The sequence below is a fragment of the Capricornis sumatraensis genome, chromosome 4 (genome assembly GCF_032405125.1).
Source record: "Capricornis sumatraensis isolate serow.1 chromosome 4, serow.2, whole genome shotgun sequence".
NCBI classification, from domain to species: domain Eukaryota; kingdom Metazoa; phylum Chordata; class Mammalia; order Artiodactyla; family Bovidae; genus Capricornis; species Capricornis sumatraensis.
The window spans coordinates 19,160,986-19,233,074 of NC_091072.1; the positions used below are offsets into that span (position 1 = coordinate 19,160,986).

Genomic DNA, 72,089 nt, shown 5'->3' on the forward strand with positions numbered 1-72,089 from the left:
CAATATGTGAACCATGAACTTCCAGATGTTTAGGCTGGTTTTAGAAAAGGTAGAGGAACCAGAGATTAAATTGCCAACATCCACTGGATCATGGAAAAAGCAAGAGAGTTCCAGAAAAACATCTATTTCTGCTTTATTGACTATGCCAAAGCCTTTGACTGTGTGGATCACAATAAACTGTGGAAAATTCTTCAAGAGATGGGAATACCAGACCACCTGACCTATCTCTTAAGAAACCTGTATGCAGGTCAGGAAGCAACAGTTAGAACTGGACATGGAACAACAGACTGGTTCCAAATAGGAAAAAAGTACCTCAAGGCTGTATTTTGTTGCTGCTACTGCTGCTAAGTCGCTTCAGTCATGTCCAACTCTGTGCGACCCCATAGATGGCAGCCCACCAGGCTCCCCCATCCCTGGGATTCTCCAGGCAAGAACACTGGAGTGGGTTGCCATTTCCTTCTCCAATGCATGAAAGTGAAAAGTGAAAGTGAAGTCGTTCAGTCGTGTCTGACCCTCAGCAACCCCATGGACTGCAACCTACGAGGCTCCTCCGTCCATGGGATTTTCCAGGCAAGAGTACTGGAGTGGGTTACCATTGCCTTCTCCGTTGTTATTTGTTGAGGATAATGTAATTAGGGGCAAAATCTTGAGCTCCATACTTGTTCACATCGTAACCAAAAGATCTTTTCCAAGCTGGAAATTATATATGTAGTCTGAGAATGTCTTATTTATATATTTTATAATATATAAGCTCAGTAGAGTTAATATGTTTCATGAAATTGCCAACTTTCATACCCCTTTACTTAGAAAACAAAAGCTACAAATTATCTGAAGTAAATTCTGTATGAGGTGCAACCACTATGGGAAACAGTATGGCCTTTCCTCAAAAAATTAAAAATAGAACTACCTTGCTGCTGCTGCTGTTGCTAAGGTGCTTCAGTCGTCTCCGACTCTGTGCGACCCCATAGATGGCAGCCCACCAGGCTCCCCCGTCCCTGGGATTCTCCAGGCAAGAACACTGGAGTGGGTTGCCATTTCTTCTCCAATGCATGAAAGTGAAAAGTGAAAGTGAAGTCGCTCAGTCGTGTCTGACCCTCAGCGACCCCATGGACTGCAGCCTAGGCTCCTCCGTCCGTGGGAGTTTCCAGGCAAGAGTACTGGAGTGGGGTGCCATTGCCTTATTTAACTTCTATGCAGAGTACATCATGAGAAAGGCTGGACTGGAAGAAGCACAAGCTGGAATCAAGATTGCCAGGAGAAATATCAATAACCTCAGATATGCAGATGACACCACTCTTATGGCAGAAAGTGAAGAGGAACTAAAAAGCCTCTTGATGAAAGTGAAAGAGGAGAGTGGAAAAGTTGGCTTAAAACTCAACATTCAGAAAACGAAGATCATGGCATCTGGTCCCATCACTTCATGGCAAATAGATGGGGAAACAGTTTCAAACCTTATTTTTTTGGGCTCCAAAATCACTGCAGATGGTGACTGCAGCCATGAAATTAAAAGACGCTTACTCCTTGGAAGGAAAGTTATGAGCAACCTAGATAACATATTAAAAAGCAGAGACATTACTTTGCCAACAAAGGTCCATCTAGTCAAGGCTATGGTTTTTCCAGTGGTCATGTATGGATGTGAGAGTTGGACCATAAAGAAAGCTGAGCATCAAAGAATTGATGCTTTTGAACTGTGGTGTTGAAGAAGACTCTTGAGAGTCCCTTGGACTGCAAGGAGATCCAACCAGTCCATCCTAAAGAAGATCAGTCCTGGTTGTTCATAAGGACTGATGCTAAAGCTGAAACTCCAATACTTTGGCCACTTCATATGAAGAGTTGACTCATTGGAAAAGACCCTGATGCTGGGAAGGATTAGGGGCAGAAGGAGAAGGGGACGACAGAGGATGAGATGGCTGGATGGCATCACTGACTCGATGGACATGAGTTTGAGTGAACTCCAGGAGTTGGTGATGGACAGGGAGGCCTGGTGTGCTGCGATTCATGGGAGGCCTGGTGTGCTGCGATTCATGGGGTCACAAAGAGTCGGACACAACTGAGCAACTGAACTATCTGACTGACTGGGCAGCCATCAAACTGCAGCCACTCCCTACAGTGAGGAAGTTCAGGATGTGAAAATCACAAGAAACTGGCCCCAGATAACTGAAGTGCATATCAAAGGAAGGATTTCAGTGAGCTAAGACTCTTGTATTTTTCCACACATAGAAAAGCCCGAACTCTTGCATTTTTTTCACACATAGAAAAGCCCTAAATTCCTTAACTTGGGATATTTGGTGTACTTTAATTTACAACAAAACTTTTGATGTTCAGAATACCTGCCCTTCATTGCAAAACTTCTATATAACCTGACTCTCCAACAACCATCCCCGCGGCCCCGCCTTTCCCTGCCCCAGAGTAGTTCTCTCAGGGTTACATGAGATGCTGCCTCCTACACTAAAAATTTCCACCAAATAAAACATATTAATGGCTCTCAACTTTTAGGCTACGTGTATTTTTGTATTTTTTCGGTCAACAACTTCATGCTCAGAAAGTTCCAGTGATTTGAAATTTGAAATCTAACATTCAGTAGCCATTTCAACACAACAACAACAAAAAAATTTTTTTTAAGTCAAACTGTTCTAGGTGTGAGGAGACCTTTGTGAAAATAGGGCATCATTTGACTGGTCCAGGGTGGGACCAGTAAGAGGTTAGACCTGGAGACCTGTGTTCCAGAGGGTTCCAGAATCTTCTATTTGCTGCTCAGTGGCCAGGGATGATGATTTTCCTCCTGGAGGCCTCCATGATCTGGGTCTCTCCTGGACCTCCTGGTGTCTCTGTGACCTGGCAGGAGCTGTGGGCAGGGAGGTGTAGGCAGAGGCTTTCATGACCTAGAAAACGCAGCACCCAGCTCCTGTGGGGGTGAGTGGCGGATCCTGGATGGTTGTACAGAAGGGGCTGCATCTCGTCCCAGGAAGCCAGCTCCTGTGAGCCTCTGGCTCAGGAAGGGCTGGAAGGTGCCAAGAAACCTGCCAGGAGGGGGTCGCTGCATCTGCGGTGGGCGTTCAGTGCATCCGCCGGAGGCCGCACACTCATACCACCTGTTTTCTGTGTGCTCTGCGGCCTGGGTCCGGGATTGGGGGCCCTAAGAAGCCGATTCAAATATTAGCTTCTGGGGCGGCCACGTGGCCAGGGGCCAGTGCTCCGAGCCGTGTCCTCTCTCTCTCTCTCCAGCTTCTTGGCTTCGTTGGAAGGGGTGGTGTCAAACTAGGAGATTATGTGCTGGTCCCTTGACGGTGCGCCAGCGTTTTGAGTGAGCAGGTGTTGTTAGCTGCCGGAGCTAGTTGCTAAGGTTTGAACCCAAACCAGGAAAAGGGTGGGCGTGCAGGACGGCAGAGTTGGGAGGGAGAGCACCTGTGAAGGGTTGGGGGGGTAGGAGGTGAGTCAGCTGGAAATGGCCGCCTTCTTCCTCGTCTGTCCACACAGCTGGCACTGGAATCCGGAGGCGAGGCAGCCCAGCAACGGTTCCTGGCTCTGCCAGCACCCCACCGACCAGGCTGGCTCTAGGCTGCTGGGCGCTGAACATCTTCCCTGACCTCAGGAGAACACAGGCCTGCCAGACCTTTAGGTGTAAATGGAGCCTTCCCCAATCCCCTCCTTTTTTGCAGACTCCTACCAACATGACGCAGAAGGCAATGGCAACCCACTCCAGTACTCTTGCCTGGAAAATCCCATGGACGGAGGAGCCTGGTAGGCTGCAATCCATGGGGTCATGAGGAGTCGGACACGACTGAGCAACTTCACTTTCACTTTTCACTTTCATGCATTGGAGAAGGAAATGGCAACCCACTCCAGTGTTCTTGCCTGGAGAATCCCAGGGATGGGGCAGCCTGGTGGGATGCCGTCTATGGGGTCGCACAGAGTTGGACACGACTGAAGCGACTTAGCAGCAGCAGCAGCACCAACATGACAGAGAAAGCCTGCAACCAAAGCTCAACCTACTCCCTTGCTTGGGCAGGTGCCTCTCCTGAGTCCTTTCCTTAGCTCCAGTTTCTGTGCAGGGAGATGGTGACCCCATGACTGCAGGTTTCCTTCCTGACATCCTCTGTCTCTCTGGGGAGTCATGCCATTCACTGCAAGTCATTTAGCCCCATCCCCACTAGTGACGAAGTGTTACTGGACCACCAGCAGGGCTAAATGTATTGTCATTGCAAGGCTGCCAAGTGGATTAATGGATGATTTCAAAACACAAAAGGCTAGGTGGCAAGAGGAACCCACTCTCATTTCTATAGCCCTCTTTCCAAAAGAGGGAACCCTGGAGCAACCAAGTTTGGGCTGCCAGGTGATTGAGGGCCCCTCCCACTTCCAGGAGAAGTGGCCTTAGCTCTGCAACTGTGAATCTCTGGGCCTCTGTTTCTTTCCCTGTAAAATAGAGGCTGGTAAAAGGTGAAAGGATGGATGACCATAATCTCTTCCATCTTTGAACTGCACAGTTCTATCCTAGCAGCTGGGATTGGTAAGAGCTTGAAGGAGAGTTTGCTGGGTGGTGTGGGCAGCAGTTTGCCCTCCTTTCTGGCTCTAAGGTTGATGGCTATGAAGGCAGAGCGGACTGATCAAGACCGCAAGAAATGAGAAATCTTCTCTACCTCTGATCAATGGAAAAATTCATCCGAATCTCCCTAAAAGAACTCATTTTTTCCTTTTCTTTTCTCATGTCTTTCGGTTATAGGAAAAATAATTTGGGCAACTGACAGTAAAGTTTTTGTTACTCCTGTAGTAAAGAACATTTATTAAGATCCTGTTTGACCTGGAAATACAGATGGAATCAAACTATGGTTTTCTTTTATCAGAATGCTTTCCCCTTCTAGTGATTCTGAGCTGGATCCTGCTGGTAAAGTATTGAAGTCACAGGAAGACATGGGAGGGGTGGGGCTGGTACTGATGCTTTCAGGTTCCCAGGCCTGAATAAGCGAACAATATTCGAGTTTTACAGCAGCTGCCCCAGAAACCTGATTCAACCCACAGCAACAAAACTTAGTAATTCCTCCAAAGAAAAGGTGAATATATATATATTTATTTTTTTTCCTGATGCTCAGAGATATAAAATGAGCTTTGTTATTTCTTTCGATTGCTTTTGTAAGTCAAGGAATGGTTTGAGATTTTCCACATAGTACGGCACTTCTGTTGTTTTTGATTTTCCTTTTTGAAATGGAATAATTGGTTTTGCTTAGAGTAGTGACTGGTACAGTAACGGAACTGGCTAGTAGAAAAAACATAGTTTTCAATATTAATAGTTTCAGTAGTAAACCCCTAACTAATCTATGGTACCTATTGTGCTATATCACTGGACTGTGTCTTTGGCCTCTTAGCATCAAAATCACCTGGGATTTTTTATTTTTTTGGGGGGAGGGGATTTTTAAAAATAAAGACCACAAGCCTGTTCCAGACCTACTAACAAAGTTGTTGTTTTTTTTTTTTTTTTTTTGGTTTAATGGTTTGGATTTGCTTTTTATTTTTTTTTCTAAATAAACGTTTTAAGAAGTTTTTAGTAAGTTTTTCCGGTGCTCTGTTGTGTGCTGAGGAAACAGACTTACATGCCATTCTGCCCTGTTGTAGCTCTTATGCTGTTCATTCTGGCTCTGTTTTATTTGGCTCACTCTCGCCTCTCTAACTGGATTGTAAGCTTCTGCAGGGCAACACACCACCAGCTTCTCTAGTGTTTAGGATGCACCGATGCTATTCACTTTGAGGTTTACATAAGAATCTGTAATTTGTAACCAGAAGATCTGGCACACTTGGGGATTCTGCGGGGTAGCTGGTGGTGCTAGGAAGGAGGTGAGGGAAGGTGGAGGGGGTCAGGATTGATGCTTCCAGATGCAAGCACATGTTTTCCTCCCTTCTTGGAAAGCCTCTGCTCTAGGGGTCCTTCCTTTCCCGGAAGTGTGGGTCCTGCGGTTCTGACACCAGAGAAGGGCCTTGTAGGATCGAGTTTGGGGAGTATGTGAGGCTGGAGGAAAGCGAAGGGAGAAATAATGACTCCAGGGCACTGCAGTCCTGTTGCTTGAAAATCTCAGAGTTCCCGGTGGGATCTGAAACTGGACCTGAATATAGAGAGCAAGGAGAGACCAAGAAAGAGGCAGATTGGTAGGTGGTGGGTTTGATAAACTTTCCCAGAGGCTTAGCTTGGGCAGCTGCGAGAGGAGTGGATCCCAGCATCCACCATGCGGCAGAATCTCAAAAGCCCGCCTCGCTTGCCCACCGGCTCAGGGGTCAGCGCAGTCGCTTGCTCTCCGTGACCTCCTCCACCGCGTCCCTGGCTCAGTGGCCAGCGTCTGCTGGCTTTGGCTCTGACTCAGGTGGTTAAAGGCAAACTGGAGACCCCGAGGAGGTCCCGTGGAGAGGGCGGCAGGAGAAGGCGGAGGCGCGAGGACCCTCGGCTCCCGGGAGAAGGGACCCAGCGGCTGCTGAATGCAGTCTTGCGTTAAGACCGGCACGTGAAAGCCCGGCCTCGCAGCTCTTCCCGCGGCCAAGCCGTGTTCACGGCGAGGAGTGAGTGACCGTCTCAGTGAGCAGGGTCAGCCCAGCGGGACCAGGTGAGGGAGCACCAACGCGGGGCCGTGGGGGAGAGGTGGCCAGCGCAGGGTGGGTGCAGACGCCTGGGACGGACGGGGCGAGGGGGCAAGCAGGGGGGCACCGGGTCTCCTGGAGGCCGTGGCCGTGGCCGGCTGGGGGGACTGGATCGCTCAGCACAGTCGTGGACCCAGATGCTGAAGGAGAGGAACCAGGTGGGAGGACGGGTGGGCTGGGAAGGAGCCGGGGCCACGGGCCTTCAGCCAGAGCGAAACCTGCCCGGTGGTTTCTTCCACCGCTGGTCTCCCTCTACAAAGCGCCCTGTACGAGTCAAAACCTTTCGCGGAAGCTTATTTCAGTGGCTTAGGGCTTTTTTCAGAAAGCATGCGCGTGCAGGGGTGAGCTAAGGAGAGCCCGCCTTGGGGCCGGAGCTCGTGAATGGTGAAGGAGGCCATGAAAGCCGCCTGCCGGCGCTGGAGGGTGGATGGGTGGTCCAGGCTCAGCGAGCGCTTCCCCCAAGCTTGCTTTTCCACCTCCAGGTTTTCCATCACACCTCTAGTTCATAGTTGAAACTGTGTAAATTGTACGAGACTATTTTATATTATGCTGCTGCTGCTGCGTCGCTTCAGTCGTGTCCGACTCTGTGCGACCCCGTAGACGGCAGCCCACCAGGCTCCCCCATCCCTGGGATTCTCCAGGCAAGAACACTGGAGTGGATTGCCATTTCCTTCTCCAATGCGTGAAAGTGAAAAGTGAAAGGGAAGTCGCTCAGTCGTGTCCGACTCTTCGCGACCCCATGGACTGCAGCCCACCAGGCTCCTCCATCCATGGGATTTGCCAGGCAAGAGTACTGGAGTGGGGTGCCATTGCCTTCTCCGTTTTATATTATATATATATCTAAATCTATATTATAAATAGTAATATAGATTTCCTAAACTTTCCTATTTTTTAAATAGAAATAATGTTATATACAATATACTATATATTGTATAGTTATATAGTCATATAAGTATATAATTTTATTATAAATATATTATGAAATTATGTATTATGTAATTATCTTACATTATATTATGTCATAATGTTATTGTATTATGTGACAATACTTACCATAATATGACTATGATAATTATATTGTGTGATTATATAATTAGTATTTACTATTTTATACTATATACTATATATTATATAATACTATATACTATATGTTGTATAATGTAATCACACATGCACATATTTATATTATATATGATATGATATAATTGATATATAAATATATTATTTAATGTATAACTATGGATATTGTTATAGATTATCTATTGCATATTATAATTATATAATAGACAAATTGTCTTTTTCCAAGGCACTTAAAGTTCTTTATGCTTTCCATGACTCTAAGAGACGGCCAGAGGGCAGAAATATTATTCCTGCTGCTGCTGCTGCTGCTGCTGCTGCTAAGTTGCTTCAGTCATGTCCGACTCTGTGCGACCCCATAGGAAAATGTAGTTTAGAGATTCCAGGAGAGTTGCTGGATGATTACAGCACATTATTGGTCGAGACAGGAACAAAAGCTAGTGCAGTGTGTGATCCATGGCTGTTTGAGGCCATAGGAGCACCACCTTAGACTCCTTGCCGTGGTGGCCTCCTTCAAGCTGGGCTTGCTCTTCTGTTTTCAGATTGATATCCTTGTTGGTGTTTCTCAAAGATGAGGCCTGGTTTCTGGGAGGTAAGAATGCCTGAAGGGAAGCTTGAAATTAACCAGGTATCAGACACTCCAAGTGTGGTACAGTCGCGCAGACGATGGCTGCTTTTGACATCTGTGTGCCTTCCCTCCTCCGTCTCAGTTCCTCTCTTCTCCTGGGAGCCCAGGGCCTGTCTTCTCAGGTTCCCGCACCTTCCCACCATCCTCTCGTTTAATCTCCTGCTCCTCTCCAGTGGCTGTGGCAGGGGCCATCCAGGAGACCCCTTTCTTCTCAAAGGTCAGTTCTTGGTCTGCATTAAGTCATTAAAATTAATATATACATTAGACCACTCCAACCGTCTGGGAACTGTTTCTATTAATACTGAAATGTACATTAGACCAAAACTCGGCCTGGGCATTGATGTTTCTAAAGTCAGTACCTGTGCTGCCATACGTTTATTCCCTGTTCTCTCTTCCCCGTTCCATCTGGATGCGGTTAGGGTCAGGGACAGGAAGGCAGCAATCACGAATTTTCTCCTAATATTTGTGCTCCCCTTCTTCTGTCGTAACAGAACTCTCAATTTTTAGCTCAGCATCGAGCTGACTAGAATAAACACTACGTTTTGCAACTTCCTTCACAGTTGGGTATGACCTGTGACTAAACTGTATGTAGCCCAGTGGGTGCAAGTGGAAATATTGTGCAGCCCATTTTGAGAACCGTTGTTCATCTTGCTGCTTGGAAGGGAGATGCTGTCATCTTGGATCATGAGATCAAGGCTCCACGTGGTGAGAGCCACAAGACAGAGGGAACCTAGGTTCCTGTCACAATGGAGCAAACTTTGCAATTTGGGTTGTTTATTTGGATTTGTGGAAGCCAGTGTTAACTTTTTTTTTTTTCATTTATTTCTTTGCTGATCGCTCCAAGCTAATTTCTAATGAATAGAGTGCAATCTAGAGTGCAGCCTGTATGGATTGCTTCTGACCCAAGCCAATTACCCAAGACCCTGGAAGAATGAACATTCACCATTTCCAGACGATGGTGCCTTCCAGGTTGATGCTGATGTGTAGAACTGGGAGGGGATATGGATGTGTAATTACACGGTTTATTCCCTGGTTGATTAGCAGGAGGAGCAACAAGTCAATAACCTCCAGAAGTCCAACTTCTCCTTTCCATACACAAATCAGAGTCTTTCTGTTCATTCTTTGCCCAAAGCCCAAACTCTTGCAGCCTCCTCTCTTGAACAACTCCCTCCCTATCCAAGATGGAGCCCATTAGCCTGCACAGAGCCTAGACCTACATCACTGTTTTCTTCTTTGAAATATGTTTTATTCTTACCAGAGAACCACTGCCAAATGAAGGGGGATGGGCACCAGGGCCAATGGCAGTGGGCATGTGTGGATCGAACCGGGACCCCCTGCATTGGGAGAGCAGAGTCTTAGCCACCAGGGAGGTCCCTCCTCTGACTTTTGAAGTCAGAGATGCAAAGCATTCCACCTGCTTTTTACCTTTTCCTTTCTCCACCTCTTGCCTCTCACTACAGGGTCTGGCTGTTCTGCTCAGTTTCTTCTACACTTACTAATTTAACCTGATTTATTTCTGCTAGGTACACTGATGCCTTTTTCTCTTCCTTCATAAAAGATCCCCTCCTGAATGGAGATGTGGACAGAGTGGGGGAGGGAGAGCGTGGGATGAATGGATAAAGTAGCATCAATGTATATACACTATCAAGTGTTAAGATGAGTTGCTGGTGAGAAGTTGCTGTGTAGCAGAGGGAGCCCAGCCTGGTGCTCTGTGATGACCTGGAGGGATGGCATTCGGGAGGGGAGGGAGGCTCTGGAGGGATGGGATCAGTTCAGTTCAGTTCAGTTCAGTCGCTAAGTCATGTCCGACTCCTTGTGACCCCATGAACTGCAGCACGCCAGGCCTCCCTGGCCATCACCAACTCCCGGAGCCTACTCAAACTCATGTCCATCTAGGCAGTGATGCCATCCAACCATTTCATCCTCTGTCGTCCCCTTCTCCTCCCGCCCTCAATCTTTCCCAGCATTAGGGTCTTTTCAAATGAGTCAGCTCTTTGCATCAGGTGGCCAAAGTATTGGAGTTTCAGCTTTAACATCAGTCCTTCCAGTGAATATTCAGGACTGATTTCCTTTAGGATGGGCTAGTGGGATCTTGCAGTCCAAGGGACTCTCAAGAGTCTTCTCCAACACCACAGTTCAAAAGCATCAATTCTTCGGTGCTCAGCTTTCTTTGTGTATAATTACGGCTGATTTCCATTATTGTCTGGCAGAAACCAACACAACGTTTTAAAAATTAAATAAAAAGCATTTACTCTTGGAACAAAAAAAGTCAGCTGGAGAAAACTCTCTCCAGTCTGCTGCTAGAAGGTGTGTGTAGTGTAATATGAGCAAGGGAGTGCTGTTTCACTGGCTTTGTCAGACAGTGGAAACTAAGCAAGGGAAAGCCAATCCTATCATATTAACAGGTCTCCCCACACTGAAGGGAGAGGGGTTTTATGGGCTATGAACACCAGGGAGCAGGGACCTGGGGGCCAACTTAGAATTCTGATTCTGCAGTTAATGTGCAGTTAGGTCTCCATCTGTGGCTTTGAGGACTATTCAGGAGATCAAACCAGTCAATCCTAAATATTCATTGGAGGAACTGATGCTGAAGATGAAGCTCCAGTACTCTGGCCACCTGATGCGAAGAGGTGACTCATTGGAAAAGACCCTAATGCTGGGAAATATTGAAGGCGGGAGGAGAAAGGGATGACAGAGGATAAGATGGTTGGATGGCATGACCAACTCACTGGACATGAGTCTGAGCAAGCTCTGGGAGACAGTGAAGGACAGGGAAGCCTGGCGTGCTGCAGTCCATGGGGTCACAAAGAGCTGGACGTGACTGAGCGACTGAACAACAAGAGGAGTTTAATGAGTTCCAACCATCTTGTTTGTAGGGTGCTATCTTGGAACGTGATTAAAACCCTAAACTTGAAAAAAAAAAAACCAAAAACAAACCCTGATCCCCTGCTAAACCTCCTGTCTGGCTTGGAGCCACCCACTTCCCACTGTGTCCCCCTCTCACGCATTGCTATTGGCTTTCCACATAAGCCGTTTAAAGTGAGCTTTCAGATCCCAGTGAGCTTTCAGTGGTTTTGAAGGGCAATGAAAACAGCTCTGAAAAGATCCAGGCCCTTGCCTATGCCTGGAGTCTGCCCCAAACACTCTCATCTGGGAGTCCCTACTTTCATAGGTTGAGATGTCAGAGGAAGGAAAAAGGGTGAGGAGAGGAGGCTGGAAGAAATAAGCTGCAGCCCAGAACTCTAAAAGGTGGTTCTCAGGTAGAAGGGTGAAATTCATCCCAGCAAGAGAAAAGAAAGCTCTGTTTTCCCCTGGATATAGCCCGCATGGAGTTTTACACTGTGAAGCTAAAAGGAACCCACTTGGCAGTGATATTTGCACGTTACTTTTGCTACGACTGTCATGTTTTCATGTCATTGGCAAGTGGAATACATATTCTTGGGTTGCCATTTCCCTCTCCAGGGGATCTTCCCAACCCAGGGGTCGAGCCCAGGTTTACTGCATTGCAGGCAGATTCTTTACCTACTGAGCTATGAGGCAAGCCCTCTTACACAAGAAATCATTCACATTTCCTCAGGGGTTTATTTCTTATTATAATTTGTTCATCTTTGTGAAGGCTTTTTATTTACTTTGATTGTGAATAGTCTCCATTTCCTCCTTTAACTTTCCACTGTTAAATTGATTTGCATACATATTTCAGCCAGGAAAACATCTATGAGAGCATTAATGTTTTTTGCCAAATTGACTTATTTGTCCTTGAACCACAGTCTGGCCTGCTTTGAGGACATGCTTTACATATTTTTGTTCTGCGTTTGGATGGTCTGGCTGTTTCTGAAACATTCCCTGGGCTGGGTCTCTATCCCCACATCACGAATCTAGAACTATTTGGATGGAGTCTCAGTTTTAGATTGTTTGGGTATAAGCATGATATGTGATTTGCAATCTGTCTGATGACCACTATGTATACTGTCGCTTCAGTTGTGTCGGACTCTTTGTGACCCCATGGACTGTAGCCCGCCAGGCTCCTCTCTCCATGGGATTTTCCAGACAAGAATACTGGAGTGGGTTGCCACGCCCTCCTCCAGGGGATCTTCCCAACCCAGGGAAGATGCCCGTGTCTCTTATGTCTCCTGCATTGGCAGGTGGTTTTTCTTTTTTTTTTTTTTAACCACTAATGTCACCAGGGCAGCCCCTTATGACCACTCCAGGGGCTTAAATCAGACCTGTAGGGAGAGAACAAAACCCTAACCCTGCCTGAAATTTTTACTTTGTCCCAAGTCCTGACTTGATGTTACTGATGCTCTCCCAAAGGCCCTTTTAATGCTGCCTCTTAGACTGTGACCTTGTTTTGGCTACTGCTTCCTTGCTTTTGAAAACATCTGGATCTCTCGAGAAATTGCTGGGACCACAGGGTCTTCTCCTGAGCAGGGAGCAGAACGATCATTCCTGATGGCCGTGCAGTTCATATGATGTGGTTTTACTGATAAGCTCTTTTGTTTTTATTAATTCTTTTATTTTACTGTGTATTTATTGTGTTTTCTTTCCAATTAGGAAAGGGTTCTTGACCTTTAGAAATATAACCCTTGAAATGGTCTTTTGGCCTCAAGCTGTAAGCTGAGCGTTAACCACTTAGTCTTGACTGGGGAAGGGTACTGTAGATTTAAAAATTTTATCCTTAACTAAATATCTGTGACTAAGCAGTTAAAGTACACTTAAAAAATGAAAAACAAAAGCCTTTCAATCATTTAACACAACCTGTTCTCATTATTTTATATCCATATTCATAAAATATACACATTTTATAATTATACTGTAATGCAATTTATTACCTGCTCTTTTTATTTCACATCAAACCACGTACAAGAGGTTTTAAAGTCATTATTTTCAGTGGATGAGTAATAGTGAAAAACCATTGCAGATAAAGTTGTGGTCCACATTCCTGTCTATATAATTTAAAAAATTCTGTTTTATTATTTCTTGGAATCAGGATCAAAAGGTGTTATTGTTCATGATACCTAAACGTATTGTCATGTTGCTTTCCCAATATACAATGATGCCAGCAAAATATGAATTTGTTAGTTTTTCTACAATTTTGACAGTACTGGATGTCACGATGAAAACATTTTCTGGCATCAGCTTACTAGATATAGAGTGCTTACTGGTCAGGGTTTAAGCTTAGTAACTGCATCTAATGGCTACTGAATTAAATGACCCAAAGTATGCTGGTGGCTCTGATGGTAAAGAATCTGTCTGCTATGCAGGAGACCCGGCTTCAATCAGTGGGTTGGAAAGACCCCCCCGGGGGAGGAAATGGCAACCACTCCAGTATTCTTGCCTGGGAAATCTCATGGACAGAGAAGCCTGGAGGACTACAGTCCATGGGGTTGCAAAGAACTGGACATGACTGAGTGACTAACACTTTTACTTTCACTCTTAAGAGAACCCAAGGCACTCTTTTATTCACTCTGAATAATCTGTCAGAAGAGCAGACAGCTCTTCTTTGTGTGGCCTAGATTGGAAATGGTAATGCAATAAGAAATTAAGATGCTCGGAGAGAATATCCATTGTGCATCCACATATTGTTTTATTCATCTTGTCAGGCTGTGGGGGAGTTAAGGCCTCTGAACACTAGAGAGCGCCCGTGGCTACAGAATAGCTCTGCTCTGCCTTCCCATTCAAGCTTCCTCATCATTGTCTGGCTGTGGCACCAAGGCAGGTGGCCTAATAAATGCTGCTTCATTTACTCCCTGACATGACAGTCTCAGACGATCAGAAATGCGAAGGGATGTTTACCCCTTGGAGAGTTGTGTCTTTTCTGGCAATGCACTGTTTGGGTGCTTTCAAGAACAAAGATACTGAGTTTGCTATGGAGCATACGAAGACGCTGCAACAAAACCCCTGTGGAGGGATCTGGGCTGCAGACACAAAGAGGAAGGGTGGCTCAAGTGCTTGGAAACTGAACCCAGACAGTGGCCCTAGGAGATCTTAATTGTTCCTTTGGGTTGAGTTGGGGATGGGACCAGGAGGGGACCAGAGGAAGGTGGAGAGGCGTGGAAGGAAGAGACCCGTGGGCTCCTGGCAGGGGATGGAAAATGAGGGAAAGAGAAGTAGCCTTGAGCCCCTGGAGCCTGGCTTGATCATCCTGCAGGAAACAAGGAAACTGCGTGGCCCGTGATTGTTTTGCTCCCATCGAAATAATTAGCACAATAGTTGGCCCTGAGTCTGGGTAGCCTCTTTCTCTGAGGGGCTCAGAGGACTCAATCTCATTAGCCCCGAGGGCAGTTGAGAGAGGATGACTCCCCAGTGCCACTCAGGTTCCTGAGCTGGAAATCCAGTCCCCCAAAGGGGAGGGCAGTGAGGCCGGACAGTAGTGGAGCCAGGTTTCTGTCTTACGTGGTAGCTGACTGTGATCGTGTGGAGTCTTCCTGGGGCTGCTGTCTCTAGGCTAGGGGGAGAAGCTCAAAGAATCACCTTCCTGCAAACTCACACCTTCTCCAGAGCCTTCCTCTTTCAGCACTCTGCCTCAGTTTCTCTTGGTTCTGTCTTCAGACAAACTCAGGTTTCTTTTGCATTAAAAACAAAACCCTTCAAAAATCACTCTTCCCCCTCAACCTGCCATACCTTGGAGCAAACTTGTCTTTATCTTTCTTTCCAACATCTAGAAAGGTGGATTTGTGTAACAAAGAGATTTGAAACAACAATCCTAGCTGTTGACATACATTTTGATTTAGGCAAAAGGTGAACTATTGCTCAAAGTATTAAAAACAGTGTTTGAAAACTATTTAGTTACACAGGAAAATTCTCCAGATAGAATTTAAATGAAGCAATCAGGAATAAACGTGCATTAAGGTATGATTCAAAAAAAAAAATACAAACCTCCCTAAAATATACATTAAAAAATGTCTGGAGGGAACTCTCTGAGGATATTCTTAGTGTTTCTCTCTGGGGTAGAAGTATGGGAAATTAAAAATTTCTTCTTTATATGTCCTCAAAATTTTAAAAATTGGTATTAATTTTAAAATTATAAGAGGCCTTATTATTATCTGTCTTGTTCTTTTGCACTTCTTCTAACTAACTGCCTTTTTTACCAACCCTTGCCTCTCACCTTTCACCTCCCAGTCTCTCCTGAAGTTGTTTTTTCTGGGTTACAAAGATCAGAGATCATCTGCTTTTTAAAATTAATTAATTAAAAAATTTTCCTGCACTGGGCCTCTGTTGTGGTTCCTGGGCTCCTATAGTTGCAGCTCATGGATTTAGTTGCCTTGAGGCATAACGGGTCTAGTGCCTTGACCAGGGATTGAACCAAAGACCCCTGCATTGGAAGGTGGATTCTTTTTTTTTTTTTTAATTAGTTTTTTTTTTTTAATTGAAGAATAATTGCTTTACAGAATTTTGTTTTCTGTCAAACCTCATCATGAATCAGCCATAGGTATACATGTATCCCCTTCCTCTTGAACCTCCCTCCCATCTCCCTCCCCATCTCACCCCTCTAGGTTGATACAGAGCCCCTGTTTGAGTTTCCTGAGTCATACAGCAAATTCCTGTTGGCTGTCTATTTTAATTATGGTAATGTAAGTTTCTGTGTTACTCTCTCCATACATCTCACCCTCCCCTCCCCTCTCCCCGTGTCCATTAGTCTGTTCTCTATGTCTGTTTCTCCATTGCTGCCCTGCAGATCAGTTCTTTGGTACCATCTTTCTGGATTCTGTATATATGCATTAGTATATGATATTTAACTTTCTCTTTCTGACTTACTTCACTCTGTATAATAGGCTCTAGATTTATCCACCTCATTAGAACTGACTCAAATGGATTCTTTTTTATGGCCAAGTAATATTCCATTGTGTATATGTACCACAACTTCTTTATCCATTCATCTGTTGATGGACATCTAGGTTGCTTTCATGTTCTAGCTATTGTAAACAGTGCTGCAATGAACAATAGGATACATGTGTCTTTTTCAGTTTTGGTTTCCTCAGGGTATATGCCTAGGAGTGGGATTGCTTCATGTGGTTGTTTTATTGCTGGTTTTTTAAGGAATCTCTTCCATAGTGGCTGTATCAATTTATATTCTCACCAGCAGTGCAAGAGGGTGGAAGGTGGATGCTTAACCACTGGACTACCAGGGTGGTGCTTCACCTGCTTATTTAATTTAGTATTTTTTCCATCAACTTCAGCCTACTCCAATGGAGGTATTTCTACCTTTTCACTGTCTTCTTGACATTTCTATCTGGGTGCCTCCCAGGATCTCAATCTCAAAGTGTCCAAAATGGAATAAATATTCTTTACTTATAGGCCTCAGTCCCTCCCCACCCTCTTCCCTCAAGCAACATCGAGTAACATGTTTAAGTTATGTGATCCCATAGACTTGGACTTGAAATAATGCTGACTCCTTCCTCTTCCTGGTTCCTTTCCCCTATCCGGAGGCTGAGTCCTCCGAATTCTACTTGCATAATACGTCTTTTCTCAAATCCTCTTTTTTTTTTTGGAGTTCCCATCACACCTTGTCTAGTTCAGAAGCTCCCTGTCTGATACCCAGGGGATTTTGATGGTATCCTAACCTTTTGCTTTGTGTCTAGTACCTGCCCTGCACCGACGAACCAGTCCACTGGCAGAAGACCACAGCCCAGCTCTGAGTAGGTCTGGCCTCTACGCACACGTCTTCATGAAGTCTGGCTCCTTGCCAAGGAGTGAAGAGAAATTGGGAGTGAATTAGGGACAGTGATAAACCCTCTGCGATCGTTGGAAATATCTAGAGTGAGGAATCCTAGGGAGAGGTTAGACTTCTCCTCTAAACATACGGAGATGAGCATCATCAGGATCTGGAGTAATGTTGGGAGATTCATCCTCACGTGCACCCACAGGCTGGCAAAGCCCCAGTTACACAGGTGTGGCCTTTCCCCATCAGACTGTAAGCTCTGTGAGCACAGGGCTGGGTCTGTCTTTTAATTGTAACCCTGGTGCCTGACTCTTCACAGGCACTTGATTAACATTTTAGCAATGAATGAAAGAATAACTTAAAAAGTTTGATCTACATACAAGAAAATACAGTCACCTTTAGAGTCTATATTTCTGTTAACGTAAGCCAAGACCACACTGATGCTTGTGGAGGCCCCACTGTGTTTGTGACTGACCCTTGCCCTGCTGTTGTCAGGTGGTCCTCAAGGTGGGGTGTACTTCTGAATCACTGGTGACGTTTAAAAAGCATACCGAGGACTTCTCTGGTGGTCCAGTGGTTAAGACTCCATACTTCCAATGCAGGGGGCAGAGGTTTCATCCCTGGTCAGGAAACTAGATCCCACATGTCGTGTGGCATGGCCAAAAAATTAAAATTCAAAACAAAATTAGAAAGCCTATAGATATCTGGGCCTATTAGACCAGAATCTCCTGAATCAGGGGTCGGGGCCCAGACTTGTGTACTCCGTTGGGTTCCTCTGATTAAACCTCTGTGGTTGCCTGAAGCGCCTCTGTTTTTCATAGGCATTGCTGCCGTATCCCATTGCCTTCTTCCTTCTTACATTTACATAGTTAAAATTTGAGACTCTACCTAAATTGTGTCTTGTCAGTTTTGGCTCATTGCTTTTGCTCAGTGTCTTTTTTGATCCTGGTCCCGTCATTCACTCTATTAGCTGTTTTCTCCCAGATTTGTGCCACCTGCAGATGAGAAAAGCTTGCCTTCTTTTTCTTCATGCAAGTTGATGTAAAAAGTGTTGAACATAAAAGGGTTAGGGTTGAAGTGGGTTCATCAGTTCATACCCAGGACTAAAATAAGCTTAATAATTTTTTTTTTTAGAGTGATTTAACTGTTTTATTTGGCTGCACTGGACTAGGGATCCAACCCACGTCCCCTGCATTGAGAACTCAGAGTCTTAACCACTGGACTGGCAGGGAGAACCCTGACAAATTTTTTTTTTTTTTTGGAATGATTTTTTTTTTCTTTCGCAAATGCACTTTGGAGGGAAATAACGCCAGGACACAATGAGGAGTTTGATTTGCATTCCCAACTGTGTGACCTTGGATGCATCACTTACTCTTTCTGGGTTTAACTTTATGAGGAAAACCACAGGGAGAAGTGATTGGTGTTCTGAGCTATCCTGAGTCCTCTCCTTCTCCGCTGGACCTGCCTCCCATTCCATTCATTCCTTCTAGGACCTCAGCCTGGCGTGGCCCCTGCTATCCCCAGGCCTGGCCTCTCAGGGAATAATTTCTCTGCTTTCATCAGTCTGGGCCAATCTGATGGCTGAGAGAGGTTTATGAGCTTTCTCTTAATTCAAAACTGGAGTCTTTGCTTGCTTGCTAAATTCTTGCTTCCTCCCAGAGAGTTACCACTGTCAATATCTAATTTGCAGAGATGACTAAGAGATCATGGCACTGGCTATCTTTCCAGAAGTAACCACTTCCCCAGGCTCTCTGGTGACTCCAGAAAGTGTCCCCTTCAATCTCTTTACCCCCTTCCATTGCCCACAAGAATCGGAAAACTGCAGGAAAACTACTGTAAATAGAGACAAAGTCTCGGTAAGAGAAGTTTCATCCCATTCATACTCCTTTCTATAAATTAGAAGATGGGTTATCATTAAGATATTAATAGATACTATCCCAAGATTCCGAGTTTTGAGGGTTGGATAACACGACCATTTAAGAAAAAAAGAGAGAAATAAAAAGAAAAAAGGATGAAACAATCCTTCTTACCTTGATTTGAAGGACGATTCGAGAGTTAGATGTAGAAGATTGTTATTTTAGGTGACGCCTAAGACATCCATCTGCTAAGCCATTTCTCTGACTCAGGTCACGTTCAGTTCAGTTCAGTCGCTCAGTCGTGTCCGACTCTTTGCGATCCCATGAATCGCAGCACGCCAGGCCTCCCTGTCCATCACCAACTCCCGGAGTTCACTCAGACTCACGGCCATCGTTGGGACTCCACATTTTACCCCCACCCCATTCAGTTTCCATGCTGCTCTTTTCTATGAAGGTGCTAATGAGCAGTTAATGGCTTGAGGAAGGACTTGCCAGCAAAGAATAGAGAATAAAGGCAGGAAGCCAACACAACAGAGAATTTCAAAACCTGTTCAATAGCAAATTAGCCATGTATTCTGTTGACCCTCAGATTAAACAGGTTAGAGGAGAACTGCCCTGTCTCTGGCTCCCATGAAGATGCCCACCTCGCCCTACCCCATTTCCTCTCTGGGGTTTTTGCAATTGCGTTGGCAGTGTCCTTAAACACCTCCAGAGAAGACAGCCTGGTGTTCTTTAGTAGTCGGTGATAAGGGCAAAGAGACTTCTGATAGTCTTAGGGATGTGTTTCTTCATCTGAAAGGGTTTGGTTCACGGTTAGAGCCTATACTTGAGAAATTGAGAGCCAGGTAGAAGATCACCTGGGCTAACTCTAGACGTTGGTTTAACATTTGTGGACCCCCAAACCATATGCATTACTTGCACCAATTTGAGAGTGAGCGTGTGAGGTTCATTAACCTTGTGACTGAGAAGGAGGGTCAGGGCTTGGGAGCAACAAAAGAAGCAGAGTATGTGTTCATATTCTTGACCTTTGCAGAATGCCTTGATCTTTCCTCCCCTGATTCCCCAGAGTTCCCCTATTTTCATGCCCTCCCTCCCTCCAGACTCATTATTGCAGTTATTTTTGCTATGAGAGCACACACTCTCCTCCCCGGCAGGGCTTGGAGCTGGGGATCACGCAGTGATCTGATGGAGCAGCTTCTGTCCTGTGTGCATGTGACTCACACCCAGAGTTTCTATTTTTGGCACCTGCTGGTCAGCCTGTCCATTACTTGTGATTTGTCCGTCCTTCCGAAGCCTATTAGCTCATCTGTGTCTGCCAGGCTGACTCTGGGTTTTCTTCCTTCGTTTGAGCCCCTGGGACTTGTCTGCAGCCTCACCTTCTCATGGGCTCAGTGTCCAGCTGCCACGTGCAGCTGCCATTAACATGCCATTTCCACTCTCCCGGATCCCTGATAAAAATGTCAAGTGAGTCAGAACCTGACATGGCCATCTGTGGGGTACTGACATTTGTCATTACCACCAGTGTCTGGCCTTTGAAGGCAGAAATCAGGCCCTACACTCCTAGCAGTCCAAACTACACCCATTTGAACTTAACTTTCAGCACATGCAGTGATAAACACTCCCATTAACAGTAATCAACAGCTGCCATCCAGAGGGCCGGCTTAGGTAGCACTCAAGGAGCTGACCTGGGTGGGGGTAGGGGACCGTGGGGGTGAGGAGATCTGAGCCCATGTCGTCAGAACTGCAGTCAAGTGGATTCTGTTCTCTGGGTTCTTGAAGTCTTCAAAGCACATACCAGTGACATCTTGTCACCAGATCAGGTGGAAAAGGTAGTGCTCATCCACGGCTCTGCTGTGTCATTTGGCATACAGATTCTTTTTCATTCAAGTTATTGGGTGCCCTGTCCACTGTGATGAAATTGACACTTCAGCATACACACAATCCAGAGATTTCTACAATACTAGTTATCTTATTTCCTTGGCTGAATTATTAAATATTAATTAGTATTATCTTCCAATTTTGTGGTTTGACTTCTCTTTTTCTGGAAGTTATCCTGGTTACTTAAAATTTTAATTTTTGTATCTTTTTTTTTTTCTCTCCAAATTCCTGGTTTAATAAGGTCTTGTTTAGTTTGAGAAAAAAAGGTCCCAAACATCAGGCTGGTCACAAAAATAACCCACAGTATCAACTTTAGAAAACAAATCTTAAGACTATTACATTAGTTATTTTTCTAGAGGATGCATTTAACATGCCAACTCTCATTCACAAAAATACATTGCTACATTTGTGTTGAACAGCCCCACACAGCACTCTTATGTGGGGTATAACACACATACCTCTAACTCAAAGCTGCCCTCAGGTTCTACTCAACTAATGAGACTGCCTTTGTAGTTAGGGAAGCAACTATTGGTATGAACGGAAAGAACTGTACTCCCTGTATAACAAGAGATTATTTTGGAGACAGTTGATAAAAACCATACATCCTTTTTATTGTTAAGTCATAAAGAGGTATCAAAATTAAAAGCAAAAATTACAGGGTAAGACAATATAACTACTAGGAGGGTCAAAGGAAGTGAAAATGGGACTGGGCACAGGGCAATATGAATTAATGAACATGGGAAAGACAAGGATGGGGAGAACAGTGAGCATGTGCTGAAGATACTAGGGGAGAGGATCTGGTGAAAATTTTGATCTTAGACAAGCGCCTAGGTAAGGAAAGAATGGGACAAGATTTCTAAACCCCGCTAAGTGCTTCAGAGTCATCCTCTCCTTCCTCAGCCTCTTTTTCATCATCCTTGATCAACTCCAGCTGGTCATCCCCCCATCTTCATTCTCACCATCATCATCCAGTAGGTCCCCCTCCTCAGCAGAGTCATCTGCACCCCCTCCGTCTTCACATTGGTCTCATCTTTCTTCAGGGAGCTGCTGCTCTGCTCCTCTTCTGACTCATCATTCTTCATCTCTACTCCTTGTTTGCTCTTTTTCAATTTTTTCCAGGCTTTCCAGTAAAGAGTCCACTTTTTGTTTGACCTGGGTTAACTCCTTCTTAATGGTCTGAAGGCCATCTCCTTTCAACTTTCCAGACTTAGAAGAAGATCCCCACTGTCCACTCTTAGAATTGAAGCCACTTCTGCCCCTTTGTGAGGTGTTTCCTGATACACGCTGGCGTTTTGAGCGCACTACAGCCCGAGCAATAGGCGGAGGAGGAGGAACACGTGCTGGGTCACTGTACATCCTGTCGTAATAATCCCACTGAAAGTCATAGTCCGAGTCAACAGATGAGCCGTACATCTCCGCTGCAGATTGTTTCACACCTGCTTTTCCTCAGTTCACTTTTGGCTCTGCAGCCAGATTAATATCTAAAACCTGGCCAGCAATCATTCTGCTATCCTCTCCTGCCACAGCAGCCCGGGCATTTCTCTCATTAACGTACTGAACGAAGGCAAAGCCCTTATGAACAGAGCAACCCACGATTTTGCTGTATTTTGAGAAGATTGCCTCCACGTCAGATTTCTTGACCACAAGGGTACTGAGATTCCCAATGAATACACAAGAGTTCATGGAGCGAGGATCTGTCTTGGTAACATTGCTGGCCATTGTCTTTGATGATACGGTGCCTCACAAAGCTGAAAAATGTAGCTGAAGATCAAAAAAATCTCACTCAAGCAAGTTCCACTAACTTATGTATTTCAAGTGATTTGTAACCAGGAGGGGGAAGGGAGAAGAGATTCGATTCTGAATCTCCTACCCCTGGGTTCTACCTGAAGAAGGCGATTGCTACTCGAGGTCGGCAACGCGGTTGCAATCGCTCAGTCTTCGCCTGTTCACCTTAATTTTTGTATCTTATTAATTCATGTTTTCTTCATTTATTGGCTTGATTTTCTTGAAATTTTTTTTCTCTGAAAATGGAACGTATTGTGCGTGTGTGTGTGTAACTCTGGACTATAGACATGGGTAGAACACAGTCTTACAAGTTTTCACGTATTTTATGTCTTGAGTGTGAGTTATTCTTTTTTTTCTGTAGAGGCTTGAGTGATCCTTCAAAAGTCCATGCTGCAGTTGCTCTTTCTCAAGAGAATTGAAATTTCACTTTGAACTTTCCTAGTTTGATTTTGGCACTTTTAATAGCCTCTATGATGGACTGTGATTCTTCTGCCATTTTTGACCAGAGAAGGAATGAGACATAGATATAAGTGACATAAACACAAGGGACAAAGTGATAATCGGCATCATGCTAGTACCAGTGGCTGAGGTAGTGATCCAATCTCTGCTGCAGAGGGCACAGACAAACCAGTGTTGTCACAGAGCATGCTCTGGGGAAGAAACCAGACAAATTCTGTAATCAAGGGTCTGTTTATTTGAAGCCTTAGAACTTGGAATGCCTGGGTTGGGAATCTGGAAACAGGAAAAGAGAGTTTTAGAATTAGCAGTTGTACATATCATTTCTCAAAACAGTTTCCTGGCAGAGACAGTCACAGAGGCAAGAAGAGGGTGAAAAATCAGCCTTTGTGAACCTTGAATCATTTATTTAGCTGTGATGGACGGTGCCAGGCACTGAATCACATGCTGAACTTGCATTAATAACAGTAATTATGATTATCTCAATAATTAGGGAGAATAATATTTCTCAAGAATCCTCCCATCAACTAAGTCAGCTCAGAGAGAGGAAGTGAAAAAAGCTTTTCAAGGTCACACATCTCGTAAGGGGAAGGGATAGAACGCCATCCTATCTAATCTCCAAGCCTGAGCCCCATTGCTCTAAATGTTAAAGGTGTAGACAGGGATCAATGGTGCCTGCCCTTAAGGGTGTTATAATAGAATGGGAAGGAGGTGGGATTCATGAAAGCAAATTAGATAAGTAGTGTGGTGGTTGCCATCGTAGAAGCGCGCACAGGAGTCAAGGTAGCAAGGGGCTGGGTCTTGAAAGATGAGTTGGCCAGGAACTTCTTTCACCAATTTTCTACACTTTTCTTTGGCTTCTGAGTTACCAGCAATCCTGGATTCAATCTGTATTCCCATATTCACTGCAGTATTATTCATACTAGCCTTCAAGATATGGAAACGGCCTTAGTGTTTGTCTAAAATTGACAGACGAATGGATAAAGAAGATATGATAGAAATAAACTGAATCTTATTCAGTCACAAAAAATGAAATTGTGTCGTGTGCAGCAACATGGGTAAACCTGGAGGGCATCATGCTAAGTGAAATAAGCCAGAGAAAGGCAAATACTGCATGATATCACTTATATGAGAAATCTGGGGGAAAAAAAAGTCAAAACTCACAGAAATAATATAATAGTGTTGCCATTGTGGGAGAAATAGGGAGAGAGTGGTGAACGGGTACAAACTTTGATTTATAAGATGAATAAGGTCTGTGCAACTTATGTATTACATGATGATTACAGTTGATCATACTATATTGTATAATTGAAATTTTTTGAGAGATTAGAACTTGGGTTCTCACCAAAAAAAAAAAAAAAGGTAAATTTGTGAGGTGACGTGTTGATTAATTCTATAGGGGGAACTTTCATAATTTCTATATATATTATTATGTTGTACACTTTAAATATATTAGTTATTTGTCAATAATTTTAATATAGGTGAAAAAAGTTAATATTGTTGGGAAAAAAAGAACCTGAGGATGAATTGGGACTCATTATGTTGGAACACCGAGTAGAAAAATGGTTTCAGGCAATGGATTGTCTGAAAGATAAGGGAGATAGTATGATGGGGAATGGAGAAGGCAATGGCACCCCACTCCAGTACTCTTGCCTGGAAAATCCCATAGACAGAGGAGCCTGGTGGGCTGCAGTCCATGGGGTCGCACAGAGTCGGACACAACTGAGCGACTTCCCTTTCACTTTTCACTTTCATGCATTGGAGAAGGAAATGGCAACCCACTCCAGTGTTCTTGCCTGGAGAATCCCAGGGACGGGGGAGCCTGGTGGGAGGCTGTCTCTGGGGTCGCACAGAGTTGGACACGACTGAAGCGACTTAGCAGCAGCAGCAGCATGGTGGGGAAAGAATACTTCTCCAAAATGTTGGAGCAGGTTTTGCATGTTGGCTTGTATACTAGACTATGTAAGCTCTTTATTACAAACTCCAAAAGTGTATAGTGACTCCAACACAGTAGAAGTTCATTTCTGCCTCTCTGTAATCCTAAAGGGGTGTTTTTGGTCAGCGGGGTTTTCCTCCAGGCAGTAAGGAGGAAGCAGAGGCTCCTCCATCAGAGCTCAAGCAGCTCTAACGTGTAGCTCCCAAGGTCTCCATGCCGGGCTGCGTCAAGTCAGCAGAAGGGAGAGAGAGGGGAGGAGAAGGGACTCTAGCTGTAATGACCTCACCACATGCCAGGCCTGCTCATGCCTCACATTACCGGAGGTTGGACACTCAACTGCACGCCCCGCGAAGGAGCCGGAAGTGTAGTTTTGGCTGAAGAGACGGAAGTGTGTTGGAATAACAAGTGGAGACTCTCACTCTAAGGCTTTTCCTGAGCCCTGCGTTTCCATCCTTTGGTTTGGCAGTCCAGCTAGTCTTGTTCTGCGTCCAGCATTCTCAGGTACCGGGTACCATCTTCCTGTAGCGTCTTCGGTACGTGGGCTTGAGGAGGCTCTCGGGCGCCATGTTCCCTTCCACTCCTCAGCCCCTCAACCCAACCCTCTCCCCAGTGTCCTCAGAGAGGCTGGGTAAGGGAAGACGCGCTGTGTTACCTAGCAAGGTGGTATTTTTCTGCCGGTAGGACATCAACCAACCACAGGAGAGCAGAGCAGTAAAGCTAAGGTGAGCAACCAGGCATAAGCATCGGTTGAGGACATGCTAACTCTGAGTGTTATTAAAAACACTTTCAGTGAGTCTTGACTGATGTTGAAAATGGTCTTAGGTTCTGGAAAAAAGTTATTTTTGCATTTACTGGGTGCTTTTTTTTTTTTTAGAGAAGTAATATATGGATAACAGTTTAATGCTGCTCCCTGCAGTGTTAATTTGTTATAACACTATTTCCCTCTGAAACATTTTTCTGAAATAGACGTGTGTGTTTATGTAAAACACTCAGTTACAGAAAACAGTATATCATATACATTATCTATATTAAAAAAATCCATTTTCTGAGTGTTATTGACCCATGGAAGTAACAGTATATGCTTTAAAAGAAACCAAAATCCCACTAGAACTTTGAATCCACCTTTCATAAAATTACAAGTAATTATGGGTACCAAGTCTAATTTATGGAAGACTTGATAGGATGAGTCTTGTTGAGAGAAGTCCTCTGAAAATTTCAGAGCAGGTTGCTCTACTGTGTGGCTCAGCGAGGTAAACTAGAGAAGGTTGTAACCTCTTACATTTTGTTAACCACAGGGTAAAGGGAGCAAAGACCCCCGTTAGTTACTAACCTGGGGGCAGAGATCCTGTTTGAACTTAAAACTTTCTGTGCTTTGTTTCTTGTCCTCATATAAAGAAACAGTTCAGTTCGGTTCAGTTCAGTTGCTCAGTCATGTCCGACTCTTTGCGACCCCATGAGTCGCAGCACACCAGGCCTCCCTGTCCATCACCATCTCCTGGAGTTCACTCAGACTCACATCCATCGAGTCAGTGATGCCATCCAGCCATCTTGTCCTCTGTCGTCCCCTTCTCCTCCTGCCCCCAATCCCTCCCAGCATCAGGGTCTTTTCCAATGAGTCAACTCTTCGTATGAGGTGGCCAAAGTACTGGAGTTTCAGCTTTAGCATCATTCCTTCCAAGGAAATCCCAGGGCTGATCTCCTTCAGAATGGACTGGTTGGATCTCCTTAGGCTTTCTTTCTGTTTTTTAATTGTATACTTTTAATTCCTGGGAAAGTAACATTTTAACTGGAAAGTTGATAACCAAAAGTGTTGAAAAAGGTGTTTATTGTAGAAAACTGTAGTTGTTTACATAAGCCATTAATTGTAAAGGATATTGAATTTGCTTACTTAAGCTATATATGACCTTGCCAGCCCTATGTTAATTAACTCACCACTCTTGTAAGTGAATGTGCCAACTGTGTTAATTGACTTTCCACTAGATATACTGTGTCTATTCTCTTGTTAATCAGAAAGCAACTGTTTCTAAACTATTTTTTCCCCTTTAGGCCTGTTTGAAATAATGGATACTTGATGCAAATTTTGCTCCATAGTGCAGAATTTCATTCTTCCACAGTATGCTTTCTTTACACACGTTAGCTATTCTACGTAAACTTGGCATTAATTTACCACACTGCAAATATTTTCAGCCAGTGACTGCTCTATCACTCTATCGTGAGTTGACTGCATTTTGCAATGTGTTGTTTATTATGGTCTCTGTTTCTGCCAATTACTTTGTATTCTGGTGAATCATCTTGACCCATAACGGTTGTCAAAAGTGTATTAGTGATGGTGCTGGCCTGCCGTGAACCAAATGAAAACATCATGGTGGATGTTGAAGTTTGAATTCTATGGTATCTGGAGTTTTTTCAAGCACATCAGTGCAGAAACAGGGGGTAAAATTTAGTATGCAGTTAGGAACTGGTGGGTATCCTTTTACATTAAGAATAAAACGATCAGGACTTTCCTGGTGGTCCAGTGCCTAAGACTATGCTTCCAGTACAGGGGGCCTGGAGTTTGATCCCTGGTCAGGGACCCCACATGCCACAACTAAAGCTCCCATGTTCTGCAACCACGACCCAGTGCGGTCAAATAAATAAATAAAAAGATCTACTCTCTCTCTAAAAAAAGAATAAAATCATAAGACCGATTACAGCCTGGGAATGACTTGCAAACTGGGAGTGAAGGTGGGTAGAAATTGTTTGAGCTGAAAAAGGCTTGTTTGACATCAGAGGATGTGAAGGGAACAATCTGTAATTGGCAGTGGAAGATTCTGGGGTCACATGTTGACCTAGGTGATGCCACAACAACCCTGTGAGCCTCGAGGGAGTCAGTATTCCATATCCAGGAACGTATTCTCCCCACTATCTCCGTTGAGTGAAAGGGGCGTTTATGTTATTGCTCTTGGTAGAAAAACTAGCCATGTGAACTGAAAAAGACAAATGTCTATCCTCTTCTCCAGTTCCATTCTGTAGGGGTAACTACTGTTAGCCATTTCAGAACTTTTTTCTACATATACCTGCATATAGATGAGGAAAAGCAGAGGCAAACTTCAGACCATACCAGGTGGCAAGAATGTGGTTAATATATATTTTTTCTGTAGTAGAAATGAATCCTGTTTTTAAGTTTCTTTCTTTTTCTTATTGAGGTATAATTGATTTACAGTGTTGTGTTAGTTTCTGGTGTACGATGAAGTGACTCAGTTTATATGTATATATATTCATTTTCAAATTCTTTTTCATTATAGGTTATTACAAGATATTGAAATTAGTTCTCTGTGCTATACAGTAGAACCTTGTTGTTTATCTACTTTGTATATAGTAGTGTGTATCCATTAATCCCAGACTCTTAGTTTATCTCCACCTATAGCATCCGGTCCCATCACTTCATGGCAAATGGATGGGGAAACAGTGGAAACAGTGGCTGACTTTATTTTTTTTGGCTCCAAAATCACTGCAGATGGTGACCGCAGCCATGAAATTAAAAGACGCTTACTCTTTGGAAGGAAAGTTATGACCAACCTAGACAGCATATTAAAAAGCAGAGACATTACTTTGTCAGCAAAGGTCTGTCTAGTCAAGGCTACGGTGGTTTTTCCAGTAGTCATGTATGGATGTGTGAGCTGGACTATAAAGAAAGCTGAGTGCCGAAGAATTGATGCTTTTGAACTGTGGTGTTGGAGAAGACTCTTGAGAGTCCCTTGCACTGCAGGGAGATCCAATCAGTCCACCCTAAAAGAGGTCAGTCCTGGGTGTTCATTGGAAGGACTGATGTTGAAGCTAAAACTTCAATACTTTGGCCACCTAATGCAAAGAGCTGACTCTTTTGAAAAAACCCTGATTCTGGGAAAGATTGAGGGCTGGAGGAGAAGGGGACAGCAGAGGATAAGATGGTTGGATGGCATCACTGACTCAATAGACATGAGTTTGGGTGGATTCTGGGAGTTGGTGATGGACAGGGAGGCCTGGTGTGCTGCAATTCATGGGGTCGCAAAGAGTCGGACACGACTGAGCGACTGAACTGAACTGGACTGACTCCCCACTTTTCCCCTTTGGTAACTAAAATTTGTTTTCTATGTCTGCAAGTCTGTTTCTGTTTTGTGTGCGTGTGAAGTCGCTCAGTCATGTCCGACTCTTTGCGACCCCGTGGACTGTAGCCCGCTAGGCTCCTCTATCCATGGGATTCTCCAGGCAAGAATACTGGAGTGGGCTGCCATTTCCTCCTCCAGGGGATCTTCCCAACCCAGCGATCGAACCCAGGTCCCCTGCATTGCAGACAGATGCTTTATCCTCTGAGCCACCAGGGAAGCCATCATTTGTAACATATTTTAAGATTCTACATAGAAGTGATATCCTATGATACTTGTCATTCTCTGTCTGACTTACTTCACTTAGTTATGAAAATCTCTAGGTCCATCCATGTTGCTGAAATAGTTTTTTAAGTTTCCATTATGATGTATGAACTTGATCTTAGACATTTCAACATTTACCACTTCTGTTTTCTGGACCTGTGATTAAGTTTTGAGGGATTTTTGAATAGAGGATGGTAGAGAGTCAAGGTGTGGGGTGGACAAAGGATGCGTTCCTCCGTGCCACCTTCCGCCCAGGTACCTTAGAGCTCTTGTCCCTGATCAGAGTCTCACTGGTCCACGCAGGTGCTAATGGCAGCTTTTCTCATTCTGGCTTCCAGGCCTCTGAGCTCTGGCCTCGCAGCTACTTCTGGGCTCCTTTGGGATCTTCAGGAAGCATCTGAATCTTCCCATCCATGGTGGGTGTTACTCAAGGGGAGATTGGCTGTGTCTCAGGGTTACCCCACTTGACTGTCTTGGCTCTTCTGTCTCCAGGTCATGGGAAGACTCTGGCATGCCTGCCTCCTTCCTGGGGGCTCTTTCCCTGCAGCCAGGCCCAGGTCTTCTCTGCTCTCAGATCTTCCAACTCCTCTGGGATTTCTTTCCCATCCTCCTAGGGCACCTGGTGGGGAAGGTCAGTAGCAGGGCACAGGGCTGTTTCTTAGGGATCTGAGAGCATTTCACTCACTGCCTTCAGCTAGTCCAAGGGGTCTTCATTTAAACTGAGAGTGAGCAGAAGTTTTCTAAGACTATGGCTTGAGGCATAAAATGATAGGCATCTCAAAAGCCCAGCTTCTTAAAACTCAAAGGCCTTGAGTTTTGAACCCCTCATGCCTGTTATTTCTGCCAGGATTATCAAGACCTATTTAAAAACACAGAAGCCAGGAGTTGACCTCTTCCTTCCGTGTAGTGCTTGTCCGAGTCAGCCCACCTAGCCCACCTAGCATATTCTAACTGCTGCCTGACTGGGGGAAAGGTCACAGAGTAATGGGAAATACAGAAACAAAGATCACAGCACTATCAAAATAGTGCCCTCTTGTAAATATCTGTTCTTTGCTAAAGTACTCCTGGGGTCAGTATTCGCCTTTTTGCACATCAGCTGTTTTTTCCTGCTTGTTTATTTAATAGTGTATTTTGGAGACACTTCCAGATCACTGCATAGAGACCCAACTCACCCTTCTGAACATTTGCTTACAATTATTTTGTGGAGCTGCATCACAAATTTGTTCAAATGGAATATTCTTGTTTCTTTTTTTGGTTGATGTGTTATTACAGAGAATGCTCCAGTGGGGCATTGCCACCCAGCTGCCCCTGGCACTGGGTCCTGCCCTCTTCAGCATTGTTGAGTCGGCTGGTTCCTAAGGGTTTTCCCAGCATAGAGGAGAATGCTGTCCTGCTAGGAACAGCAACACCCTCTGGAAAACAGTTTTCTATAAACAGTAAATTTTTACTTAGCAGTTTTGGGTGTGGGTATTTCTAGGAGATGAACAGAGAGTTGTCTGGCCACCTAGGATGAATTTGGCTACTTGTTATCGAGGCCCCTTGAGAAGCTCATGCTTCTGGCTGAGTGCAAATCTGGGACCTGAGCCATGGAGAAGGCTTGTCTAAGTGGCAGCACCTACATGCCTGCCACCGACCCCTGAGTTTTGCTGACCCGGCAGTGAAACGGGGTGACTGCCTTCTGATAGTCTTCTCTGAGACACCTCTACTTTTAGTCAGGAGTTAAGAGAACAACGCCATAAGCCTAATCCTCAGGATCTTTGAATCATTTCAGGGGGTCCTCTGGGGGAAAAATAATTGGCCAGTTTAACCTCAGGATGGAGTAGATGCTCTTAGGACCGGACATAAGTCACTATAATAAACTTTTTCAGATTCCAACTGTTTAAAGCTGGCTTCAATGGCAGGAAGAATGCCATCGAACTCTGCAACACTTATCAGGGTTAAAAAATTAAAAAGCTCTTCAGTAAAAAAAAATGGTTTTTAGGCTACAGCTGAAATTTTTCAGGCTACCCTGAAATTTTGGGTTCTAGTGGTCTGACTACTGGAGAAGGCAATGGCACCCCACTCCAGTACTCTTGCCTGGAAAATCCCATGGACGGAGGAGCCTGGTAGGCTGCAGTCCATGGGGTCACTAAGAGTTGGACACGACTGAGCGACTTCACTTTCACGCATTGGAGAAGGAAATGGCAACCCACTCCAGTGTTCTTGCCTGGAGAATCCCAGGGATGGGGGAGCCTGGTGGGTTTCCGTCTGTGGGGTTGCACAGAGTTGGACACGACTGAAGCAACTTAGCAGCAGCAGCAGCAGGTCTGACTATAGCAAGTGGGAGAGATTACCTTATGTCGGACTTAAAATAAAATCTTTAACATTTTTATTATTTATTTGTGTTTTGGCCACACCTCGTGGCTTGGGGGATCTTAGTTCTCCAACCAGGGATTGAACCCTCACCCCCTGCAGTGGAAGGGTAGAGTCTTTCCAGAACCACTGGACTGCCAGGGAAGCTGAAAGTGAAAGTGAGTCACTCAGTTGTATCCGACTCTTTGCGACCCCATGAATCGAAGCACGCCAGGCCTCCCTGTCCATCACCATCTCCCGGAGTTCACTCAGACTCATGTCCGTCTAGTCCGTGATGCCATCCAGCCATCCCATCCTCGGTCGTCCCCTTCTCCTACTGCCCCCAATCCCTCCCAGCATCAGAGTCTTTTCCAATGAGTCACCTCTTCGCATGAGGTGGCCAAAGTACTGGAGTTTCAGCTTCAGCATCATTCCCTCCAAAGAAATCCCAGGTTTGATCTCCTTCAGAATGGACTGGTTGGATCTCCTTGCAGTCCAAGGGACTCTCAAGAGTCTTCTCCAACACCACAGTTCAAAAGCATCAATACCTAAATTAAAATTAAAGTATTAAAATTAAAAATACTTCCTGATTCTTAATTTCTTCTTAAATTAAAAGACAGTTATTGGGTATAAATATTTACTGATACGCACTGTGCGATAGCCCCTATGTTAGGTCTACGTTATCATTCATCTCATCTACTCCCGCCAGAAAATACTGAGACAGCACCCGCTTTCTCCTTAGCACTTCCTCTCCCATCCCACTCTCTCCCAGGCTGCTTTTACAATGTCTGACACTGTTAGGTCAGGAAAGGACAAAGCCTGAAACGGGTTTTCCAATCTGCATTCCATGCCCATCTCTTGCTCATATCAGGGCCATTTCCTTGGAAACGGGGTGGGGTGGGGGAACAAGACAGGAAGGGCGATTTGCTGTCAGGGATGGGGAGGACTTTCACTAAGACCACAGAGATTGATGTGTATAAAATTCTTAGCACAGAACCTGGTCTGTGATACGCACTCAGCAGGCGTTGCTGTTTGATTATTGGTCTTGCCTCTGGGTGGACATAAATCCGATGAGTGGGGAAGACTCGCCTCCTGCCAGCCTGTTGACGACTCTCTTAATGTGTGAAAACTCCCCCGAGGATCTTTTTCAGAAGAGGAACTGTGGCAGAGCGGCCCAGGATTAAATTTAATGCAGCTGTTTATCAAACTGATGAGGCTGAAGGGAAGAGGATGGTTTGATAGGAAAGGAGAGAAGGTCAGGGACATGGCATATCTCCTCTCCTTCTCCCTGACTTTTCTGGCTCAGAGAAAAACAGTTAACTGTAATTACCTAAAGTAGCTGAACTTTAATTCACTTAGGACCCCAATGTGTAAAAGAAATGCAAACAGTTCAACCTCAAATCTAGACCCTCCCCCCGCCACCAAAGTTGCTGACAAAGAGATTTTTGTCTCCAGACTCGCACACAGAAAACCTGCTCGACCCTGGGACTAGCCAGTAAATTCGCTTTGCCTTCCCATCAACTGCTGGTAGAAGACATTCTTGCTTGCTTTTATTAGCCAGTTCTCCCAAGTTTCATCCAGTCTCCCAGCATGACCTGAGTTGGTCCCTGTTCCTACATATTAAAAGTCTGGTAGATTTTGGAAGCTCTCAGAAGAAAAATGCCAGCTTCTTAATCTCAGAGGTGGGGAACTACAATTAGGGTAGCAGTTAACGTACCCTCTGTTTCCAGCCTACCAGTATTAGTCTGTTCTGCCATTGCAAAATGCCACAGACTGGGTGGCTTCAATGATGGACACTGATTTTTCTCATAGCCCTGGAGGCTGGACATCCAAGATCAAGGTGCTGGCAGGGCTGGTTTTTGGAGAAGGCTCTCTTTCTGGATTGCAGATGGGTGTCTTCTTGCTGTGTCCTCACGTGGCCCTTCTGTGAGTAATGCTCAGAAATGGGGGAAGGCAGGTAAAGGGAGGCAGAGGTCCCTGCAAGTAACAATACCAGCTTTTCTTGGCTTACTGCCCTCCAAATGCTGTGCTCCTTTGCGCGCACACACACACTCACATGCATTCACATATAATTTCATTAAAATCTTACAATATATTTCCGAGGTATTAAGGTTCAGAGAAAGCTAAATAACTTTTCTAAGGTCACAACCAGACCTTACAGACACCCAGATCAAACTCATGTCTGTCTAACTCCAGAGTCTGTCTGTGACCACATAAGTAAGGGAGGAAATCACGTCCAGCCCTACCTTCTAAGCATGAGCAAACATTTTGGTGTATCTCTTTCCAGTTTTCTCTTTCTCATTTAATTATAGACTTCTATTGCAGGTCCTTTCAATTGTGAGGCCTTAGTACTAGACTGAACTGGACACTCAAAATGAGATTCTTCCTTAATATATTATATGTAACAATATTTCTGTTAATTCAAAGAATTTCTTTCCTTTTTGTCAGGGTTTCCCTCCTCCTCCCTTTTTAAAAATTTCTGTCTTTCTAATAAACTCCCTTTTGATGAGATAAGCTCTCTTTCTCTTTGCTCATACCACAGTGTTTCTCTGTTATTAATATTTTTTTGACATAGAAGTGTTTATTTATGTTGCACCGCCTGGCGTGTGGGATCTTAGTTTTCCGACCTGGGATCAAACCCACACCTGCCTGCAGTGGAAGTGTGGAGTCCTAACCACTGGACCACCAGGGAAGTCCCCTTGTTAACCATTCACTCCTTCTGTTCTCCCGCCTTCCATCCTGCTGCCTAGAATGCAGCAACTGCTTAGGGTGTGATGGTGAGACCACACTCTGTAGCGGGAGGAGTTAAGTCCCTGAGGACTTTGCTCAGCCAGGCCTCCATGCCAGCTTCGGACTATAAATCTCTGAGCTCCTACCTATCCTAGAGAGAAATTTCTATCCTGTTTAGGCACTGCTGTTTATTTTATTCTCCACCTCCAAAGTCTCCCATCAAACCGAACCCTAACTATATATTGAGACTCGGAAAGATTTTGTGACTTGCCCCAGGTAATAGACTGTTAAGGAAAGGTAAAGGGTGGAACCTGGTACTTGAAGTAACAATGACTGAATAAGTGAGTGTCTGGTATAAGGGAACCACTGCATCAGCTATTCTAAGTCAAGTTCCTTGGTTTGTTTGAGAGCTCTTTGATTCCACCCTCCTGACTTTGCCCAGCTCTCCCCCACAATCTGTAACACACAAGTCTCCCTTTGTGCTGCCTTTCCTGCGTCCCTTGGTTTGTACCGGTCTGATTTATGCTTCTGGGCTCACTCTGGAGCACTAGGATTTCAAACATCAAACAATCAGTGAAAGACTGAGGAATATTTCAAGCAAGAGAGAGAGCGCTAGAGCTAGAGCTTGAATCGAAAGATAAACAGGATTTGGATGGATGAGCGGGGGCAATGGGAGGAAAGACAGGAAGGTCCAATCAATTTTCTATCCAAGGTGGGTCCCCAGGCGATCTTTTATGTCTCTCAGTAATTAAATTTTATGTGCTAGGGAAACCACATTAACATTATGAAAGAGAACTGGCAAATGGACCACGCCTTTAATCGCAATGAAACCTTTCAAGACTTAACTTTGCCTTCATTAAGCCATTTTAAAGGTTATAAAGACAGCATAGATTATTGCTGTAGGATATACTGGAGTTTGCCCTTACAATCAATTTCTTGCTAAAATGGACAACAGAGCAGTGCTAATATGAATTGCTGATTTAAAAGTCTTTTTTTTTTTTCCATACCTTGCTTCATTTGTATCTATCATTCTTATTTTGGACTTTAATTATTACCACTTAACATTAATAACAGAGGCTTTTGGTTACATTCTGCCCCCCCCACCCCCGCCCCGCCCTGGCCACATTGCACAGCATGCAGGAGCTTAGTTCCCCAACCAGGGATCGAACCCATACCCCTGCAGTGGAAGTGTGGAATCTTAACCACTGAACCACCAGGGAAGTCCCTTTGGCTATTTTTTTTTAAGTAAGGATTTTAGAAAGAATATTTCAAAATGTCTACTATTTCTCTTCTTTCAATACAGCCATTAAGTGACTGATTTTAGAGGTCTATAACCTGAGAATAACACATAATTTGAGAATATCTGGTTGTCAGCACTGTATTCTGAGGTCTGACTCTAATGTATGCACGTGGTTGAAATGATAAGTTGGTTAGATGCCCCCTCCATCCAGAATTGTGGGTGATGGATGAGATGATTTGAAACATTTTACTTTCTTTGCTAACATGTGTCCAGAGCACAAGTGTGTGGCTGTCTGATGGCTACTATTTGCTGATGCTGCTTTGAGGCTCCCAAAGAAGAAAGGATGCTCAGTGGGGTCTAAAAGAAGTAATTATCCTTAATCCAAGTCACTGTTTGACATAGTAGGGCTGCTGACAGATACTTAGTGCAGACATTTATGGTAAACTTAAAGATGCTCACCTGAGCAAGTGTACTGGCTTCTGGATTGTGGGATTTTTCAGGGTCCTTAATGTGGTGGCATTCATGCCCCATGGAAAATCCTTTGGTAACCCTGAGTTAGGTGATATAGAAGTTTCAGGCTGTGTTCTAGTAAGGATTCAGAGGCTAACTGAATGACTGTGTAATCTAATCTCTGGGACTGGGTCATGACTGGGCACAGAATCCTTTCTGTTTTCAGTTCAGATACTCTGTAGAGATCTCAGTCCCAACTCTTCACTTGATAACTCAAGGAACTGAGGCCCAGAGAGGTTAATGAACTTGTTCAAGGTTGTACCAAGTTAGTGGAGGAGCTGATGTAAGTACCACAGTCCTCTGATGCTCAGACCCAGCTCCATGCCCATACTGGGCTTGACGGGCCACAGGGCACAGCTGTGATTTCAGCTAGTGGAGCAGACATTGGTTTCCGCATGAGCAGTGGGGATGGGCTGAATCAGTGTTTAGATTATCTGCATTCCTTCAGTCATGCCTTGGGTGGCATAATCCAGAGGCCTCACAAACTACTCATTCAGATCCAGAGAGCTCTAGTTTGTCGGTTTCCTCTTAACACACGGAGCCCAGACCTCAGCCCAGTTCTCCAGCTGTGCTTTGGCCAGGGCTGAGTGTGCTGGGATTCCTTTCTTCTCGGATCGCTGTTGATATACTGTTCTTGAATTAATGAAGATCAAGAGCAAGATAATTATTTTTCTAGGATCCATGTAGCACTTTTGGCTCGTATTAAGCTTGTGGTTAACCCTAGCTCTGTTTTATGAGAGTTACTGTCTAGTCAAGTTTTCACCTAAGCTTACATTAATCCAGAAAGGTTAATTTTTCAAACCTAAACATAGGTCTTTACATTAACCCTGTTTCATTTCATTTCATTTTGGCCCAGTACTCTTGACTGTCAGGATTAATTTTGAATCTTGACTCACTTATCCTTTCAGGTCTTTTTCTTTTCTTTTTTTTTCTGGTAGTACTGTAATAATTGCAGATGTAGTATGCAAGTTGCTGATGTCTTTGTTTCCCAGCCTGATTATGTTTCTCTGTAAGGAGAAAGAAGCGATGCTGAAGAATTCTTACTCCCTACTGTTTGCCAGGTACTGAGCCAGGTGCTTGATACATATTTTGTTATTTAATCCTAATAGCCATATATGATCTTGACTTCCTCTTCTGTAAAAGGAGAATGACAGTTACCATCTCAAAGCATTTTGGAGAGTAAACAAGATAATTTATGTACTTATTATAGTGCCTCACAGATAGTAAGCACCTGATGAGTATTAGTTGCCTTTATCTCTGTCCCTCTTCTTTCATCTTCTCTTTGGACAGGTAGGGAGAAGGACAGAAAACTAGGACATTCCATTAAAGAGTTCATCCCTTGGTGCCACAGAACCATCAGCTCCAACTCTAATTTTCACACCATGTAACTGTTGTTTATTTCTGTGTTACACATTATCCCAACTCTTAGCAGAGAACCCAGGTAACCAAGGCTCGAATTCCTGACCCACAGAAAAATAGATGCGTGTTGTTTCAAGCTGCTGAGTTTATTGAACTTCACAAAATTGTTCACTGCTGTACCGCCAGTACCTATAATAGAGAGGCTTTTCTTTGTTGAGAGGCTTTGACTATTGATTCTTTCTCCTTACTTGTTATGGGTTTGTTTAGACTTTGTTTCTTCATGATTCATTCTTGGTAGACTGTTTCTACACGGATTCCTGTACAGTACAGGAATAATAAATAGAATATGTCCATTTCCTCTAGATTGTCCAATTTATTGGTGTGTAATTGCTCATAGTGGTCTCTCCTGACTCTTTGTATTTCTTCAATATCTATTGCAGTTCCTCCTCTTACATTTGTATTTCATTTTTTCTTGCTTAGTTCTGCTAAAGGTTTGTCAACTTGTTTATTCTTCAAAGAACGAACTCTTAGTTTTATTTTTCTTATTTATTTCTGTTCTGATCTTTATTATGTAATTTCTTATGCTACCTTTGGGCTTAGTCTATTCTTTTTCTGGTTCCTTGAGATGCATGTTAGGCCGTTTATGTGGATCTTTCTTACTCGATGCATTTATAGCTATTAACTTTCCTCTTAGAATTGCTTTTGCCGCATCTCATAAGTTTTAGTATGTTGCATTTCCATTTTCATTTATCTCATTCAGCTCAGCCTGTGGGTACTGGAGAGGTTGGTTGGTAGCACCTGTTGGCAGGTGGGCTTGCTGTCAGGATCTTTAGCTGGGCGAGGTCACTGCCTGAACTCTGCATTTTAGTGAGGAGCGTGCTGCTGGCTGGGCTCCATGGTTGGTAGCACTTTGGCTGAGCTTCTTGTTCAAGTGGAGACCCTGGGGTGGGCTCCCTAGTTGGGTGGGGCTGCTATCGGTTTTGCATTCAGGTGGGGCCACTAGCTGGGCTCTGCAGTCACTTCTGATCAGGCAGGGTGGGAGGCTCTATTCAGTATCAGGGTGGTGCTGCTGGCTGGACTCCGCCGAAGGGCAGGGCCCTGGGCTGTGCTCTGCCACTGCTCCTGGACCCGTGGGGTCTAGGGGGTCTGGCTTCATGGGGGGTCACAGGCTGTACCCAGAAGTTGGGCAGGGCCCCTACTGGGCTTTGCACTCGGGTAGCTGTCCCTTAGGTGGACGGGGCTGGAGAGTGTGCTTCGGGGGTGGGTGTGGCCTCTGTTCAGAGCTCCCTGGTCGGGTGGGGCTACAGACTCTGACGCATCATTGCACAGGGTCACTGGCTGGGCTCCCTGCCCGGACCAGACCACAAGGCTGTTGTTCAGCAGGAGGGCAGGGCTGTAGGCTCAGCGCTGCTGGCGTGGGCTGTAGGTGGGCTGTAGGCTCTGAGGCTGCTCAGTCTCCCTAGTTGTGCGGGGCCTTAGCCAGTGTTCACCAGTTGTGCCGGGCTGCTGGCATGACTCTCTGCCTGGATGGATTGTAAGCTGTGCTCCACGCCTTCCAGGCATCAGTAGCCAGGCTTCCTGGAGGGGTGAGATCGGGGGCTGTGCTTAGCAGTTGGGCAGAGCTATGAATTTGCTTCCCTGCCCAAGCAGGGCCATAGAATGGGGTCCACACTGGTACTGCCCGTTGTCTTGATATCCAAACTGGGCAGAGCTGACAACCAAGCTTCCTGGCCAGATGGGGCTATTGGCTCAGCTCCGCAGAGAGGCAGACTTCTGGCAGGTATGTCTATTGGGGGCTGCTGCAAGGAAGATCTTAGTCCACTACCATCTGGATGCTGCTTGCTGTAAGCCTCACGCCCTCTTCCATCTGTGGTCAAACTCTGCACATTCCCCAGTGAGCCCCGTGAGGTGAGACCCGAGTGGGCCTTCTGGGATGCATCCTGCAATGTGAGGGTGCTGGGTGTCCACCTTGGGCTCTCTTTTTCCTCTGGAGGAACCGTAGGCCCATGGGGCTCCTCTCAGCGGGGCTCTGTGCTGGCCTTGGGGAAGGTTCCATGCGTTCCAAGTGAAGGCACTCCTTCTCCCCTTCTAGTGAGATCCTTCTTGGTCTCTGTGCCTCTCCACCAGGCTCTGAGATTTTCCTAGTGGAGTCTTGTCTCTGGAGAGCTGTAAGTTGGTCTTCTGGCGATGGAGACCAAAGCAAGAAATGACCTATGTCACCATCTTGATTCAGGATGATGAAATGTCTACAGAAAGGAGACTGGTTTACCTTGTTTAACCCAGAGTTTCTCAAGCACATCTTACCAGGAAACTCTCTTTTCACAGAAGCCCTTTTAATATCCATACAATCCACTCTGAGAAATGTTGCTAAGATGATTCCCTAATGTAAGACAGAGCTAGAACCTCATAAAGCCCACTCACTTATGTTTTCCCTATAAAAATTTAATGAATAGTTATAAATGATTCATAGAAAATTTATATTAAAAGGAATAGAGCCTTTATAGAAATATTGTGATAATTTCTCATTACATTAAGACTATTTATTTTCATTACCTTAATTTTGTATTATGTCTTTTAATAATGCATTTGAAATTATATTTCCCTCTAAGGAGAAATATTTAACTGTCACTCACTTATTCAAGGTGTGAAAAGGCCCTGAGCCTTATTCACAGCTCCTGCCTTCTTTTTTTTTTTTTTAAGCTCCTGCCTTATTCTTGCAACTACCCTCTGCTGCTGGAGTTAAATGTCTTTGCTGCAAATTCTAATGGCAAGAGCAAAAGTTTTTAATCTTATGCTCTGATAATCTTAGGCTGCCAAAGTTTCTGAATACGTTTCGGATGTCTGAGCCTGAGTTTTCTGTTCACACAGCTGCTGTCTGCTTCTTTTAACTTGGCATTATTTTGCAAGACAGAGATTATTGAGTGCGTGGTGTTTAAATTGGTAGTGGGCTGGGTCCCTCATGATGGGCTCTTTCAGATAGAAGATGCTTGGGCACCCGATCCCTTGTCATACCTGCAGCGACGTTACTCCTTAATTTAATTTAATACTCACATCACACAATGGGATACTTCCGGTCCACCTGTTCTCTAGTGCTAATGTCAGCTTGGCTTCTAATCTGACCAATGCTTTCTGCAGACTACTCTTTTTTTTTTCTTTCAATCTTTAGACAGATTATAGACAGATTATGGGGGAAGAAAAGAATGTAGAGGTTATTTGGTTGTTTTGAATAAATTCCCAGGAATATGACACTGTGGGCATGGGTCAGTTCTCCACGGGATCTGACCTGCTTCCTGCAGATGCCTCCGGCCCGTTACTCCCATCTCTAGTCGCACCCCGGGGATCCTCTGTTGTTGTTGTTGCAGCAGAGGGTGCCGTGGAAACCCACTGGGCGTCCACACATTAACAACTTGGAAATGTTGGGGCATTAATACTGATGGGGTGAACTTTGATCATGGACATTGGGAACTGGTAGATAACATTTCTCCTCTCCACTCACAGTTCTAAAACATTTACAAAATGTTGTTTTTTATTATTTATTCGGCTGTGTTAGGTCTTAGGGGTGGCACAGGGGATCTCCATTGTGTCATGAGAACCTTTCGTGACAGGCACATACTCTTTCTAGTTGTAGCATGTGGGCTCAGTGGTTGCTGCGTGCATGCTTAGTTGCTCCATGGAATGTGGGAATCTCAGTACCCCATCCAGGAATAGAACCTGCGTCCCCTGCATTACAAGGCAGATTCTTAACCACTGGACCACCAGGGAATTGCTTCTGAAACATATTTTATATGGCATATCAGACCGTCCTGTAGGACTGAGAAGCCAGTTGTCGATAGTGGAGACCAACTTGATAAAGAATATTTATAAGGGCTTCTCCTTCTAGCCTGCTTTGCTGACACTGTCATTCATACCTTTTCCTTGGGATCCTGTATCTCAGTAAAGGACTCACTGGAGTCTTTCTTCCAAACTCTGCTTTGTGGAGCAATCCATGTCAAGACAAGTGACTAAGTTATAACTCTATCTGCTGTATTTCATGAAAATATGGGTTAAAAGAATCATCATTTTATGATTCTGAATTTATTTCTGAAATGTTTAAAGAGGTATAAACATAGGATCAAATTTAATTATACATTTAAAGAAGTGGAACAGCCTTAAAACTGTATCCATCAATTCTTCCTTCCTTGTCTCCTTTTTATGACCATTATGAGGAAATGTTTTTAAGACATTTGGTAAAACACACATTCAGAGAGTGACCGCAGCCTGTGGATCCTGGCATTAGAATGGTTGGTACCATCACAGACATTCTGTCCCAGAACTCTTCTTTTCCTACCCCACAGCCTATGGTGATGCCGTTTACTAACCTGCATAAATTATAGACAGATATCAACTTGTGGGTTTCCCAGGTGTCTCAGTGGTAAAGAATCCACCTGCCAATGCAGGAAACATGGGTTTGATTTCTGGGTCAGGAAGATTCCCTGGAGAAGGAAATGGTGATCCACTCCAGTATTCTTGCCTGGAGCATCCCATGGACAGAGGAGCGCGGAGGGCTACAGTCCATGGGGTTGCAAAGAGTCAGACACAGTTGAGTGACTAAACAACAACATATAATGTGTATTCACCTGTCTGGGAATTTACTTTTTATATCCTACAGAAATAAGAACATAAAAAAAATAATAAAATAAGGGTGAAGGAAAAAATGAGGGAAAAAATAATAATGCCCCAGAGCTTATGTAATAACCACAGAGGCATGTCCGTTGTGTGTGTGCATTATAACTGTATGTGTTTCCTAGTTGCCAAAGAAAAAAGATATATATATAAAATGAGCAATGATAGTTACTATGCCTATAAAATAAAAATTTACCTTCTTTCCAGGAGATGCAGAACCTGTATTGTATCCAGATCTAAGGAAAATTTCTCTGGTGTTTCCACAGAAGAGGTGAGTTTTATATGGCTGATTGATATGCTCCATGACATACCTGCCACACAGGTAAGACGGACTTCATAGGACTGTTTCTTTTAGCCTCCTTTGGCATTGTCTAGGCGGCACTCTGACAGCCTCATTGACTGGGCAGGCCAAGAGCAGCTCATCCCTGGGACCAACTTCAAATAGGATTTCTCGCACGTAAACATTTGATGAGAATTGAGTCAGCCTGGAGTTTGCTGGGAGTACAGTTGAAGTCTTATTGGATGCCACATCATTTAAATATGTATACCCTAATATGATAAGCACTTAAACCCTCTAGTACTGCTTCAGGTGTTTGGGTGAAAAATGACTGGTTTGGTCACTGGTGAAAGGGGACCACACTGTCTGAACAGCAGAGAGTCCTTTGACATCTCTCACATTCCCTCTTGGGAATCTCCCCGCTACTAACATGCTGATTAACTGGGATTTGAATTCTGTTGCATATTACGCATCTCAGTCTTTGTGATGCATCTCTGCGGGTCTGATGTCAAGCAGGTTCACCGCTTGAAGTATTTTCTGCCTTTTTTCAGGGGTTGGTAGGTTCCCGCGATGACGTGGAGGTGGTCAGAGGAGGGGAGCTGCCTGGTGCAAGTCTGTGTTCTATGCAGCCTCCAGGAATGGGTGTCATACAGAGAGTATGGACACATATTTTGCACACCTGCTTTGGAAATTATTTCCATTTTATCAGGAGTGTCACAGGCATTTTTCACAATGTCTGTTTGAAGGGAGGTGATGTCAGCACCATTTTACAGATAAGGACCTGACAGATACTCATATTGGAGAAGAATTCTGAAGTCAAAACTTCTCATTTGAGGAACATACATTAAAAAAAATTTTTTTTTTCCAAGATAGTCTTTTTCCTGAGCTGTGTCTGTGGTTGGAAACCGTTTAAAACTAACTCGAATTTTCTGTAAAGTTTTTCTTGACCTTTATTTTTAAAAAGTGAAAATTTTTGGCCATACTGTGTCTCACTGCTGCTCAGGCTGCTCTCTAGCTGTGCTGCTAGGGCTTCGCATCGCACTGGCTTCTCATATTTCGAAGCATAGGTTCGCGGGTGTGTGGGCTTCAGTGGTTGCGGCTCCCAGGCTCTAGAGCACAGGCTCAGTAGCTGTGGTGCGGGGGCTTAGTTGCTCTGCAGCATGTGGGATCTCCTGGATCAAGGATTGAACCCGTGTTTCCTGCATTGGCAGGTGGGTTCTTTACCACTGAGCCACCAGGGAAGCCCTCCTGACCTCTTCTGATTGAGTAAAAATTTTTATTCCTTCTGGCTTCAGAGGAGCTCTATATAAACGTTTGTTTTGGCATGTTTTATTTTATAGTTAATTGCTGTTGTGATTCTTAAGGTTGGGGTCAGTCCTTTATCATCTCTGTAAGCCTGTTGCCTTGCATGATATTTGAACATAGACCCTAAAGAGTTCTTTAATATGACCTGCCTCTACTGATCAGTGTCTGGTGAGATATCATTATATGCACAAGATCCCATTGTCGAGACCGATAGTTATTTTTATGATAGGCAATGGAAACTGTTTTGACCTTCTTAACCTTCTAGGAAAGTAAGAAATTTCACTGCTCACATGAGAATGCTAATGAAGTCATATGTTTGCAATGGGAAAGATAGGCAATTCCATATTGCCATTCCTGCTCCTGACTGATACCTTAAAAGCAGACACTCAGTTCAGTTCAGTTCAGTTCAGTTGCTCAGTCGTGTCCGACTCTTTGCGACCCCATGAATCGCAGCACACCAGGCCTCCCTGTCCATCACCATCTCCCAGAGTTCATTCAAACTCACGTCCATCTAGTGGGTGATGCCATCCAGCCATCTCATCCTCTGTCGTCCTCTCTTCCTCCTGCCCCTAATCCCTCGCAGCATCAGAGTCTTTTCCAATGAATCAACTCTTCGCATGAGGTGGCCAAAGTACTGGAGCAGATACTAATTAAATGCAAACACCATTTTAAATAGAATTGAATTATTGTGTTGTGACCCAATTGCCTGTGTGTTGACAGTGGAAACTCATAAGGAGCTATAGTGTCTGCAAAGTAGCCCTGTGCAGACAAGCAGTATTCCAGCTATCAGCTGGCCTTTGTCAAACGGTAAAGGTGACTTCTATTGAAGACTAAAGCCATTTATCCTGTCTTTGATCTGGAGGAGCTAGTCCATCTCCTGGCCACCCTACCTACTGAATAGGATAATATAGGGCTCTAAGTACCTGAGAGTTAATGGTAGGCTTAGTAGAGAAGAATGGTTGTGATCTTTCAGGCTGAGAAATTTGGGTGGATTGAGTGGCTAGTCATTGTTAGAAAAGGTAAGATTGAAGGGAGAAAAGCAGTTTCAGTAAAGGAAGATGGAAAAAGGCGATTGAACCTTGACTGAAGCAACTCTTAGCCTGTTAGCTTGAGGGCTGAAAACTGCTGGAAAAAATCTAAGAGATTCTCAAAAACAGGGGCATGTGTTACTCCTCTTTGTATCCCTGAGATTAAACAGAGATTATCAAGCAGATGGTAGACACTGTGAAAGGCATAGGAAATGGCACAGTGGAAAGCCATGGGCTTTGGGATCGAACAGATTCATGTGCAGATTTTGATTCTACCACTTTTCACCTGTGTGTCCTTGGGAAAACTACTTAACCTATCTGGTCTTCAGTTACTTTGTATTATAGAAACGGAGATAGTACATGTTGCATAGATTTTTGTGAAGATTAAGTGAGGTCTTGTCAGAATGTGCCAACATAGAGAAATTGCCCAAGAAATGATAGTGTATTTGATGAGTAAATTTTTGATGACTAAATAGAGATCAATGTCTCTTTTTCCTTATATGAAATACGTTCTTTTATGATTTTTTTTTGTGAAGGATAAAATGATAATAAAGATTTCTACACAGGATCTAGGATAGCTGAAGCAAAACTAAAAAAAAATACTGTGGGAGGAATCACTCTATCTGATTTTAACACATATTAAATATCTACTGTAGAATCCAGAGTTAGACCCATACAAATATGCCCAACTAATTTTTAATTGATTTTTGAATGTTTAAATTGTGGTAAAAAACATAAAATTTATCATCTTAACCATTTTTAAGTAAACAGTTCAGTAATGTTAAGTATATTCATATTGTGCAAAGATCTTCAAAACTTTTCCTCCCCAACTGATTTTTGACAAAAGTGCAAAAACAATTCAATAGAGGAAGGTTAATTGTTTCAGTGAATTATATTGGAGCAGTTGGACACTCATAGGCAGAAAACCAAACTCAACCTTACACTTTATACAAATATTAATTAACAATGGATCATGGGCTTAAATGTAAAATGTTAAATTATAAAAGTTTCAGTTAAAAAAAAAAAGACGGGGTGAGGATTTCATAGATTTGGCTCCAAAAGCATAATCCATAGAAGGAAAAATGGATAAATTGACTTCATAAGAATTAAAGACTTTGCAAAGGACCTCATGATGAGGACAAAGTGCTGGAGGCTGGGAGAAAATATCTGCAAATCAGATATGTCACATAAGACTAGTGTTGAAGATATGTAAAGACTGTTAAAGGTCAATAGTGAAAAAACACAATCCAATAGAAATGGGCAAAAGACATGAACAGACATCTCATTGAAGAGTCTATACACACAGCAAATAAACACGAGGAATATGTTTGGCATCAGCAGCCATTAGGAAATGCAAATTAAAGCCACAAAAAGATATTTCTACACACTTATCAGGATGGCAAAATAAAGCAACTTAGCATGCACACATTTGGGCAGGGGCTTAAAAATAAAAAAGCAAATGAGTTTCAGAGATGCAGTGTTTGAGAGGACTAAGGAATTTGCAGTCTAGCTGGGAAGAAATCTACAGCTTCCAGGGCAGCATTGGCCAATAGTTTTCCTTGAAGCTGAATATGTTCTGTATCTGTGCTGCCCAGTCTCGTGGTCACAGTTCACCTGCAGGTAGTGAACACTTGATACGCAGATCATGTGACTGAATTTTACATTTTATCTAATTTTGAGGAATTAAAAAAAAATCATCTGACTGCACCCCACAGCATGTGGGATCTTGATTCCCCACCTCAGGATCCAATTCACACCCCTTTCACTGGAAGCATGGAGTCTGACCACTGGATCACCAGGGAAGCCGCTGAGTAATTAGAATTTAATTTACATAGTGCATGTGGCTAGTGCTGCTGTACTGGACAGTGTGGAGAAGTGGTGCGTTCAGGAAGTAGGAGGAAGCATTTCGAGCATAGGCAGCTCAAGGAGGTCAACCCGAACCATGTTTTCTTACTGCAACATGGCAAGTTTAGATCAGATCAAAGTTTTTGGTTGGAATCTTGGAAGTCACGAAGTTAGATGGCTTCAAAGAAAAACTTGGAATTTTTATGGAGAGGTAGACTCAAAAGACATTACTTTCCCCACTACTTAGGGCAGTGACTTTAGACTGGGGTTGTGCCTAATGGTGACCCATGGAGGAGAACTGAAAGACATAATGTGAATACAAAATTATATGTAGCAGTATTGACCAGAATGGAATATCATGTAACTTTGCATCCCCCAGTTGATACATCACACATGCCTTGAGATCCTTTAGTCCTACAGGGGTAAACAGTAATGCATGGAAGGATATCTGCTCTGTTGGTAACCTGAATCTGAATGTCCAGTGGCTCTTCCCCTAACCATGGGATGCTGAACCCTTTCTGGGTCTTGATAAGAGGGTCAGACTAATGATTTTAAGATTCTTTCTAATTCTCAGGTTTTACTTATTTTTTATTTTTGTTTATTTAGCAGGCACACTTTAATCCATCAAATGTGAGAATAATCTATGTTTTTTAGATGCAGACTCTCCTCCCCAGCCCTCGTGTGTGTGCTAAGTTGCTTCAGTCATGTCCGACTCTTTGCAACCCCATGGTTGCATGTCCATGAGATTCTCCAGGCCAGAATACTGGAGTGGGTTGCCATGCCCTCCTCCAGGGTATCTTCCCCACCTAGGGACTGAACCTGTGTCTCTTACATCTCCTGCATTGGCAGATGGGTTCTTTACTGCTGCCTGGGAAGCCCTCTCCCCAGCATACCCCATCTCAAAATGGTGAAAGTAGAGTGCTGAACTGTTATTCAGAAAGTCATAAGGGAAATCCCATTTGGGGTCTGATCTGAATTGTGATACCATGAATGCAATATTTGAATCTTTTTTTCGGGGTGGGGGTGGGGGCATGCAGTATATCTTGCATGATCTCAGTTCCCTGACCCAGGGATTGAACCCAGCCCACAGCAGTGAAAGTGTTGAATCTTAACCACTAGACCACTGCTGCCGCTAAGTCACTTCAGTCGTGTCCGACTCTGTGCGACCCCATAGATGGCAGCCCACTAGGCTCTTCTGTCCCTGGGATTCTCCAGGCAAGAACACTGGAGTGGGTTGCCATTTCCTTCTCCAATGCATGAAAGTGAAAAGTGAAAGTAAAGTCGCTCAGTTGTGCCCAACTCTTAGCGACCCCATGGACTGCAGCCTACCAGGCTCCTCCATCCACGGGATTTTCCAGGCAAGAGTACAGGAGTGGGGTGCCATTGCCTTCTCCAATTAGACCACTAGGGAGCTCCCAATATTTGATATTTAAAAGAAGAAGAAAAACCAGACTTTATCCAAGAATGATCTATTGCAGAAGATGAATTTTTCCTCGAGTGCCTTTGAGGGTCATGGCTTCACCAAGATGTGTTAAGCTTAATAAATAGTTGGCATCTATGGGGGCACTTTCAGGTTTCTTAGGGTAAGAAACTATGCTCCTGCTGGTAACCTGAATCTGAATGTCTAGTGACTCTCACCCTAACCATGGCATGCCTTCACAGTAGCTCCAAAAGTGCTCTCAGTGTCCCTGTGACTCAAAAGAACCAGGAGACAATTTCTGCTGGCTTCTGGGGTGACACTTCGGGGATTCGGTTTGCAAAGGAGAATGCTTTCAAAAGAGATCATTTACATTAAGCCTCTTTTTCCCAGGGACCCAGAGCACTTAATTGTCAGTTTCCTGTGAAGGGCACATGGGGGAACTGAGGCTTTTCTTCTCATGGTGCACTGAGGTCCCTAACTTGCAGGCTGACTGGTGCAACCTCCCTCTGTTCTCTCTGCTAATTAGACTTCCTCCTTTGGGTTAGCGGTCTGGGCATTTAACGGATGAAATGGTGAGCAGCTGGAGAAGGCTGAACTCTGATGGAATTAAGTCCCAGAGATCCCCAAGGAGAGGTTTGGTGAGGGAGCCCTTGGTTGTTAGTCAGGAGGTAGGCAGACTGCAGTTGGAAATTTTCACGGCTAAAAATCTTTACTCGATGGGAAGCTGTAAGCACAACCCGTCCTAGATAAACACAGAGCAGGGGACAAGCTGATCTCCCCTGCACTGCTTGGTCTGTGTGTTCACCTTGAGCTGGCTGGGTGAGTTTGGCTTGTCCAAGAGCTGAGTGTATGGACAATTGAGGGTCTCGGAACAGTTGACTTTGTGTGCATTTAATATCATGTATAATTTCATTTAGAATTTGGGATTTTATTTTAGATTCTCAAGACAATTCATAGAGTTAATATAACATGGTAGATCAAACTTTTTACCCAGTTTAAATGTTCCCCTCACGAAAATGGGTACTTTCAGTAAAGGGAGTTGACTGTGCAGATTAGCAAAGGACACCTGGGACTTGATTTTATGTTTCTAGCTTTTTTTTTTTTTTTTTTCTTCTTTTTCTCTAAGTTAAAGGGAACCTAAACTGATGTCCTGGTCAGCTGAGACAGCTGCTGCGTTGTCATTTTCTGTCTTGGACTTTGATATTCTCTTTCTTTTGGCTCTTAGTGTGTGTGTGTTTGTGTGTGTGAATGTTTTTGTGGGAGACAGAACCTGAGAGGAAGTCTCTCTGAGTTTTTCTCCCTTTGAGTTCACCGGTTTGTATCTTTTGATCTATTAATTTCTTTGGGCTAGTTTCTTTCTTTGCCAGTGTATTACCCCTGTTCAGTACTTAATCATTACACCATGCGGGGACTAAAGCAATGTAATGAAGGGGTCCAATGGAGAAGGCAATGGCACCCCACTCCAGTACTCCTGCCTGGAAAATCCCATGGACGGAGGAACCTGGTGGGCTGCAGTCCATGGGGTCGCTAGGAGTTGGACACAACTGAGCGACTTCATTTTCACTTTTCACTTTCATGCATTGGAGAAGGAAATGGCAACCCACTCCAGTGTTCTTGCCTGGAGAATCCCAGGGATGGGAGAGCCTGGTGAGCTGCCCTTTATGGGGTCACACAGAGTCGGACATGACTGAAGTGACTTAGCATTAGCTGATATAATGGTGTAGAAACATTTTTGATTTGACTTGCTTCCTTGGTGGCTCAGATGATAATCTGCCTGTAGTGCAGGAGACCTGAGTTTGATCCCTGGGTCAGGAATATCCCCTGGAGAAGGGCATGACAACCCACTCCAGTATTCTTGCCTGGAGAATCCCATGGACAGAGAAGACTGGCGGCTACAGTCCATGGGGTTTCCAAGAGTCGGACACGACTGAACAACCAAAACTTTCATGAAGCCACTTTAGAGATTATGAACAAAATGTAGATTATTGCTTTGAGATACCCTCTACTCGGGTCCTAACAATGAATTTTTATGCTAAAAACATCACCAGTGAGGAACCATTATGAATTGCAAGGAGATCCAACCAGTCCATTCAGCCTTGGGTGTTCTTTGGAAGGAATGATGCTAAAGCTGAAACTCCAGTACTTTGGCCACCTCATGCAAAGAGCTGACTCACTGGAAAAGACTCTGATGCTGGGAGGGATTAGGGGCAGGAGGAAGAGGGGACGACAGAGGATGAGATGGCTGGATGGCATCACCGACTCGATAGATGTGAGTTTGAGTGAACTCTGGGAGATGGTGATGGACAGGGAGGCCTGGTGTGCTGCGATTCATGGGGTTGCAAAGAGTCGGACACGACTGAGCGACTGAAGTGAACTGAACTGAACACGTTTTCCACTTATTGTTTTTTTATGTTACTATCATGCATTCTTCACTGTGTGACTGGAATAAATCTTTGTGAATGTAGGGACCCCTTATCCAGCTCAAGTCATTAATTCTTATTATTGTGGACCTTCTTCATTAATTACCTATTTAAGAAGTGAATTTTCTCATGTCCATTTATAATCTTACAGAGAACTGTAGAAGAAGTTTTAGGAAAATTTGTTCAGTTGTTTGGGAGCTTTTCAAATGCAAAAGCAAAAAAGTATTTGTCAGCCATTCAAAAAATTATTCAAATCATCTGTTGTACTCAGAAACCTTGAAAATAGATCAATTTACATATGACATTTATTATAGCTATTTATAGTTTGATTTACAAAATATGCTCAGCATGCAGACTTGCTCGATGCATACTAAAAGAATGAATGCTTGAAGGAATTTTTAGCTCAAGTTTAACTGAACTCCTGCTCAGCTAGGCTTGGTGGAAATGTGTGTTCTTGACTTGCATATGTTTGTCTCAAAAAAGATAATGAATATGCCTTTACTAAAAGAAAGTATTATATATTGTAGCATTTAAATGGGGATTTTTACCTTGCATTCTATTACTTCTCTCATTAAATTCTAGAGTAAGTAATGCCATGTACTGCAGAAAATACAAAGGAAAGGTAAGACATGATCTCTTCTTCTGGAATCCTGCAGTTCAGTTAGGGAGATATGGCTAGCGTGTATGACACTATTGTCACCGTCAGCAAGACAGTGTATAATAAGATGGAACATTGTGAGGTATGGATTGAAATTACCAGAGAACTTGAGAGAAGGGGGAGAAGAATGTGGGTTGAAATGATCAGAGAAAAAGAATTAGTGTACCAGTTGGGCCAACTTGGACAACTTAACATTCAAGCTTCCTAGATTCATCTGAGTCTTCAAAAAATAAAATCCATTCCATTTTCTCTTGGTTGAGTGAATCCCTTCCTGGAACTCTTTCAAGGTGTGTGTTAGTCCTTCTTTATTGAATCCTCTGTCTCTTAACCTCGCCTAGTATTTTCATCTCTTTCTGTCTCTTTGAGATTCGTGTTGAGCAATTTCCTCAGATCGATCTTGGCACTAGTCCTCTTTTCCTGTGTTGACTCTGCTCTTTAATGCATTTGCTGAATTTTATAATTTCAGTCTCTCTTTCTGTATATATACATATAAGTATATATATATATATAAAGTTCCTAGAAATATTGCTTTCTTATTTTGATGCCTTCTCTCTGAGGTTTTTCTTTGCTGATTTTAATTTTTGAACAATATTCTATTCTTACACTTTTCCCATATCTTCTTTTATGTTCTTAATCATTTGAAACATAGTTATTTTTTAGCTTATTCAGATTATCTGTATTTATAGATCGAGGATCTAATCCTGCATTTTATTGTGATAGTGCATAGATTCGTAGTGGATTTATGAAATATTGCTCAATATTTCATAAATCCACTACGAATCTAAATATTGCTCATGTGTTTAGAGAAGGCAATGGCACCCCACTCCTGTACTCTTGTCTGGAAAATCCCATGGACAGAGGAGCCTGGTAGGCTGCAGTCCATGGGGTTGCTAAGAGTCGGACATGACTGAGTGACTTCACTTTCACTTTTCACTTTCATGCATTGGAGAAGGAAATGGCAACCCACTCCAGTGTTCTTGCCTGGAAAATCCCAGGGACGGCAGAGCCTGGTGGGCTGCCGTCTATGGGGTCGCACAGAGTTGGACACAACTGAAGCGACTTAGCAGCAGCAGCAGCTCATGTGTTTATAATTATTGAGCTTGAAGTTAATCTTCACTGGTACTTTATCTGTGGGCTATGTGGCCAGGATTGAGAACATAGCCTTTCAGAGTTGGTTTGCATTAGCATTCCAGGGGCTTAACAACCTGAGACAAATTTTTATGTTGATATCTTGGATTGAGGGTTAGCACGTCATGTACTAGTATAAACTCAAACCAAAAAATTTGGGTGTTGCCCGGACTCAGATATATGCATTCTTAGGAGAGAATATTTTTTCCACTGAAGATTAGGCTTGAAATAGACCACTTTTTTTTTTGATCTACATGCCTCTGGTTAGTTTGTTTTTTCCTTAATCCACTTTTCATGAAAGTGAGTCTTTAAAAGGTCCCAGCTTAAATCAGAAGCCTGAATTCTAATTCCAACACAGACAAAAAAATTAACACCCTTAGAGTACCCCCCAAACAGTAATGTCCCCTTCCTTCCTTTGTACCTTGCCATGTGATACCAATTGGAAGGCTTACCTCTCTGGTTTTTAGCTGCTTCTTATTTCTGGCATTTGAGAATTTTAATTTCTTGCAAATTCACCTATACTTTCAAAGAGTGCTTGCTGTATTTTATCCAGCATCTTTAGGTTATACTATAGAAGAAGAATTTTCAGGACTCTTTTCCCCGCTTTTGTCAGAACCGGAGGTCCTTTCAGTCGTTCAGTCATGTCCAGCTCTTTGTGACCCCATGGACTGTTGTTTGCTGAGCTTCTCTGGCTATGGAATTCTCCATGCAAGAATACTAGAGAGGGTAGCCATTTCCTTCTCCAGGGGCTCTTCCTGACACAGGGATTGAACCTGGGTCTCCTGCATTGCAAGCAGGTTCTTTACCGTCTGAGTCACATATTCCAAACCTTATTCTCGTGAGCTTCATGACTGCAATTACCCTTTTGCTTGCCAAAGTTATCAATCAGTCTCTCTTTTAGGGGCAGCTTCTTGTCTGCCTAAAATAAGCATAGATTTCCATTTTGAAAAGGTTTCCACTTGATGGATATTTCTGTCTTTCTTGAGCTTTGTTCTAAGGTGCAGTTAAAATACTCAGAAACAGTTTGATCCTTTCCAATATTGGCTTTATTCCTCATGCTGTGGGCTTCCTTGATGATTCAGATGGTAAAGAATCTGCCTGCAATGCAGGAGACCTGGGTTTGATCCCTGGGTTGGGAAGATCCTCTGGAGAAGGGAAAGGCTACCCACTCTAGGATTTTTACCTGGAGAATCCCGTGGACAGAGGAGCCTGGAGGGCTACAGTGCATGGGGTTGCAAAGAGTCAGAGACTACTGAGCACCTAACACTGTCCCTTTTCACTTCCCGATGTCGTACATTATATCCAGGATTTGTAGAGTATTCATATAGGTTGTAAAGTGCTGGGTCCAAAATCTCAAATCTGAGACAAAATAGTGAAAAAAAGGACGTGGCTTTGAGAATTTAATGACTCCGGAAGTCTAGATGTACTTTTCCTTAAGTTCTGAATGTTCAGTATCTCTGAGCATTTGGATAGAATTGCATTGCCTCCCTCATTGGAATGAGGTCTCTTTATTATCTGAGTTCCTATCCTGTTTATTCAGACTGATTTTCTACAAGGGAGACATGGCCACACATGTTTTTGTTATGGCTACTGTCATTGCTTCCTTAGGACAGTGGCCAGAGCGATGAAGTAACTGAGTTGACTGAGCTGGAGCCAGTGACATGTCCATTCAACCCATGTTCTTCTGTTCATTCTGCCTGTCAGTGACTCAACAAAGAGCTACTGAACCCCTGCCATGGGCCAGGAATTGTATTAGCAGTGGGAACATAAAGATGAATGAGATATGAACCATGGGACACCTGAAGGGTAGCTGGGACTCTGCACACTGGAGTCCCAGAATGGGGTCACTGGCCAACCCAGCATTCAGACTCTGTTGAAGAGTGGTGTTCTGTGCTGGAATTCGGGTCAGAGAGAATCTTCACCAAGTAGACTGCGTTCTCAGGGAAACTGTGGAAGCCAGAAGCAATTGCAGGACGTCCCTGGCGGTCCAATGATTATGACTGCATGTTTCCAGTACAGGAAGCCTGGGTTCAGTGCCTACTTGGGGAACTAGGTATGTGGGGACTAGGATCCCATATGTCACATGGTTTTGGTTTTAATCAGGGCAGTATGATGCATGGATCTGCTTTGAAACTCAGAAAATGAGTGCAAGCCCTGAGATTTTATTTAGAAACTTCATGGCCGCAGGGAAGTTACTGAGCCTTTATCCCTTCATCCACAAAATGGAAGTACTGATACATGGGTAAGGATTACTATAAGAATTAAATGAGTGTTCTTATAAAGTATTTAGCATGGTGTGTAAATTCAATAGATGTTTGGTCCATTTCTCTCTACACATCCCAAAACAAGACAAAACCAAACAAACCAAGCATTGAGGCATGAAAAACAGCCATGAATCCTCCATACCATCTCACAGTATCCACACAAGTAATTATATGGATGAAATCAGCTCTTTCTTGGCTAGGATTGCTGCCCAGTCATGTGGCTATTAGCAGAAATAAGGTACCTGCCATTGTTTCCACTGTAAAAGACATCTTGATTGTGGTGCCCTGTGAGTTTTCTGATTAAATAAGTCCAAATTATCATGTTTGTTAAAATGCTCGTCTATTATCATGGGTAGAAGATTATCATGGGAAGAAAATTTGAATCAAATATAACATGGCAGAGGTTTTCTAATTATGACTGTTTTCTGAAAGCATGACACAATGAACTAAGTTCAGAGTCCTGGTTGTGTTCAAGAAGTTGGGATCCCATTTGTCCAAAATGGAACAGAGAGTTCATCCAAATTATGTTCCAACTGTGATGTTTCTTAGATGGATGATTTGGCATTTATTAGATCCAAAGGAGGGAAGTCTAGCTATCTTTTGAAAAGGTCTTTCTGTTAAGTGAAAAGTATTCGAGGGAGCCAATTTTTAGCCAGTGGGTAATGCTTTTGGAATGCTTATGAAGACTCTAGGCTGTCGTCTTTGACATGTGTGAACTTGGTGAGAAAAAACATTTCTTCAAGTGTTTTATAAAATTTCTGATGTTTCAGTAACTTAACCATGGCTAAACATTTTTTATTTTGCCCCTGATTTATTTCACTTCTGGGTTCACCCAGAAGGCAGGGAATAAGATGCTTTGGTTCTCCAGAAAATATCTACAGTATAAAGAATCAGGAGAGAATAGTGGAAAGAGAATTGTACTTTGAATTGGGATCTTTAAAATTATGTCCTGGCTCAATCTTTGGCAAGTCACTTAATATGATACCTCACCTGTAAGTATTATGTTGTTTAGTCGCTAAGTTGTGTCTGGCTCTTTTGTGATCCCAGGGACTGTAGCCCACCAGGCTCCTCTGTCCATGGGATTCTCCAGACAAGAATAGTGGAGTGGGTTGTCATTTCCTTCTCCAGGAATCTTCCCAACCCAGGGGTTGAAACCGAGCCTCCTGCATTGGCCGGTGGGTTCTTTACCACTGAGCCACCAGGGAAGCCCCTATATTACCTACTTGAAAATAACAATGAAAATTGCCCTTCTGTCTTACCCAACAGGATCATTGTGGGATCAGGGTTCTGAGAATCAGGGTTTCCTGCCTTCCCCCAGCAGCATTAGTGTTTCCAGAAGAGTCTGGAAAATGGATGAGACCTTGTGCTTGTACCACTGCAGCCACAGATATTCACGATGAGACATTGGCACCCCCAAGGGGACTCACTCAAGTTTCCTGTCCTGCCTCCAGTATTTCTCAAGAGTAGCTGGTAAAGCCTCATGAGAAGGAACTGGTGAGGGGGCCAGATTCTGCTTGTGCATGGGGTTCCCAGGGATTCCACACTGCTTCATTAACCCTCATTTGACCTTTACAAATTTGTTAAAATTTTAGCCATTTTCTTTTTATCGGGCTCTGCCAAGAGGGAAGTAGTTTGTATCTTCCATCCCTCCTTGGAGGGGTTCAGTACTCATTGGAATTGAGTTCACTTGAATGCTTTGTGCTCTCAGCTCTCTGATGGGCTCAAGAGTAGTTATAATTTTGTAGATTACTTTGCATTTTCTCATTGTTAGGGTGGCATCAATAGTCCCTTGTGGCTTTCTATATCCTAAGTGGACATGGAAGAGTTTAGTAAACTTTAGTGAAGGAACTGTTTATAGAAATGCACATAGCATCCAGGCATACCTCAGAGATATTGTGGGTTTGGTTCCAGACCACCGCAATAGAACAAGTATACCAATAAAATGAGTTGTGTGAATGTTTTGGTTTCTAGTGCATATAAAAGTTACCTTTGTATTATATTGTGGTCTACTCAGTGGGCAGTAGTAGCATTACATCTGAAAAAGTATACATACCTTGATTTAAAAATACAAAACAAGGTAAACAAAAAGTATTTATTGTATAGCAGGGAATTATATTCAGTATCTTGTAATAACCTATAATGGAAAAGAATCTGAAAAAAACTATTAATTGAATCACTATGCTGTACACTTCCCTGGTGGCTCAGACAGTAAAGTGTCTGTCTACAATGCGGGAGACTTGGGTTTGAGCCCTGGGTTGGGAAGATCCCCTGGAGAAGGAAATGGCAATCCACTCCAGTACTACTGCCTGGAAAATCCCATGGACAGAGGAGCCTGGTAGGCTACAGTCTATGGGGTCGCAGAGAGTCGGACACGATGACTGAGTGACTTCACTTTCACACCTAAAATTAAACCAGTGTTGTAAATCAACTATGTGTCTGTGCTAAGTCGCTTCAGTTGTGTCTGAGTCTTTGCGACCCCATGGACTGTAGCCCACCAGGCTCCTCTGTCCATGGGGTTCTCTAGGCAAAAATACTGGAGGAGTTTGCCATGCCCTCCTCCAGGGGATCTTCCTGACCCAGGGATTGAGCCTGAGTTTCCTGTGTCTCCTGCATTACAGGCGGATTCTTTACCGCTGAGCCACCAGGGTAGCCCATACTTCAATAAAAAACAAAACTACGATATTGAAAAGATTACCAACCACAGATCACCATAACAAATTTAATAATAAAGTAAATAAAGTTTCAAATATTGTGAGAATTGCCAAAATGTGGCACAGAGACAGAATGTGAGCAAACACCGCTGGAAAATAGCAGCAATGGACGTCTCAATGCAGGGTTGCCACAAACTTTCAATCTATAAAATCCACTCAATAAAGGGAAATGCAGTACAACAAGGTCTGCCTGTATACGAAAAAAAAGTGATAATACAGCACCTATATGCGAAAACACCAGTGATAATACAGCACCTACACACGAAAACACAAGATTATGACATAGCACCTATACACAGAGACGCTAGTGATAATACCAACCCCGGGGCTGGTAATTGCCAAGCACTGTTACCACTTTGTTATGGGTTAATTATGTCCCTCAAAAAGATGTGTTGAAGTTTTAATCTTCGATTCCTAGGGATGTGGTCGTATTTGGAAAGAGACTCTGTGAGTGTAACCAAGTCAAGATGAGGTTACAAAGGCAGACCGTCCTCCAATATGACTGGCATTCTTATAAGAAAAGAGAAGAAACGCAGACAAACACCTGGAGGACACCACGTGATGGCAGGTGGAGAGAACACAGCGATAGCTCTACAGACCAAGGCACACCAAGGGTGGCCAGCAAACCCCGGAAGCTGGGCAGGGGTCAGGAAGGGCCATTCTTTGGGCACTGAGATCATGGGCCTGCCAACACTTTCATTTCAAACGTACAGTCCCTGGACAAATTTCTGTTATTTTATACCGCTCAATGTATGGTAATGATTTTAATGTTTATTTGTACTTATTTATTTTTATCTTGGCTCTACTGGGTCTTAGCATGTGCGATCTGTTAATAGTTCCCTGACCAGGGATCGAACCCAGGCCCCCTACATTGGGAGGGTGGAGTCTTAGCCACTGGACTCTCAGGGAAGTCCCAGAGTATGGTAATTTGTCATGGCAGCCTTAGGAAATGAAAACACACCCTCAGGCATGAAGGGGCAGGGGAATGGAGGCAGAAAGACCCAGGGGGGGCTGTAATCTCAGAGCAGCGCCCACACAGAGGAGAACGGACGTCTTCTGTTCCGTCCTTCTCTTGCTGGGAAGCTTTTTGCCTAAACTCAGCTGGAAGCGGAGGGCAAGGTTGCTGGTTGAGGGAGTTGGTACCTGTTATCCTCCTGGGGCAGAGAGCAGACTGACTCCAAAACGTGGGGAGGATGAGCAGCCTGGTCAGTCCAGCCAGGCTTTGTATCACAGTGTAACTTTATAAATGTTTCTCCTAGGTGGAAGTGGATCACCAAAAAGACCACAGAGTTAGTAAATCTGCGGTTTTGTCCCAGCTATGAGCTGACTCACTGTGACCTCCAACACTTCGCTTAACCTTTCTGACCCACTTCTTTCCTCATCTGTAGTCAGTGGTGAGACTGGATGACCTCCATGGTTTCTTCCTGGCCTCGTGTTGTGTGTACAGGGATGAGTAATCTTACATCAGGCAAAAGAGGTCTAAAATAAATTTTCTGAGGTCTGTAACTTGAAGCTTTTATGATTTTGAGCCATGTTCAGAGAAGACAACTATCAGTGTTGTTGACGATCACTGTACCTTTTCTGGACTTGTCTTTTACAAGTTAAAAAATATATTTTCATGTCTACAATCTCTTTCTAAATGTCTCTTTCTTTTTTACCATTTTTATTTGATGTGCATCATTTTAAAGTCTTTATTGAATTTTTTACAATGTTGCTTCTGTTTTGTGATTTTTGGCTGCAAGCCATGTGGGGTCTTAGTTCCCTGACCAGGGATTGAACCAGCACCACCTGCATCGGAAGGCAAAGTCTTATCCACTGGACTTGCCAGAGAAGTCCCTACAATCTCTTTTTAATGTAGCAGTTCTGTGAAAATTTTGTCACTTAGGGGTTAAAATTGTTTGTGTGTGTTTTTTTTCTTACAGTCCAAGTGGTCCATCTAAGAGAAAATTTGAGTTTCTGATTAATGCCATTTGCTTTTGTCAAGGAACTCGCCACTTTATCACTTTTTAGATCATCTTTTCAGTTACTCTTTCAGCATAGAGTGGACAAGAAAGAAAGAGTATGAGTGTTTAGGAGCCAAAGGTTATCTTATTGGTTTTTTTTCATTTGTTTGTTTTTGAGGAGGGTTCCTCTAAGTCAATGGTGAATATACTGTAAAGTGTTCTTCCACATGAGCTGTAGAATACCTAATGTGGTGATGCCCTTGGGGGCTCTTTTATCGTTGATCCAGGTGCTAGAGTTGGCTTTGAGCAAAGGCAAAGGCTAATGATCCAATAATGTTACACATCACAGTCAAAGCCAATGGAATCAGAGTTATATTTGTCTGCAAGGTGAGCCTTTCCCCTTTGCGTGCTGCCTCACTCAATTCACAGCTCATTCCCCAAATTTTCTCATCACATGGATCCACTGTTACCATTTTTCTTCTGCCTTCAAAATACTCTTGGGTAACAGTTCTTCAGAAATGACCTTCTGATGTCAACCCGTTTCTCACAACAGAAATCAGGAGGACTTACAATATGGTGACATGGGGAAGGATATACCTATTTAGGGACCAGAAAACCCAACCGAAGTTAGTACAGACACATACTCATGAGAATATATGACTGTGTTCCTTTTCTCTTTTGTTTTGCATGTATATAACAGGACAGTAATATGTGGATGTAAATCAGGGATCCACAACCCCCTGTTAGAAACGGGGGTGCACAGCAGGAGGTGAACTGTGGGTGAGAGAGTGAAGCTCCAGCTGTGTTTACAGCCACTCCCCGTTGCTCGCATCCCCCTGGTCCATAGAAAAACTGGCTTCCATGAAACTGTTCCTGGTGCCAAAAAGGTTGGGGACCACTGAATGAACTTGGCAGTGGCTCATCTGATATGGGAGAGCCAGTTGCAGACTAGCTAAGTGCGAGTCAGTGACTGTGCAGGAGGCATTGAGGTAGAGGGAAGCTCGTGATGTAGAGACCCCAGCTGGCAGCAGGAGGGAGAGAGTCAGCCCATTGGACAGATTTCTGTGTCTGCCTCCATGAAGTGTGTTTGCACAGTTAGGAGAAGGAAGGAATCCTAAGTAACCCCAGGGGTCTTTGGGTAGAACTGCATTCTCATGTATTATTCTTGTTTCTTTTGTAATACTGTGTGTTTTAAGAACACTGTTCTGCCAAAGGGGCTTCCCTGGTCGCACAGATGGTAAAGAATCCACCTGCAATGCGGGAGACCTGGGTTCGATCCCTGGGTCGGGAAGATCCCCTGGAGGAGGGCATGGCAACCCACTCCAGTATTCTCGCCTGAAGAATCCCCATGGACCAAGGAGCCGGGTGGCTACAGACCATGGGGTCGCAAAGAGTCGGATGTGACTGAGTGACTAAGCACACATTCTGCCAAAGAGGTAGAAAAGAGTTCTTGGATTAGGAAAATAAGTTAATCAAGAGATACCCAGGTGACTGATGTCAGTACAATTACCAGGTCCCCTGCCAGTAGATAAACTGAGGCCCGGATCAGTAAGCTGCACACGATTCAAGGTCATCATTGTTACAATGAAGAGCTTGTAACAGTTGAGATGGCCCTGGCACACTCAATATGTGGGATGTATGCAACATAAATTTTTTTTGTTACATGAACTAAGCATGGTTTCCTGGTAAGAGAAACTGTTCCACCTGGTGAAGTTTGATACTGACTTCCTTTCTTATACCAAAATAAATTCCAGAAGGATCGAATGTTTAAACATTAAAATATGGATCTATAAAAACACTAGACTAAAACTTTTATGAATTTTAAAAATGATCTTGGAATGGGTATGGCTCTTTTAAGCATGATATAAAGCTTAGAATCGTAAAGCAAGGGATAAACAGATTTGCCTATATAAAAATAAAAAATTCTACTTGAAAAAAATAGTGTAAAGAAAGTCCAAAGACAGACTGGGAAACAAAATAACAGCCACGCTTGTGACAAAAGGACTCATGTTCCATAATATCTTAAGAACTAAAAATAGAACAGACTAAGACCCAAAATTCAGAGACAAATGAGCATAAGACATAAAGAGGGAGGTTGTTTAAAAAGAATGAGAAGAGATGCATGCTCACTGATAATGAAATACAAAATAAATGGGCAGATGAGTGTTTTGCCCCCACCGAACTGGCAAAGATTTAAAAGTTTGGTAATCTCCTCAGTTGGCTAAAATAGATGCCAACAGATATTCTTGTATACTGTTGTTTGTAGAAGAACGCACTGGTGCAAGTGTTTGAAGATAAATTTGGCAATATCTATGAAAACCTAAAATGTTCAATTCCTTTGACTCATCATCTCTACTTTTATGAAATTATTTCATATATGAACTCACATAAATTTGCAAAATTATGTATACAGGATGTTCTTGACTGCTTTCTAACAATGACATAAACAAACACGTAGACACTAAGAAATAGCCTAAGTGCCTGTAGCTCAGTGGCCATGTACATTCATTATGGTCCATACACACCATGGTTCATAGCTACTAAAATCACGTAGATACATATGTGTTAATAGGAAGAGCTCACATGTATTAAAAGAGCTCACAGGTATTAAATTAAAAAAAGAAAACAAATTGTTGCAGAATAACATGTATAGAATGATCCTATTTGTATCTAAAAATATTCAGAATACTCACAACACATGGAGCTCTTGGCAGAGGTTACCCCAGTAGTATGCAGTGGTAGGTTAAGATGTAGAGTTGGTGGATTTACCTGGTGGTCCAGTGGCTAAGACTCTGAGCTGCCAGTGTGGAGGGCTCAGATTTGACCCCTGGTCAGGGAACTAGATCCCACATGCCACAGCTAAAAGATCCCACGTGCTGCCCCTAAGACCCAGTGCAGCCAAATAAATAAAATAAATAAATATTAGAAAAAGATGGAGAGTGGGAGAAAGGTGAGGGAGACTGGAGAACTGCAGAATCTCCCCACCCACTCCCACCTGGAGCCTTCTCTACTGTTTGATTTTTAATATTAGAGCTATATTTTATAAAAACATTCAAAAAAGTTTTACTGGAAAGTGATTACTTACAAAATAAACGCATGAGTACCTCCCTCATATATCAGATATCCCCACTTGTGTGATGCTGAGAGCTGGAGAGACACTTATTAAAGCAAGGTTGGTGGACCTCTCCTCTTGCATTTTTGGAGAAAGAGTAGTTGTTTAAGAGATCAGGCTCTTGATATCACTGAGGTTTTGCTTGACTCTCAGCTCTTCTGTTTATTAGCTGTGTCACCTGGAGGAGTCACTTTACCTTTCAGGTAGAAAAACAGTGGGGGGCTACCTGCCTGATGCATGCAAGACAGCAAAGTAAATCTGCATTGTTTGGGTTAATTCAGTGGAAAACTGTAAAGAATTCATTGTATATTTTATAATTTTCCAGGCAACTTTAGTAGCACTATCTTATTTGATTCCCAAACAATCAAATAGGTGAAGAAAGTATTTATCCTTCTTATTTTATAGGATAAACTATTGGTTTGGCTAGAAGGTTCATTTGGGCCATTACCAGTGTCCCCTCAGACAGATGAACACCTTGCCCAGAAAACAGGTAGACATCCCGCATCTCATCTGGGTTTGCCACTCTGAGACTTTCTTGGGTAGAGGTTCTTCTCTTCTGGATCCAGGGCGTTTGACTTGATTGTATCTGTGTTGAGCGAAAGCTGCCGTGTTCCCCAACGCTAACATCAGCTCTAGACTCAGAAGCATGTTTCTCTCTGGCTTAGGCCTATAGACTGGCTTGGGAATAAGGGCGGCACTGTGGGCTGCACGTTTGCGTTCCCTTTACAGTCACATGTTGAAAACTTACTCCCAGTGCGACGGTATTAGGAGGTGGGCCCTTTAGGAGTGGATTCCCAGGTGACACTAGAGGTGAAGAACCTGCCTGCCAAGGCAAGAGACATGAGCGACGTGGGTTTGATATCTGGGTTGGGAAGATCCCCTGGAGAAGGGAATGGCTACCCACTCCAGTATTCATGCCTGGAGAATCCCATCGACAGAGGAGCCTGGTGGGCTACTGTCCATAGGGTTGCAAAGAGGCAGACACCACTAAAGCGACTTAGCATGCATGCATGAGGGTGGAACCTCATGAATGGATTAGTGTCCTTATAAAACAGACCTCAGAGTTCCCTTGCCACTCCCACCACATGCGGTTGTAGTAAGAAGATGACCATCTGTGAACCGGGAATCAGGTCCTCCCTCACCAGACGCTGAATCTGCTGGCCCCTTGCTCTTGGACTTCCCAATGGTCAGAACTGTGAAAAATAAGTGTATTTTTGAAAAATAAGTTTATAGTTAAGTTTATCCTTAACTATAATTTAAGTTCTTTTTAAACCACTCAGTCTTTGATATCTTTGTTAGAGCTTCCAGAACTAAGACAGAAAGCATAAGAAAACTTTAGAATTAATTTTCTGGAGGTAGAATTGTAGCCAAAGGAAAATGTGTTGAAGTGGGAAAATGTCAGTGGCTTTTATGGTGGCAGTCATATTTGCGTTACCTAGGGGAAAAAAAGAGTAAGAATTTGGGGGTGTATCATGCTTTAATTGGAGCCTTTGAGACAGACCTACCTGAATTTTCCTGAGCAGAGAGGAAAACAACAACAACAACAAAAAACCACCCTCTGTTTTCAGAGTGAAGGGAAAGGAGAAAAGGCTGAATTAGCATCTCATTCCATCTAACATCCTTTAAGTGTTTTTTTGTCGAGCATCTGCAAGTTGACATAATGTTGATCTGTTCAATCTGGTTCTAAATTGTTCTGTTAAATGCTAGACAACTTTTGTCGCAGAAGCTGTCCCCCCTCCTTCAGAATGATTGTCTATAATTAAGGAGGAAACTGGGAAATAATGATAGGGTTCTCTTTGCCTTTCTAATGGCTTTCTTATTAAGTATGTCTGAAAAAGCTACGGAGATGTTGATTCCCCACGTAACTAGAAGAAGTCAGCCATTATATAATTACCTCTTTTTAAAGACTACAAAAAGATGTATGAGAAATGCTTTCAATGGACTAAAGACACCATGGAGCACAAAGGAAAAGCATTTCTCTCCAACAATGAAAAGCAGTGAATCAATTCGTCGTTAAGAAAATGTCTTTCCCAGCAACTTCGTGGTGTCAATGGCATGGCCGTGGGAGGTATGATTGGGGATGGAAAATGAGGTCAGCAAGGAGAGGGCGTGGAAGAGGGCAGTGGGGCTGGGAGTGGTATAATAGCACTTGTGCCTTTTAATTAAGTCCTAACTTACAAAAAGAGTCCTTATGTGTCTTTTCTCTTTTGGAGAACACCAAGATATTCACAGGCTGAAACTTGCTTCAGATTCCTGGTGATGTCATTGCTGTTAGTCAAGTCACATGTATTGGGAAGGGGTGAGGTCCGAATTTTCAGCTACCAACTGATTACTATTCTAGGTGCCTGAAGGACTGAGATAAATACATGGCAGGTTGGGCTTCCTGCTGCCTTCATTGCCTTTTTTCCTTTTCTCCTTCCTTCCTCCCCAGGAGAATAAGAAGAGAGACTCTGTTAGTATAATTATCCACTGAAGTTACTCAGTGCAAGGTGACCAATATGAGCAAGACCAAAATTTGCTTGCCTCGTTGATGTTTTATTCTGCAAAATCTGGGGGGTGGAAATGCCTCCATAAGCCAGAGGTTACTTGGGGCCAAGGCCACAGGCTGTGAATGGCTGGGGATTGATTTCTGAATTCTGCTATTATTTCCTCTCTGGTGATCTGGGTCTTCAGATCTCCTTTCCCCTGGACCCCATTATGGTCCTTTCAGGTTGGGTGTGAGTTCCTGCTGAGAAAAGGAGAGTTGACCCAGGAGAACTTTTGGGCTACCCCAAGAAAATTTTACTGCCCTCTTTGGCAGCCCCAGTTTGTTCTTGGAGTCCATCTTATGCTTTAGTTATCTAAGAGTTGCTTTTCCTTGAAGGTGGGTTGATGAGGAGGATGCAGAAAGACTTGAAGTGACCCGAAGAAGTGATGTATATGGCCAGTGATTGCCTTGAAACATCCCATTAGCATCTCAGATCACTCTGCGGGTCTGGAAAGAGCCTGGACTGGAAGACCTGGGTGGTAGTACTGGGATGAGCCATTTAACCTCCTCAAATCTCAGTTTCTTTGTCCATAAAATTTCTTGTAGTTAAAAGTAGTTTGCATGAAAAAATAGTTTGCATGAACTAACTGTATTAGTCTCACAATAATGAGATATTAGAATCAAAAGCCACTATCAATTTGAATGTTCCTGGGATCAGAAGTATACTGCCTCACAAGTGAGATTTTTTTTTTTTTCCCCACAACTCTAACTGATGGCAAAATGTGCATCCTTGTAACATCTACTTGGTCTAATTCCTGTTGTGATGGTTAATTTTTTGTGTCAACTTGACTGGGTCACAGTACCTTGATGTTTCATCCAGCACCAGTCTAGATGTTGCTGTCAATGCATCTTTTAGGTGAAATTAACATTTAAACTGGTAGACTGCCAGTAATGCAGATTACCCTCCATCTGGGTGGGCCTCATCCAATCAGTTGAAGGCTTAAAGAAAATACAGACTGAGATCCCTGGAGGAAGAGGGAATTCTGCCTTCAGACTGTCTCAAGACTGAAGCTGCAACACGAACTCTTCCCTAGGTCTCCAACCTGCTGGCCTACCCTGCAGATTCTGGACTCACCAGCCTTTACAATTGCATAATCCAGTTCCTTAAAATCTCTCTCTTTCTCTCTCTCATGTCTGGCCTTCAAATATTTGAAGAGTCTTTATATCACCCTGTGTTACTTTGGATCCTGAGAATGGGTTGATGGTTGGAGAGTTCTTTCGGGGGCAGAGACAAAATGGGATGAGATGGAAGCAAAAATAAAGAATGCCAAGTACTGAAGGGGTTAGCCCAGAGTTGTGCACCTACCAGATCCTGCTTCAGTAAGAGTTGTTAGGATGAATAAAGAGACACCAGACCAGGAAAGACACTCATCCCCACCAGTGTCCTCTACCATTTGTAGAACTTGTTGGGCTATCACAATATTTGCTTTCACGCTTGGGAGATAATTGGCAGTTAGCTCTTGCAGCAGCAGCAGTAGGGGAATAAAAAGCCAGGAGGAAGAGGGTAGGTCTGGTTCATCTGTGAGATCCGGCGCATGCTTATGTGAATGACAAACAACAGCTCTGGGATGGCTCAGCGCCTGGACATCTGTTGTCACCCTGTCTGCTAGCTGTGCTTTCTTCCTTAAGCATGAATGAGGTGACTGAGGGGGAACTGGGAAATCTTAGCAGTGTGGGAGCCAAGGACAGCGCCCCTGAAATCTGCCTGCAGTCTCATTCTTTGTCTGGGAGCTTACTGTGAATGTTTGTACCAGGGATGGGAAATGTGGCTAATTTTTGCTCGAGCTTCCCTGGTGGGCTCCCCCTGCCCCAACTGCGTGTGTGTGTGGTACCAACACTTTGAGAATATCACAGAAAAGCAATTAAATAAAAAGTCTTACAAGTCCACAGCCCAAGCACAACTGCTTTTGGTTTTTTAAGTTTTTAGCCCACCTGCAGATATACTTTAGTGTAATTATAATCAGTGAATGAATAGAATTTTGTATTGTATATTTTTTTTCATGTAACACTTTATGATAAACATGTTCTTTTATTGTTTCTGTTCATCAGTGCTGTTTTATAGCTGTGGTATTATGGTATTTCAGAGCTGACGTGCCATCCTTCGTTGTTAAACATGTCCAATACTTGTTACAAAAACACCCTGCAGTAAGTATCTTTTTGTGTATAGCTTTTTCCTTCTGAAGGAAGTTTTTAATAACTTCCTTCAGCATTTTCAGAGAAGGAATCTTAAGAGATGTGAGTAGTTTTGTTTTGCTACATATTGCTGTATTATGTTGCATTATACCGAGACAAATTGTATATATATTGTTTGTATTGGCATAAATAACAGAAACAATGTGCAAATGTGTGTCATATTTGCCAGTGTTGCCAGATAGGATGTTAATTAGAATGAATGTAAAGTGACATCATAGTGTTTTCATTTTATTAACAAAAGTAACCATTTTCCGTACATTACTTGCCAGTTACATTTCTTCTTGTGTGTATTGCCTGCTTGTGTCCATGGAGGTATTGATTTTTACAAATTCACTTACAGTTCATTTAATCTAATTTAAATGAGCTCTTTACATACTAGTCATATTAATAGAAGTATCTCTCTAGTGTGTTCTCCTTATCTTTATTATTTCTTTTTGCATAATGATTGAAATTTTTCTTATTATTAACAGGCTTTCCAATTCTTTATTGTCTTATAAGAAAAACCCTTTAATCAATCCGGTGTTGCCTTATTCTTAGTTTTTGTTTTCGTCTGCCATTTGAACTTGGTGAAATATTACCTAACTTGTGAGAATATTTTAATGTTCAAGCTTAGTTCTGATTCAAAATGGTTCTGGTTACCCTCAACTCAATCAACCAACAGAGTTCAAAAATAAACTTTGGCTCATTTTATTATTCGGAATATGCGATTAATAGTTCAGTTTCTAGACTCTTAAAGTATGATTCATTCTCTCTCTTTTTTTTTTTTGTTACACAGAGTGCTTGAAACTTTTGAATGATTTTAGTAGCTTTCATGTATGCTCCACCTGTATCCGCTACCAGGATGGGGGAAGTAGCTTTTGAAGGCAGGGTCTATGCATTCCGTTTAGATGATGTTAACTCCTCCCCACCCAGCGTGGGTAATTTCCAGCTGTGTTGCCTGGACTGCCCCTTGCTGTAGATACTGTCTGGGTCAAGGTCTCTCACTAGCCACTGAGCAACTGTGCTTTAGGGTTAGGGTTGGTGTGTGGCCTCCCTCCCACAGCAGCTGTGAGTTCGGACAGGAACTCAGCCCCAGTATGGAGGGCTTGTATTTCGCCCTCCTCTGCTCTGCTTGGTTAAGGCCAAGGCTCTGCTATTCACAGCAAAGACTGTGGTTCATAGGCAACATGGGCTCCAGAATGGAAGGTTGGAAAGCATTGCTGTATGGAGTGCTTGGCTTACAGTGGCTTTTTAGTAAGTGATGTTCACTCATTTGTCAACAGTCTGGAGAATCTTTCTTGTCTCAGCCTACAGACCTTCATAGAACCCAGTGCCGACGGGACAGAGTAAGACAGCAGAGGCGGCCTCAACTGAGAGCAGGGGTTCTGTAGTTCAAGTTAAGATGTGCAGAGACGGTAGTCAGCAGTGTACAGCTGGGGCCTGAGTGAGTGCCACTAACAGACAGAGCCTCGGGATTCTCGGGGGTAAAATGAGTCATGGATGGTATGTTGCTGAGTCACTGATTGAGTGGGAAACGGAGAAGAGGAAGATCTAGAAGCAGGATTCTAGGCACTGCGGGGAAGAGGGCTCTACCAGCAGGGGCGGAGCTGTAAACTGGTACCCATATAAACAGTCTGTGTTCAGAAATAATCTGACCTCCAGCAGGGAGGGGTCAGGAAATCGGGAGGAGTCCAGGAACTTGACAGAAGTAGAGTCAGTTGAGCTGGAAGACCCTGGAGCGGGTGGGAGGGCAAACTGGTGCTCCTGGCAGCTCCCCCAGGAATTCTGGAGAGCTGGGCCAGAATCACCTGCGTGGGGTCTTGCCTTGCTTCTCTGCCAGGCTGTCTTGCTGATCTGTTCCACTGGATTTGAGGGCAAAGACTCAGATGCAGACTCCTGGGGGAGTGTTTCAGCTCTGGGCTTTATAGAGGAAACTTCAAGACCTGCCCTTCTTCCCAGACCGGGTTATATGTCCCTTCCATTTACTCTGTGTAGATTTCTAACATGGCTTTTACATTTTTAAATCATCATCATCATGATTCGGTTCTCAAAACAATGTTTATCTATGTACTAATTCTAACCCCCAAAAGAAAACCCCAGAAAAGTGATACAGCAAATACAATGTATTTGCCTGCTGTCCAGATTTAGTGAATGTTAACATTCTTCCTAGTAAGTTTTTCTTTTATTGTTGAAGTGTAATTTCTTTACAATGTTGTATTAGTTTCTGCTGTACACTTGTTAAGTCTTATAAAGAGATAAAATTTTAGAGATACAGCAAAAGTCCCGCCTCTCTATCACATCCCCTTTCCGTGTTCTTTGGACAGAGGTAAGCACACAAAGATTCACCATTTTTAGGACATGTGTCTCTGGAGTGTGTGTTCTTGGAGGGTAGCACCATATCTCATTCATCTTGAATCTTTAACTTATAGAAGTGCCTGACAGGTGACACAAGCTGCTGCTGCTAAGTCGCTTTAGTCGTGTCCGACTCTGCGCAACCCCATAGGCGGCAGCCCACCAGGCTCCCCCGTCCCTGGGATTCTCCAGGCAAGAACACTGGAGTGGGTTGCCATTTCCTTCTCCAGGTGACACAAGCTACAGATAACTAAATATTGAAGGAATGAATGAATGGCAGAAATTGTTCATTATTGTTATTATTAATCCTTCACTGTACCTAATGTGTGTGTGCTCAAGTTGTGTCCAACTCTTTGTGACCCCAAGGAATGTAGCCTGCCAGGCTCTTCTGTCCATGGGATTTCCCAGGCAAGAATACTGGAGTGGGGAACACATGTATACCCGTGGCGGATTCATGTTGATGTATGGCAAAACCAATACAATATTGTAAAGTAATTAACCTCCAATTAAAATAAATAAATTTATATTAAAAAAAAAAGAATACGGGAGTGGGTTGCTATTTTCTTCTCTAGGGGATCTTCCCGACCCAAGGATCAAACCTGTGTCTCCTGCATTGGCAGGCAGGTTCTACACTGCTGAACCATTGGGGCTCTGTAAATGTGTGATGAGTTGGGAAATTAAAAAAATCTTGATCTCTCACTGAGAATAATTTTCTCAGTTTTGTTATGTTCCTTTCTCCTTTGTGTTGGCTCATGGAACATATTTGCCTCTAACTCTTACAAAAAGATAATGTTTGGGCATCTTTAAGGTTTGTAAATAGGTGACCAGAAGCATGAGCTGCCTTGAGGAACTTACAGTGTATATAAAGACCAGCTTGATTTCCTCAGAGTTAATTTCAGATGCAGAAGAGAAAAGAGGGAAGAGGAGAGTATGTGTGAAAGCATCGATGCATCAAGGAAGAAACCAATGAAATTAATGTCATCATAAATTGCATTTAAGTTGAGTGGAAAATATTCTAGGCCATCATATAATCTCTTGTCTGGAAATGCTAGTCCTGATAAATTGATACATACGGATGTGGAAACACACTCTCTCTCTCTCTCTCTCTCTCTCTCTCTCTCTCTCTGTTTACTTGTGTGTTTCCTTTAGTCTGTGGCTCCATGAATTTTCCTGGGGACTTTTAATGTCCGGAATACATAGTGTAGACAAACTAGAATTCTAGCTTTTTTTTTTTTTTTGTATAAGAAGTTTCTCATGGTAAGTTAATTCAACTAACCACGCAACAACACACATTTTTCTGTGGGACACTGGTAGTCCCTCCCATGCTCTGATGTCTTAACCACCTGTTTTCCTGGTTGAAGGATATTGATGTTTCCATACAGATTTGAAGCAAAAAAGGCTTGGTTTTATTCATTTTCCCCCTCTGAAAGAGTGATGCTTTTCAAAATGAACACACTGAACAGCAAATTATCATCCCATTAAATGCATAAAATTATAGACAGCTGAGCCAAACCTGTTACCATCCCCTTTCCTTGGATACAGTCTAACAAGCCAGCTACAAATTCCACATGATCAATTTGCTTAGCTCTGATGGTAATTTACAAAATGCAGTGTTTTGCTTCAAAGCCATTGAGAAGCAGTCTTGAAGGATAGGCTATGCTTTAGGCACTCTTAAGTATGAAGCCTTCTGCTCAGGCTCTTGTGCTTTTCATGGTTTTGGTGTCCATCCCCGGCAGTTTCTGGTATCAGAAAGAAGTCCTTCACTGTTGGCTCCACTACCTATACTGTTTTCACACTTACCATTTATACAGCCTCTCTCCTTGCGAAATGCAACTGTTGTCTGGTATCTTTTTGCACAATACAAGTGACCGTGAGTAGTGGGGGTGCATAGTAGTATCCATTACCTTGTTTATTAATTAATTCATCCACATTTACTGGGGACCATTCTAGGAATTCTGTGGAATTCTAGTTCCAGAGAACTAGAATGGCTCACTCTTCTAGGAACTGTGCCAAGTACTAAGGGTTAAAAGGTGAACAAGAAACAACTGCTGCTCTCAAGGAACTCATAGTCTAGCAGAACAGGAAGATGCATATATATAATAAAAAAGGAAAAAGAAAGTAGTGTGATGGCCTGTAACAGAAACAGAGAAAAGGTGTCACCAGTGGGTCTCTGGTGATCAAATAACTTCTGAAGAACATAGGAAGCCCTTCCAATAACCTTGTTTCCTCCATCCTCACAGTCAACAGTGTTGTGTATTTATTGTCTGTAAAGGTTAGATGAATGTCCATTCGTGATGGAAATAATTTCCAGGAATTCCAGTTTCCCAGTATTCCTTCCATGCTACTGTTACTGAGTCCAAGCTTGCACTGCTCACTGCACAACAGGCCAATAAATCAAGAGATGAGGTCATAGGGGAAGGAATAGTAACTTTATTCAGAAAGTCAGTAGGCTGAGAAGATAGTGGACTAGCGTCCCAAAGAACCATCTTACCCAGGTTAGCATTCAGATTTCTTTTATCCTAAAAGGTGTGTCTGGTTGTTGCAAACTTCTTGGTGCAGGCACCCTTTGCTTTTGCAGCTGTCCAGGTAGGTGTGGTCACAGTGTTCCTATAAACCTTTAAGGAGGCAATTGTTATTTTCTGTTTTGCAACTTTTTTTCTGTGTATCAGTGGAAAAGTGTTATACTTTACAGGTCAGAGCCTTGAGAGTGGACTATCATGTATATTTCGGGGCTACTGGCAACATCCTTTATAAAAGGTGTGGAGCCAGCATGACTCAGCACAGGCAACAGAGCATGAAGGTTAGAGCTAAAGG

At 43.5% G+C, this 72,089-nt stretch overlaps 1 pseudogene; it reads right to left on the reverse strand.

The window, feature by feature from the left end:
* Positions 1-21,572: 21,572 nt before the first annotated feature.
* LOC138078069 (heterogeneous nuclear ribonucleoprotein C pseudogene) lies at positions 21,573-22,611 on the reverse strand (annotated as a pseudogene).
* Between the last annotated feature and the right edge of the window lie 49,478 nt (positions 22,612-72,089).